This window comes from Coloeus monedula (genome assembly GCF_965178545.1).
Source record: "Coloeus monedula genome assembly, chromosome: 18".
NCBI lineage: Eukaryota > Metazoa > Chordata > Aves > Passeriformes > Corvidae > Coloeus > Coloeus monedula.
This window is the reverse complement of record NC_138798.1, coordinates 5,099,562-5,169,255: the sequence shown is the minus strand read 5'-3', so window position 1 is coordinate 5,169,255 and position 69,694 is coordinate 5,099,562. Positions and strand designations below refer to the sequence as shown.

The window sequence follows — 69,694 nt, the reverse complement described above, 5'->3', positions numbered from 1 at the left end:
CACATCCCTGCTGTTCTCCTCCCTCTGCCGGCCTCTCCTCGGTGCCTTTCCCACTCGTGCCGTTCCCCCGTGTGCGAGTGCCTTGTCAGAGGAAGAGAGAGATGCAGGAAAGCAGCGCAGGCTGCGAGAGCACAGCCCGGGCTCTGTTCTGTGCTGGCTGCAGCTGCTTGGCAAAGGCTCCCTGTGCTGGGCTCTGGCAGCTCAGCACCGCCGGCACAGCCCAGAGCAAGGGCGAGGGGACAGCCAGGATTGCTTTTTTTAGTTTGCAGAGGTCTGGGAAAACGGAGCGTTTTCCTTGGCTGCCCTAACGGGATCCAGCGATGATTCACGTGGGCAGCGGTGAGTAAGAGTCTCATCTTTATTTACTCCATGGTTTCGTGCCGGCGCTGTGGAAGACCTCGGAGGAGGAGGGGCAGGTCCACAAGGAGCCTCTGTGAGCGCTTCCAGCCTGGCTCTGGTGAGAGGATGGCTGAGCATCGATGATTTATGAACTCTCCCGTGCAGGGCAGAGGTGCCTTTTTGCCTCGCACTGGGCTAGTTGAAGGAGGGAACCGGCCCTTTGAGCGATGCTCAAAGAAGCTGCCAGAGATTTCCTCATTGCCGAGGAAACGCCCCCGCATCTCCTCCTGCCGTGTGGCGGTGGGTGTCGCGTGGTCCCTTCCTGTTTGTCACCCAGCCAGGAGGAAGGAGCGGGGCCGTGTCTGCACTCACCCGCAAGGAGCAATCCATGAGTATTCCCAGCGAGCTCGCTGCGGTGTCCCCAGCGGGGATGGACAGGTCAAAAAGCCACCACCAAGCAGGGACCCGGTGCTGCGCCACTCACCTGGTGGTGACACAAAGTCCCAGCAATGTGGGAATGAAGGAAGTGGCTCCAGGGCTGTGCTGGGATTGAGGAATGTCCCTGGGATGGGGTTTTTAAGGCTGGGTGATGCCATCACCATTAATTAGCCCGCGCAGCGCTGACCGCAGTGCCCGCGCTGTCCCCGGCGCTGGACGCTGCCGGTGTCAGCGCTCCGGGAGCAGAGCTGCCGTGTTCCCGCACTGCACGGAGCTGAAACGCCGCTGCCGCTGGCTGGAGCCATCGCTAGAGGTGACATCTGACTGCTGAGAGCCCGTGACTGCCAGCAGGGCTGGGCCAGTGCCAGCTCCGGGCGCCACAGCCACCGCGGGCACATGCCCGGCCTGGGATGGGGCTGCTCCGGTGCCTGTGCGGTGCCGTCCACCTGCAGGGCACCACCAGCACCCTCAGCTTTCCCACCTGCATTTCCCAGGAACCAACAGCTCTCCCATGGCCTTTTTGGGATCGTTTGCTGCTGGATAACCCAGGAGCAGCACCATGGGGCTGGGCCCTCGCTTGTGGTCTGGTGGCCAAGCCAGAGCCCTGGAGGGTGCATTGTCACCCTCTTCTTTCCTCAGAGGGTGGCTTGGCCACCCCTCGCCCTCCAGGGTGTGCCAGTGGCTGTGGCAGCAGCTGCAGGAGGGCCACAAGGACTGAGCAGGGCAGGGAATTCCCTCAGTGCTTCCCAGGCTGCCGGGATGGGAACGGGGATCCCTGAGTCCTGATCTTCCCACAAACCCAGCGCTGCTCTCACTAAGGAGCTTAAGCCATGGGGCTGATGCTAAACCTCTTAGTGCTGGCAGCAGCACCCAGGAGCTGATGGCTCCATGCTAAGGGTGATTCTCTGGGATTAAGAAACAGTTCCCTTTCCACAAAGTTTGGGTAAAAAGCCCTGTTTTCTGGGACTGCTGGTGAGACGGTGTCCCATGGGAGCGGGCGGATCTGGGTTCCTTGGTAAATCTACTGCCATCCAAGAAGAAAACACATTTTAATCAAATCCAAGGCAATGCTGCGATCTAGACACAGGAAATATAGGCCATGCTCACAAACTGGGAGGCTGCGTCCCAGAAAACATCAAATGTGAAAATCATTTAGAGGCTGGAGGAGTAAAAGCAGCTCCACAGGCATTCTTAGGGCTCTGGCGTCCTCCAAGGCTGGAGCCAGCGGCCCCAGCACAACCCTGGTGAGGTTTAGGGAGTTGCCATGGTCCTGGCACGGTCCTGATGCACCTGTGGGACTGAGGGGAATATTCCATGCAGGGCTGGGAAACGTGGTTCATTAAAGAGGGGTTTGGCAAACAGGAGAGGGTGAATAAAAGAGGAGGAAAATTCTCTGAGGACTGAAAAAACACCGCTGAAAGGCGAGGAGGAAGGGAGGTCCCTGGGGTTTAGCTGAAGGAGGATCCAGAGGTGCCTTGAATCCGCTGTGCAAGAATGTTCCTGGGATACAGCAGGCTCTGAAAGGGCCTTTTAATCCAACAGGGAAAGCACACAAGAGCCAACAACTGGAAGCCAGAGCCAGACACACTTAAATTAGAACAAAAGACACATTTCTAATAGTGAGGTAATTAACCACTGGAACGAATTATCAAGGGGAAGTGGTGTTTTCTCAGCCTCTTGAAGTTTTCAAATTAAGTTGGGATGGTTTTTTCCGAGAAAAATCTTCACTTGAGCAAAAACAACTGGAGGAACTTACTGCCTGTGCTCGAAAGTCAGCCCAGACCCTGCAGAACACTCTGGCCACAAAACCAGCTTTTTATAAACCTGGTGGAATTTTTAAGTAATTGCCCTGGAAATGGGAAGAAGAGACATTTCCCATCATGTTCCTATTCCCAGTGAAGCCAGGACCGCTGGCCCTGCCACAGGCCGTGCTTTTACACTTGTCACCCTCGGGGCAATTCCTTTGCCCTTTGGTAAATATTGTCCGAACAAAATTTGGAATTTGGAGAATGGCCTGGATGCTGCCCCAGGGACCTGCTCTGGGTCATGGTGCTGGTGCAAAACCACGCTGGAAGCAGAGCCCTGTCTGAGCTGGGGCTCTCCTTGCAGGACGCTGTAAATACACAGATATCTATATTTATATTTATCTATTTACATTTCTATGGCACACTGACAAGCCTCCAGCAGTGGCACCTCTGCTGTGGCCATGCCTGAGGCGAGGGTGTCCCTGTGTGTTTGGTGTCCGACAGTTTGGCCCTTCCTGTGAGCCGGGGCTGAGCTGGGAAGTCAATCACAGCAGCTCCGTAGAGCTCTGGTCCTGTAATTACTCCGTGATTAAATAAAAACGTAATTCCTTCAACACCTCCGCACTCCTGCTTTATTGCAGGAGAGCCCACACAAGGAATTAATGTTTAAATAATGGCTTTCCTCCCCAGGAGCAGGCTCTGAGATAGGCAGGAATATGTTAATGCTCTGTCCCGCAGATGGAAGGAGCAGCACCTTGCTGGGGGCCGCAGAGGCGACAGTGCAGCATCCACTGGGATTTTCCCACTCATCTCTATCTCCATGTCTTCTGGGCACAGCCCAGGGGTCCCTCTGGATTCAGCCCCCCAAATCCCCACCCCAGCTGGCACGAGGAGCCTTTCCCGCAATGCCAGGGCTTGGAAGGTGCCTGGTAATTCCTGCAATTCAGATGGAAGTTTGATGCCTGGAGGAGTGCAGAGAATTCCAGCCTCTGGCTGCGCTGATTCCTAAGCTGTCCATCTTTTCCTATCGGCAGATGCCAGCTGGGATGTCAGTGCCTGGTGAAGAATTGTCTCTCTCTGCAAAGGGCGACGCAGTTTCAACCTCTTTATTAAACCAAGCACAATCCTGTGCACCAGCAGAGATGAAGAAAAGCTCCTGATAAGTGGGACTGGCCATTCCCCGAGTTCCCAGTCTCCTTGGTTACAGTACGCCACACAAGTGCTTTTCTCGGAGAGCAGGCTGTGAGCAGGGAGTCTGAATCCCAGATTTTGAGAGGTTCCCCATCTCCCTGCCTCATACCTGGTGCTGGGAGGATGCTCAGGACACGACGGGGTGGGGAACGGGCTCCTGCTGGTTTTGCTGAGAGTCAGAGCAGATCCAATGGACTCTGTGCAATCCCAAATCCCAAAGCCTGGACAAGCTGCTCCCAGCTATTAACAAGACTGAATGGGGGATGTGCTGCCTGTTGGAACTGGTGTGAGGATATGGGGAGCAGTAGGGGGCTCAGAGAGCCTCAGCCCTCACCCAGCTCCTCCAGGGAAGCCCAGGAGGGTGCTGGTCCCATATCCAGTGACAGGAAGGTGCCGGTCCCATATCCAGTGACAGGAGGATGCTGGTCCCATATCCAGTGACAGGAGGGTGCCAGTCCCATATCCCATGACAAAAGGGTGCTGGTCCCAGCTCTAGAGCACAGGCAGGAGTAGCTTCAACACAAGTTTGCCACTCTGACCCTGCACCAATGCTGTGCCCACAGTGCCACGTGCTGCAGTGCCACCTCGGCGGTGTCACCCAGGGCACGGCAGTCCCAAGGGGTTGCTGTCACCACAGCCAACCTGTGGCAGCCATTAGTAACGTGATCCCCTGGCTGGTCAGAACCTCCTGTAGCTGTGGTAATGGACTACCATAATTCACAATTATAATGTCAGATTTAAACCCAGGGCTTGTGCAAAAGGATAAAAATATCTCTTTGCTCGTGGGATCTCGGTATTATTTGCTTTGCTATATTGGAAGCTAAATGCTCTCACGAACATCAAGTGATTGTGCTGAGATTAAACACTTTTCTTCTGTTTATGCACGTTTCACCCTTTTATAGTTTTATTAAAACGCTGGCTGCACTCTCAATTAAGTGAATCATTTCTGCAGTTGTAAGCACATTTCATAGGAATAAATAATTTAATCTGCAGGGTGTTTTGGGCTCAAAACCACAACGCTAAGATATTGGGGGGTGCAGAGGTGAGACAGGGGAGCAGGCAGTGCCATTTCACAGTGCTCCAGCTGGGGTCAGGGATGTGAGCACAAAACCCTCCAGGTGTGCCCTGGGTGTGCCCCCTCACACATCTGGTTTGCACCTCCAGCCCATCCCACCACCCACGGGGAAAAAGGGGGCTCACATTCCCCTTCCTACACCCCATTAGTCCTGCATTGTCCCCGGCCACCCATCACAGCCATGCCACTGACATCTTTCATCTGAGGAGCCCAAAGCCCCCTGCAAATATCAAAGAATTAATCACCCAAACTGCACAGCTTGCGCTCCGCCAAGCTCGCAGTCGTCGTTTCTGCGAATTTCACATGGAAAAATCTGTCTGTTTTCTGCCATTTCTTAACCTCCAAATGTTGCTTTCTTGGCACTTTCCAGAAAGCACATGTTCACGTTTCCAGCACAGAGTCCTGTTTCCCTGGATCCCTGCCCACGTTCCCCGTGCTCAGCTGAGCTGCCACGTCCTGGTGCTGGTCCTAGTGCTGGTCCTGGTGCCTGCCCAGGGCACCCCAGCACCAAACCCTGTTCCCCCTCCTTGGCACCTCTCCTGGGTTTGTTTGTACAGCACCAGGCAGACAAAATCCCTGTGAAATCCCACCCACCACTGCTGGGAAACTCTGGCAAAGCAGGATGGCTTTATCCTTCAGGATGGCAGCTGACAAAGGCAGTGCTGTTGGAGAGTAATTAAAATGGACAGGTACCAAACCTTTGTCTTAAAACCCCCGAGACCTTGAGCTATTTCTGACACATCAGCAAAAAGTGGCAGCAGCGTGACAAGCTCAGGGTCACAGCCAGCTCCGAGGGGCCCTTTTTCCAAGGCACAGCCATGGTGCCCTGGCTGCTCCAGCCAGCAGATGAAAACATGAATATTCCTTAGGAAAAGCATTTTCAGCAGCACCAGTTTGCCCCAGTTTTGGATTTTTGCTGTAGGTGATGCCTGGGTGGGTTGGAGTCAGTGCCAGCCTGAAGGTCTGCAACGGGAATGCAAATGAGCCTCAGATCTGGGATTTGCTTCTGCTGGGTGGGTTTTATTCCCTTTAAAACCCTCCCTCTGCTCCAGGTGCCCCAGTGCCAGCACGGGGCTCTGGAAGGGTTCCTGCAGCAGGAGCTCTCTCCCCGGCTGATTTGCAATGTGCCGCACAAGCACAAAGACCTTGCACTGTAATTAAGCTCTGGCTGTTCTTTCAGGACTTAGATTCAGAGAAATTAATCACTCAGAAAGAGCAGCTTGACTGGGAGTTGAGGGAAAAACAACCCTTTCCCCCCAAAGCCATGGCCAGTGTGTGGAGGTTTATGCCCAGCAGTGGCTGCTCCCTCTTCATCACATGGGTGAGCAAATGAGGACCCATCCTGCCTTCAGTCCTCTTATAAATTATTTAGCACAATCCAAATTACTGGGAATGTTCACTGTCTGTCCAGCAAAATCTAATTTGTATAAAGCTCATTTGGCAGTGATTTTCCTTAATGGCCAGGGTGGCCTTCTGTGGGTGTGTGGTAAAAGTGATCTCTTGGGCACAGGTGGGAAAGGCCTGTGTGGGCTTGCACTCCAAAATAACAACCAAAAATTAATTATAGCCATTATAACAGCTCAAAAGTACATTTAGTGAAAGTGGAAAATAGAATGAGGATAATTATAGTGGTTTTTCCCTACTGTATCAGTCATTTGATGACTTAGCAAGCTCCTCTATAAATATAGAACACATCAATAAAATACATCATACAGGATACAGAACACAGAATATATAATGTATAACATCTTACATAATATACAGTAGACAATGTAATTGTAAGGTGTATCAATAGATAATATGTATCTAACATCTATTTATATCTAATAATTTCTTTATAATGAATATACAAAATACATATTAGATGTATATGATACATAATATATTTAATATATAAAATACACAATATATTTAATGTATATATTATATATTTAATATAGAAGATACATAATATATTTTATATATATTATATAATGCATATAATACATTTTCTAGACATTTTGAGTTGAGAGAGACCAGGAGCCATCCAGGGACACGTGGGGGTCTGGAGCAGAGCCAGTCCTGTCCCTACTGCTCCTGGGCAGATTCCAGCCTGGGGAGGTCACTGAACAGCCCCACCACATCCCCCTTTGCCATCTGGATCTCAGCTTTTCCAGGCCCTCGGAGCAGCAGGATCAGCGTCAGCCTAAACTGAGCCCAGCAGAGCCTCAGCCCAGACACCCCACTCCTTCCTCTGACTCCTTGTCCCACCTTCAGGGATTTTTCCCCCTCAGAGAGAGTGAGGTGCTGGCACATGTGTGTGGGGGGTGGTTGATATTCCCAGATGATCCGGGATGCTCTGGGCTCCGCCGGGATCGCCGGGAGCCTCGCTGGAGCGCAGCACGTGCCTGTCAGCGGCGCGGCAGGAGGGTGTGGGCTGGCTGGCACTGAGGCAGGAATCCCAGCGGGACTTCAATAAGGATAAAGCTCAGCCTGATAAAACCAAGCCCCAGCCTGACAGATGGCCCTGAGCGAGGGGGAAAGGCGGGAGCTGGGCAGGGAGCACATCCTGCCTTCCTCCCTACTGTTCCCACTCCAGCATCAGCAATGGGGGACACCCTGGGAAGGGCTAAGATCCTGATTTTGGTGGGGACAGGGGACTTGGGGTCACCCTCAGTGGTCCTGCACAGCACAGAGACACAATTCCCGCTCTCCATCCGCACAGGGATGAGGAGGGTGGCCAAGGCTGCACTGCTTTGGCAAACCCAGTCCATTTTAATTTTCCATCCATCCCTGCCGTGCCACACCATGCCAAGGACTTGGCTCATCTCTTCACGGACCCTTTTCCCCATTCCAAACCCATTTGGAAGTCCCTGTGCTGGGGGTGGGCTTGGCCACTGCCAGAGCTGCCGGAGCACAAGCCCAGCCTCAAGAGCAAGCAGTGAGCAGTGAGCAGGGGGAGGCTGCCATGCCTGCTGAGCCACTGGAAGGAAGAATAATTTCAATTCTAGCTCCCTTTTGGAAGGGACACATTTAATGGCAGAGAGGCTCTATGCATGGCAGCAATCGGGAATTAACTCCCTTCATCCAAGTGCCGTGAAATTGAATCCTGTCAGCGCGAGCAGGAGCTGAACATGGTGCAGGAGAGGTGGGGCTTCCACGTCCCCATCCTGCTGCCAGAGCCACCAACCCATCAGGACAACCCTGGCTGCTCTACCAGGTGAGGATGTGCAGCTCTGAGCAGAGCTAGGAGTCAAAGCCAAGCCTTCACAGATACAGGCGCTGGCAAGACCAGCTTATTTGTTGGAAAAGAGGCTCATGGACGCGGCTAATCACTTGGAAGTGCAGTAAATGGAGTTCCCTGATTGCTCTGAGAGCATTGGAGGAGGCCACAGAGCACCTCAGGCACATGGTAGGATTCTCAGGGTGGTGTGGTGCAGGACTAGGAGTTGGATCGATGATCCCTGTGAGTCGGAAATGGTCCGTGGACTCCAGCGGGGGGGAGGAATTGCAGTCATACGGTTGATAAAAGCAAGCTCTGTTTATTAGCAATCCAGGGGCACTTATACAGTATCTCAGCTTGTTAACTCTTAAGTGGCTTAAAACCTATCCAAGCGCAGTTCTGCTTCTACATAATTAGACTACATTGGCAAGCTTCTACTAGTTATGTTATGATTAAAAGAATTCAGAGTTCAGCCTCCCTGCTCCCGGTCAGCACATCTTATCTGCACAGCTGCATCACTTCAAAACTCCCTTTTTGTTTCCCAGGCCTGTTTCTCACACAGGGATTTTCTCACGGAGACAGTTTCTCACACTAACCTTTGCTTGCAGGCCTATTGCTTGTACAGTTCTTTTATTGATCCCATGATTCTATCCATGATCCATGTCCCTGATCCTTTAACCATTTTGCAACACCTGTGGGTCCCTTGCAACTCAGGAATTCTATGATCTCCCTGATGCTCAGCACAGCAAAGGTGCCATGATTCAGGGGGGTGATGGGGAGACCAGGGGGGTCTCCAGCCCTGGTACCCACCTCAGAAGGGACTGGGAATTGCACCCAAGCCTGCCCAGCTCACGCTCAGTGCTGCTGGATTCTCCCTGAGAGATGGATGTGACGAGCCAAAGGCAGCTCTGCCAGCAGGAAAGCAGCCGGTCCCAGCAGCGGGAGTGCTGCAGGATGGCTCTGGACACTCAATGCTGAGTGATGGGCATCATGCAGAGAAGGAGCTCTTACAGAGATCACTCCTCTGAGGAGGGCTTTCCACAGGCACAGCCAGTGGAAGAAAAGAGCACGCTTTAATTGCGCTAATTAGAGACTTGGCAGTCTCGTTGCTTGATGCTTTTTGCATTTGCTGCGGAGACATTTCCCTTTGCCAGGGTCTGCCCTTCCCAGAGAGGGAGGGATGGCTGCTGTGGGGTGCTGGGGTCCAGGGGCATTACCCTCACATTCCTGCTGATCCCAGCTCTGAGATGCACTTGGGTGAAGGATCCTGGCTGACAGGATCCCTTCTCCAGGGGTGATGTGAAGCCTCCACACTTCCCATCCCTGCGAGCAGCACAGGGCAAAGCTCTTGTGCTGGAAGCAGGAGAATGTACTAAAACACAGGGGCAAAGGGAATAACTCCTGTCCTCCCACTCCAGGCTATAAATGGCCATGGTCCTGCTCCTGGCTGGCTCAGCCATCGTTTTTGTGTCTCCTGAGCATTCCAGGGGGAGTAAGGAACAGGAGCTTTCTCTCCTGTGCCGTGTACACGCCGTATTTTCCGCCGGCCAGCACTGATGGATGGCTCGGTCTCACCATCCATGAGCTTTGCTCTCTGGCGGCTCCAAGGGCAAACAATTCTCTGGACTCAGCCTGAAGCGCTCCAGGCCAAGCATCGTTTTGTCCTGGTTTGTCATTAAAGGATGTGCACAGCCATTCCAAGTGACAGAGCAATTTCCTTTGTGTCCTGCAAAGCAAAAGGAAAAGAAAGAAGTCAGCGTATTACACACAAATCTGCTTTTCTCCTGCAAGTTGAAATAGGAACAGCTTAATTTCCAGCAAAGCCAACGCTGTAGTAATTCCAAATCAAAGGCTTTGTGTCAAAGGAATCATTTTGCTACAGCCACAAATAATGAGCAATTTATGTCACGTTTGGAGATTAGATTAAAAACGAGCTGCAAAGAGACACCTCAGCTGGTGGTGGTTGTAGGTCTGACTTCAGAAGCCAAAGGTGGGGCAGCACTGGACTCCTGGCCCTGGGTGTCCCTCCTCCAGGTGCCAGTGGTGTCCCTCCCCTCAGGTGCCAGCAGTTGGCTCTGGGCAGGCTGGGGTCCCAAGGGCTGCTGCCTCTGCCATGGAGCCAGGCTGGGAGAGCTGGGGGTGTTCACTTGGACAAGAGAATGCTCCAGGGAGAGCTTAGAGCCCCTTCCAGGGCCTAAAGGGGCTCCAGGAGAGCTGGAGAGGGACTGGGGACAAGGGATGGAGGGACAGGACAAAGGGAAATGGCTTCCCACTGCCAGAGGGCAGGGATAAATGGGATATTGGGAAGGAATTGTTCCCTGGGAGGGTGGGGAGGCCCTGGCACAGGGTGCCCAGAGAAGCTGTGGCTGCCCCTGGATCCCTGGCAGTGTCCAAGGCCAGGTTGGACATTGGGGCTTGGAGCAGCCTGGGACAATGGAAGGTGTCCCTGCCCATGGCAGAGGAAGGAACTGGATGATTTTTAAGGTCCCTTCCCACCCAAACCCTTCTGTGATTCCCTCCTTCTATGAAATCCCTCTGGGGAGAAATACTTGCTGCAAAGAGAAAAGCACTTGCTTTTCTCTCCCAGAAACAGCAGAATCATTAAAAAAGACCAATTTTAAACTAATTAGAGGCAATTTCTTCATTTGCTGCCTTCTTGCATGAGGCACACATCGTGAAAAGGACACGTGGGAGCACAGGGAATGTCACCCTGAGCAGAGCTGCCTCCTGCCAGGCTGCTGGCCCTGCAGGGACCGAGGAATCGCCAGGAACTGCTGACAGGCGGCCGAGCAAAGTGCTGATGTGAGGCCTCATCCCCAGGCTCCTCATCCATTGCTGACAAGGAAAATGCTGCTTGCTGCAAGGCCTTTGCTTTAAATTAGAAGTGAAGGTGAAGAATCCAACAGGCAAAACAAAATGCTGAACAGTGCCCAACTGGCTTTTCAAGCTGCCATTGCCCCCTGGCTGTCCTGGGGGGTCCGGGGAGGTTGTGCAAATTGGTGCAAATTTCCCAGCCAAGCAAATGACTTGGAAATTGCTGATGGAAGAGGACAGATTTGTGCACAGATCCTTTTGCCCCAAACCTCTGATCAAGGATTAAGTTTGGATCTCTCCTAAGAAAGAAGGGTGAGGCTGAGAAAAGAGCTTTTTGTGCACGTGGAAGGGCGGGCTGGGCTCTGCACTGCACCACTCCCATGGACCTGCTCCCACCGTGGGGAACGGAATAACGAGAAGGGACCTGCGGGTCAAAGAAGCAAGTATTTTATTGTGTAAAAACCAAGCAGGCATTAAATAGAGCCTCCCACTGCCCCCCACACCACGTGCCTTGCATGCCACTGGGATGTGCCCAGATATCCCCCACAGGCTGGAGCCATGGAAGCATGGACAGATCCATCTTCAAATACCTGTGGAACTATAAATGGTTCCGAGCTCTGCTGTTGCTGGGTGCCACACTGAGACCCAAGAGCCTCCTCAAAGATGGTTTTTGAGCAGTGCAACGTTAGATGAGACACCCAGGCTGCAGCTCTGGGTTACAAAGGAGGGGTTTGGTGTTCCTCCAGCTCCTCCCAGCGTGGCCTTTCCCTGGCCATGACATGTCCTCAGCATCTGTGGCAACCACTGGGTTTTAATTAAAGCACCAACTCCCACGTCAAAAAACTGCAGGAGAACAGGAAAGTCCTCATCCCCGCGGCTGGCCCTGAGCAAAGCTGCGGCACTGGGAAATGGGGCAGGAGCACAAGGAAACCGTGTCCAAGACCAAAAAAGTTTGTAGAACCATCCCATGACTTTCGTGGAGCCACCTGCAGTCTCTGCTCGCGTGAGGTGGTTCTGCCAGGAGCAGGGAAGCCGTGTGCCCAACGTGGCTCCTCGTTGGGGCCGGCTGCTGTGCTTGATCGAAAGGAATCCTGCAGAAAGTGGGACGTTGCATTATGCAGATTTGCTTCCTGGAAAGAAATGTTTTATTAACACACGTTCCCTTCGTGTGTTGGCTTAGTCAATCTGGTCACAGCTTGACATCCAATAAGTTACTCTAAAGGCAGTGGTTTTACAAAATGTTTTTCTAATCTATTTTAAACACTTAATTACAGTTCTGGTGCATTCATTAGGGACTCTGCTTTCAAACCTGGATTGCAGCAATAAATCCTAATTCTCCAAGTGTCAGTTGCAATCCAGACATGGCAGCCAAGTGGGTGTCGGGGGCTGTTGATGACTGGGGGAAGGATGTCTGGGCCAGGCAGGAGCCCCGTTCTCCTGACAGGGAACTCCCAGCATCCAGCCCGAGCTGATTTCTAATCACCAAAAGAAACTTGGGCCCCTGAGGCGAGAGCGCTCGAGGGCCTTGGGGGGATGTGTCTGCTGGGTGCTAGGGTGGGAGCTGAGGGATGCTGTTTTGGGAAACCCCAGTGAATTCTGAGCTGGTGCTGTGGACGGCTCTGCTGGGGCTGTCCCTGGCAACAGCAGTGTCCCCACTGCAGCCCTGAAGGTGCAAAGGCAAGGGGGGGCCAGTCCCAGTGCCTCACACCCCGAGGGACACCCTGGCAGCCCTGGGATGCTCTGACATGCCAGGAGGAGCACAGGGACTCCAGCTGCCCTGAGGTACCCTGTCCCCACACACTCCCCAGCATCAGCACAGGCACCAAGGGACCGTGGATCAGAGCCAGCATCCCAAACGCGCCCCCACAGCTCTGAGCTCAGTGGCTCAGCACAGTTACCTCAGTCTTTGCCCAGGTACTTCTTCATGATGCTGCTGACATCGTCCTCCTTCCCCTCAGCCTCGGCACGGCGGCTCATCCCGCTGCCCTGGCTGCTGCCTCTGCTGCTGGAGCCCTCCCCGTCCCCTCTCGGGGGCTGTGGCCGGCGCTTGATGCTGTCGGCACTCCGGGAGGAGAGGTGGGAGCCAGAGGATGAGGAGGTGTCCGAGAGGTCTCCGGGCTCTTCCCGGCTGCTCTTGGCCGTGCCCTTGGTCTCGGAGGACTCCAGAGTGCCTGCTATGGCCTCATCCTCGAAGCGCACGGTGAGGGGCCGGTGGCCGTCCCTTCTGTCCCTGCGGGGTCTGGCCAGGCTGCTGGTGGAGCGGGACTTGCGGATGGCCGGCAGGAAATCGTCAAAGTCAACCTTGGTTCTCCTCTCATAGTTGAGGGTGGGTATTCGCCAGCTGAAGGGGTCACTCGCCTTCCCCTCTCCCAGCCCATCGCTGGACAGGGAGCTCAGAAATCCCTCAGGCTCCTTCCCCAGCTCCACGTCCTCCAGCGACGGCTCCAGGCAGCTCCTCCAGGAACTCAGCCGTGACACGCCCAGCACCTCCACCCCGGCAGCCGGGGAGCTCGGCCGGCGGCCGGAGCCATCGAGGGCCGGCAGGAGGGAGTCGTAGGAGCCGAATTTCGATGCCCTCTTCAGCGCTGGGGAACGCGAGGGCTCGGCTGGCTCCGAGGCCATGCTCCGCAGGCTAGAGGAGCGTGCGAGGCTGGCACCTGCTCCCTCCCCTTCCCCTGCCTGACCCCCCTCCAGCCTCCCCAGGGGCTCCTCGGCCGCCGGGACCGCCCGGCAGCGCCGCAGGGCCGCGGCACCGGTGGTGCGGTAAATGGGGAGCGGAGAGGTGTCCGCCCCCAGCGTGGGCAGCCCCGGCTCCCGCTCCGCTGCCCGCTGCCGCCGCAGCTCCTCCACGTACTCGGAGAGGGCAGCCGAGCTGGGCACCGGCCCCGATGCCACCGAGAGCCTCCTTCTGCTGGGCACCGGCGGAGACACCGCGCTGGAGAACCTCCCGTCCGCAGCCGGGGAGCTGCCCCGCCGCAGCAGCGATGGGGATGTCTCTCCTGTCCTATCCGTGGGCTTCTTTGGGCTCTCCAGCTCCTCTTCTTCTGCCAGAGGTTTTCCATAGTCCCGTCTTCTGGCCCCCAGCAGGGGACTCGCCGTCCTCCCCGGATCCGCAGCCTCGCCAGGCATGGAAGAGCTCCGGGAGGACAGCGGCCGGCTCAGAGCGGGCTCCTTGGTGTCTCTGCTCACCCTGAACGACAGAAATTGGTGTTAGTTTAGACTGTGGGATTCCCAGTGACTGGGATGTCATTCAGCACGTGAAAAGCCAGCATTGGCATGGGAGTCTCGGGATAAACTCACTGCTGCATCCAGCAGCTGGGCAACGCCCAAGGATTTTATCTTAGCCCAGGTCAGCCAGGCCGGGTAATTCATGGTGTAGAGCATGTGGTGTTGGCTTCAGCTCTGCCAAGCCAACACTTACCTCCAAATATCCTTTTTCTTGACAGATTACAGCAATATGTAGGATTTATTTTATTTCTGTCAAAGCCAAAGATTATTCACTAAAATTTTATGAAACCAGCTCGCAGCGTACCCCCGACGCATCTCACTGTTATTGCTGGGCATGTTTCACCCAGGCTGCTGCTCTAACAGTTCTGAACTGCAGGAGCCCTGCAACACCTGGGCAGCAGCTGCACAGCAAGGAGGGATGGCCAGACAGGACCACACCTGGGACAAGGGCTGGTGCAGGAACCACGTGGGATCCACCTCTGCTCAGCCCTGAGGATCCACACCAGAGCCCCCAACCATGCAGGCTGTCCCTGTCCTCGTGCAGCTGATGCACAGAGATGGGGGGGACTGCAGCCACTGGTGGGCTTGGGGTCACTGGTGCCACTAAGCCCCTGATGGGACACTTTATGGCCCCCTCCAAGCACCTACATTTGCTTGCTGGCAGTGTCCCCACTCCCATCACTGTCCCTCAGCCGAGGGAACCCAGGACTGGCCTGACTGGGAATTCTGCTGGGATGTGAATTTGGGAAAGAAAGGAAGAGGGAAAAAGAGGGAACAGGGCAGAGCAAAGCAGCAGAACCCAAACAACAAACCCATCTCTGGAAGGGAGCAGCACTCAAGTTGTGCGTGGCTGTAATGAAGCTTCCTGCCCTGGGAATGCTGCTGTTGCCATGGGAATGGGGTGGGAGCAGATAATCCAGGCACGCCGCCGGACGCTCGGACGAGGCTCTGCTGACCCGTGAAATAATTTACATGCTGAGATGGGCTGCAGACAAACTCCAGAGCTGGGAAATGCATGATTGCAGAAGGGAAGGGGCAGTGGAGCAGCTCCACCTTCCTGGCACAGCCCAGGGAACAGAGGTGCCCACCTGTCCGGGCACCCACCTCCTTTCCCTGCTCATTAAACCAGCCTAAATCATTTGATTATTCAATATAAAAAGGAATTAACCAGAGATTTCATCTCCCTGAATCACTGCACCCTTCAGGGCCATCCCGTGCTGACGCTGCTGAAGCACCACGGCTGATTAATAGTTTGAGACATTTCAATAATGCTGGAGTTTAGGATCCTAAATTGCATCTTACTTAAAATGGCTGGTGTAATCCTTCGGTGAGGTTTTGTACAGAAATTGCTCCATTCACTCTGCACGTTTCCAAATAATAACGTTGTAACCCGTGTGCTGCATGAATGGCTTTCATAAATTCAACACCAGCATCAGTGTTTTTATTTGGGTTTAAAGGCTGAAATAAAAGCGAGTGGAGAGGTGAGAATCACTAATGGGCTGTGAACAAGGACTGAACGTGCCGTATTTATTGTCCTGTTCAGCCTGGCGGACAGGTACTGCTTTTATGAAAATCTTTGGAGTCTGAAATGGAGTGAAAGCTGTGAAGGTGGGATTGTTCCAGCTTCCGTGGCTGGCAAGGGCCACACAGCCCCGGACCTCACACTCTCCATGCCCCTGTTTCCATCCAAAGGCTAAGACTGCCCCATCCATCCTTGTCTCTCCCAACCGTTCCATTTTCTGCACCCATTAAACTGCCAGAGGGCAGGGTTAGGTGGGATATTGGGAAGAAATTCTTCCCTGGGAGGGTGGTGAGGCCCTGTCACAGGTTGCCCCATCCCTGGAAGTGTCCAAGGCCAGGCTGGATGAGTCTTGGAGCAACCTGGGCTAGTGGAAGGTGTCCCTGTCCATGGCAGAGGATGGAACTGGATGGTTTTGAAGGTTCCTTCCCATCCCAGCCGTTCCATGATTTGTTTCTTTAACTGTACCCTTATGGCTACCAAAATCCCCCTCCAAAATCATGGCTAGTCTTCCTCATCCTCATCCTCATCCTCCTCACAAGGCAGGACACAAGAGCAAGACGGTCGCACCCCATCCTGCGGCATCCTCTGCTCATCCATAAATCCCTGGCAAATGGTACCAGCAAGAATTCCCAGGGCTTGGAATGACCCCAGGAAGACACAGGCAGCCCCAAAGGAAGGTGATGCCTCAGGAGGAAGGACCATGAGCCCCTCCAGCCCTGAGCTCCTTCATCATCTTCAGGGAAGATGATTTTCCCAGCAAAAGGCAAAAGATGCCGAGCCCAGGAGGCGCCTGGAAGCCAACGGAGCTCTGCAATCTGCCATTCACACCAAACCAAATGACATACAACAATAATTAGTGAAGATTACATAGCAATTAGCATGATTACAATTATACCAGTTGAAATCATTTATACAATAAAATCCACGCATGCTTTGCAACACATGACCAGGGCCGAAAGTGTGGCTGGGATGCTTTTCCTGGGAGCTCATAAATAAAGCCAAGACAGCTCCATTTCAGGGAGGGAAGGGACACCGGCCTCATTTCTGTCAGAAGAGGATTTTCTTGTCACACCGTCATCTACTCAACAGCTCCCAGTTTCCCCATGTAATGATTTGCTTTTGACACAATCATGGTTAAAAATAAACGTGTTGGATCCTCAGCAGCCTTGGGACCAGGGCTCCTGGTTTTGTGAAGCCAGGTGGGAGGGGAATTGCTGCCAGGGTGATCCTGGGGTGATGCCACAGCTGTGGGATGCAGGATGGAAAGGCAGATCCTGGGTTGTGGATCCACTCCCTGACTGCACCTCTGGATAAGCCCCCCATCACAGCACGACCTTAACCTGCCTGGAAAGGGGCAGAATAAATACATAAACTTTTAAATTGGCTTCTTAATAAAAAAAAAACCGTATTTATTCCAGCTCTGTGCTGTGTCGTATTTACGGAGGCTTAGCTCTGCTGGCCAGTGTTCTGTACAGCCATTTAAATAGCAGAGAATTAAAGGAAATGTTAATCAAAGCTCTCCCTCCTGTAAGCACACGGGTGATAAGAGCTCCCCGCTCTCCTCTGGCTCTTGGCAGCTGTTTGTTCAGCAAACACCCCAGATGTGGTGCTGAGCAGCCAACACGAGCAAGACTCGTTTTTCATTACTGGGTGCTTCTGTAAGACAAAGGAATCTTAATAAGGAAGAGCTCGTTTCCCTGATCTCATTTTTATTACCTCCAGTCTCGTCTCCTGTTTGTTTGCATTTCATCTCCTCCTCGCTCTATTTCCATCTTAGATGAGCTGCAGCCAAACACAGCTCCCACACCAGCATTTGCAGTTTGCCCCTTCACAAGCCCCAGGATGGAGGGTGATGGTCACACTGTGGCCAGGGCTCGGGACAATTTGCTTTTCACAAGAGCCACAGGCAGCCCAGCAAACCCCGGAATCCCAGAATCGCTGAGGTTGGGAAAGCTCTCCAAGAGCATCGAGTCCAAGCTGTGACCAATCCCCACCTTGTCCCCAGCCCAGAGCACTGAGTGCCACATCCAGGCATCCCTTGGACACCTGCAGGGATGGGGACTCCAAACCTCCCTGGGCAGCCCCTTCTGATGTCTGACCACCCTTTCCATGAGGAAATTCCTCCTGGTGTCCAACCTGAAAGCCTGCATGTCTTTTACTCTGAGTCTGAGGAGTTTCAGCTCAGGAATAAGGTATTAGCCACAACGCCTGTCTTTCTGCCACCCATTAACAATCAGAGTTGGGTCATTTGGACCAAAACCTCCTCAGCAGCACTTAGGAAGGGCCTTATTTATTGTGCAGGGTCCCAGTGAGCTCAGCCAACTGCTCTCAGGGCTCCCACTCATCACTGGTCCGTGGAAGGTGTCCCTGCCCATGGCAGGGAGTTGGAATGAAGATGATCTTTAAGGTTCCTTCCCACCCAAAGCATTCCAGGATTCTGTGATCTCCCCACAGGTCTTTGCCCTACCTGACTGTTCTTAGACTCTGCCTTGTACCTCCACGAACTGCTCCAGCTCACCCAGGGCGTTTCCTGCTCTTCAGAACATCAGTTCTGACAACAGCAGTTCTCCTGTACAAGGCAGGTGGGGGACAGAGCTCGCCAGAATGGGAGCAGGGAGATTAATACCAATGTCTGCAGTGCATCTGTGCTCCTGACAAATTCCATCGCCTTGGAGCATCTACCTACACACCTGAACACAAGCAGGGAGCAGCTGGGAGCTGCAGTGAGCTGTGCCCAGCCTCAGCCTGGCACCTGCCCTGGTTATGGGGAGAAAAACAGGAAAAACAGCGATGCAAAAATAGCGATGGGTGTCCTGAGAGACCAATCCCCGGGAAAGCAGCGGGGTGGGGAGGCCCCGAGTCACAGGGGCTGCAAGCAGGGGCACTGCCAGCCCTGCCCACCCTGAATTTGGGTTGTTGGCACCTTTTCCACCTTGCCTACAGAGGGATGATTCTCTCTGGAGCCCACTCTGCTCCCTGCCCCAGGACTCAAAGCTCCATCCCTGCTCCATCTCTGCCCTCACAAGCCTCCAAGGGGATCTGACACACTCCTCCATCCCCACCACCTCCCTCCACGATGCAGCCCCACACCCTGATTTACAGTCCAAACTCAACCCACGTGATTGTTTCACACATGAAACACAAAGAACCAGTTTCTCTGTGACCCGGAAATGGGGTTTTTCTCTGGATTGCACCCACAGAGCCCAACAGAGACATCTGGGCTGTGCAAGTGCTCAGGCCCCTCTCCAGCTCTCTCCCAGCCTGTCAGCATCACTATCAAAAATTAACATATTTGATATTAGAACGGTAGAAATGCATCCCTCTTCCTCAGGAGCAAGCATATGGCATACAAATCCTCAAATAGGCTGCATTGCCTCTTTAAATTATCTCCAGAGAATACATCAAGGGATATTTTCCTGCTTGAAGCATGTTTTTGATGTAGTGACTTTCATCTGGTGTTTCACTGATCCTGGCGTGGCAGTGGCTGCCTTCCTTGATTTGATGTTTTGACCTTAAACACCACAGGTCCTGCTGAGCTCCATCCTGCATATCCCGAGGGAGCCCAGAGGAAGCCCCCACATCTCAGCACCCCCCAACACACCCAGGATGGGCTGGGGGTGCCTTACCTCAGGCTCTGGGTGCTGCGGCTGCCGACGGACGGTGCTGAAATGCTCCCGGCCACGCTGGCACTCGCCAGGGACGTCCAGCCTGCGGAGGAACTTGGCCAGGACTTGACGCTCTCCGCAGGCTCCAGGCTGAGCACAGAGCCAACACTGGAGCAGGCATCCCTGAGGGGACAGGAGAGACCTGTCAGCTCTGCAGGTGCAGGCAGGAGGGGTGCTGGGTCACTGTGGTGGTGACACAGGGCACAGAGCGGGACGTCCTCACACTTCTACCACAGCAGCTCCAGCTGGTGAGCTCTGCTCGGGCTGGTTTGTGGCACCAGATAAAAAGAAATCCTTCCAGGCAGCCTGGTCCTTGTGCCATTGCTGCTGCCATTCATTATTTCCTCAAGCTTTTGCAAGTGCCCTGCAGCCCTTGGGCAGGAAAACCCTGCACTGCCTGCCAGGCCTGGGGCTGGAGCTGCAGTGACAGAGCTGCTGTGACCCTGGGCACCCCACTGGGCCCTGTGCACTCCTGGGCTCCCCCAGAGCCAGGGCTACCCCAGCCCACCCTCCAGGAGCCCCCAGACCAGGTGCAGTGGATGAAATCCTTTAGGATTTCAGTTTTCCTTCAAAGCCACAGATCAGCTTCATCTCTCAAAGCACAGTCCAGAGGAGTGGGAGCATCCCTTGGGATAAGAGCCAGAGCTCCCAGGGAATGGGAGCAGGTCGATGGGCACGGGGCACACAACGCCAGCACATCTGGAAGCCAATGTGAGCCCTGCCCGTGCAGTTGCAGCAGCCACTGGACCCCTCAGAGCAGCAGCTGGTGGTCCATGAGCTGTGCCAGAGGCAGGCACAGGCTCTGTCCTTTGGCAGCAGCATCCCCCGGGATCACTCACGTGTCTCTCCTGGAGCACAGCGACTCCCGCGCCGTCTGCACGCTGCAAGGACCACAGGAGAGGGTCAGCGATGGCTCATGGGCACCCCAAAACCACTCCGAGGTGCAAAACTTCCCAGACTGACTGCAGCAGAGCCGCGGTGGCCGGAGCAGGGGTTGGGCTGAGCCAGGGAACACTCCCAAAACAGCCGGAGCTGCAGCGCTGGAGCAGGGAGTAGGGCTGGAGACCTGCAAGGGTCAGCTCCGGCTGCAGACGGGACCCCAGGGCAAAAGGAGGGAGCAGAACACCCCGGCACAGGGCTGCTCCTGCCGGCAGCAGCTGTCATTCCTGCTGGGAAGCACTTCTCACCTCCACCGGTGCACCAGCTGCATTGGAAATCACCCTTTTTTTGGGAAGCAGTGAGTGTCTGAGCTCACGGTTTGTATCTCACCCTTCTTCCCTCGTTTAATCACCACACAGAGCAAATGCTGACAAGCACACCTCAGCTTTTTTTCTATTTTTCTTTTAAGCTCATTTATCTCTTTTGTCTCCATTTGTCCATTTGATGCCCCTTTAGCTGCGTGGCAGAGGGGAAAACTGAAGGGCTTTAGGAGTAACACCTGAAAAACGCACTGGAATTTTTCCCTCATTTTTTTCCCTAGTAAAACCCTCTACCCAAATCACCCTTGGCTCCTCCAGCTCCTGGGGATGATCAAAGCAGGATTTTCTCGATGAACCCAGTGCTGGGGCACCAACATGCTGCTGCCAGGGACCTGCTGTACAAATGGGGCTATTCCCACCCTTTTGGCCCGCTTTAAGCTGGGCCACACAGGATGATTTCAAGGGTGCCACTTTTTCATGAAACCTCCCGTTAACACGAAGTTTTTTGCTCACAGACGCAGCGCAAACACGTGAGCATGAGGACATGAAACTACAGCCACCCTGGCACTGCCCAGCGCTGCCTCTTCCCCACCAGAGAGCAGCTGAGTCCCCCACAACCCCTCCAGCTCCCCCCAGGCCCCGTTTCTCACCTGTCGGCATCGCTGTCGTCGCTGTCACGCAGCCCCTCCAGGGCCACCTGCAGGTCTGCGATGCGGCGGATGGAGGTGCCCAGGTCAGCCTGCAGCACCTGCCTCACCTCTGCCAGCTCTGCCAGCTGCTGCTCCTGCACAGGGGACACCAGGTGAGGGCCTGCACCTGACGTGGCACCTGAACTGCGAGTGGGGTGACTGCTAAACCACCCCCTCCTCACCCCAGTGCTCCCAGTGACTGTCAGGGCTGGTTACCTGCACCACGCCCTGCGGCACCTGTGAATGTAAACTGCAGCTTCCAGCACCTTCCAGTGCTTAAAGGGGCTCCAGGAGAGCTGGAGAGGGATTTTTAGATAAGGGCATGAAGTCACAGGACACAGGGAATGGCTGCCCACTGCCAGAGGACAGGGATAGATAGGATATTGGGAAGAAATTCTTCCCTGTGAGGGTGGGGAGGCCCTGGCATGTGTCCAAAGCCAGGCTGGATGGGGCTTGGAGCAACCTGGGATAGTGGAAGGTGTCCCTGTCATGGCAGGGAGTGGGACAGGATGAGCTCTGAGGTCCCTGCAACCCAAACCGTTCCAGGATTTACAACCTGACACAACCCCCAGGGCTCCACGGGCCCAGCATCGCCCACCTTGCACACCAAGGACACCAACTTGGCCCTGCACCCCTGCTCATCACCCTCCAAGTCCTTCCTGCTGTTCCTCCAAGGAACCCTTCCTGCTGCTCCTAAGCCATCCCAGGGCAGAGAGGAGGGAGCAGCAGATCCCCAGTGATTGAAGCTGCCAGCTGTGAAATCGCCGTGGCTGCACTGACAAGGGGAGGGATGATCTGTGACAGGCCGTGGCACAGGAGCTGGCACACTGTCACAGTAAATAATGGGAGGCCTGGAATCACCAGGCACACAGGCCCCAGGGGAAGAGCATCTTGGTTCATCAAAACAGGCAAAGAAACAGCCCCATTTGGGTCGCACGGTGTCACAGCGGCTCCTGGGAACGCGCTGGTCTTGGTGCAAACCTCGGTGCTGCTCAGAAGTTTTCTGAAACTTGGTGTCTCCAAGCCCTCCACTTCCCTCCTGGCTCGGGCAGAAGGTAGAAAGGACCTGTTTCATCAAGGGAAGTGTTTCATCAAGGAGCTCGGGGGCTCAGAACAGGGCACATGGTGAAACACCAAGCCCTGAGAGGAGGAAAGAGCCCCAGGCTCTGGGTGCCTCTGTGCCTGTATTCAGCTATTTGGGGCTGCAGGAGCAGCGAGTGACACCAGATAAAGAGCTGAGCCCTTCCCCAGGCTGGTAAGAGCCTCTATTGACCCAGCTCCTCGGCTGCAGGATACGGCACAAATTAAATATGGTTCAGTAACTGCCTTTAATTCCACTCCTCTGTTCTGCTGTTATTAACAGGGATGGGCAGGGAGGCACAGAGCAGCATCCCCCCACCAGCACCCCAGCCCCGCTTCCTCCGGCCACGGACACAGAAATCCCCTGGGATGGCTGTGGGAGCAGCAAACAGCGAGTCCTGGGGGCTGGAGGGGTCACCCTGGCTGGTGGGGTCCCCCCTGACCTCGCTACCTTCCGCATGGCACTGGGAATGCTGAGAGGAAAGGGACCATCCCAGGTGATGCTGCCGAGCTGGGGCCCCACCTGCCTCCTCCCAGGACATCCCTGGACACCCCCACTTTGTGGCACCCACGCTGGTGGCCTTGGGAAGGAGACCTGCAAGGCACTGAGGTGACACTGGGGACTGTGGGTGACCCTGGGGTCCCCCACCCACAGGCCACCTGAGGGGCAATTTGAATGTGGGCCAGAAAATGGAGCTGACACTGCTCAACCCCACATGCCACCCCACATCCCAGCTGTCCCAAATCTCACCCACGGAGACAACCTCGTGTTTTTCTTTATACCCTACAATTGTCTCAGGGAAAGGAATCATTTTGCCAATATAATTCAATTTCAGATGGAAAAATACTGTCTGCAGAACACAAACTGACAAGGCCCATCCCAGCACCAGGCCCCTGGCACGCAGGGAGCTGCTGGACACCTCTGACACACGTTGTTTCTATCTAAATGTAAATCCAAGAAGCATTTCTCTTTTCAAACAGTCCCTGGGCTGAGAACTGACACCCTCACACTGGGCAGAGCTGGCTTTTTGTTTCCTCTGAGCAGAAAAAGGGGAGAAATAAAGGGGAAAATAGATCAGTTGAGAAAACTCATATTATTGGGCAAACTGCACCACGGCTGGACCTGAAGGGCTGAAAGGAGCATCCTCTGCTATTAAATCCCTCCTGGCACCAGCATCTCTGGCTGCTTCCACCAAACCAGTCAGACATGCACAGCAGGACCAGCCTGACCAGTGCAAAACCCCTGGCTGATGTATATTTTATCATCAATAAATAAAACATACGTTCTGCCTGCTACTGAATACATTTCCAAACCGGATTCTCCCATTCATGCTGGGGGAAAGATCACCCCAGAGCACAGGACTGGCTCTGCTGGTGGGTCAGAAACCACGGTTCTAGAAGGTTGAGGTTGATTCTGGCTGACAGGGAGGCTGGATTAAAGGTTTCCCCAATTCAAGGGGGCAGGAGCTCACTCAGTGATGGCTGGCACACAGCAAACCCACGGCGAGCTGCTCTCAGCTGGACTCCTGCCCTCGCCCAGGGGCTCCCAGGGAGGAGATTCTGCACATCCCTCATGGAAGGCAATTTCTAAACCTTCTTTTTCTTAAGAGGTTTGTTTCTTTTTTTCCCGCCAACTGATTTCGTCTCAGAATTACTGGAAGAGAAGCTAAAAGGAGATAAACAAAATCAGCAGTGAAATGATCCGTGGGACTCCAAGGGATGCCCAGGCTGGCGCCGCGGAGCATCGAGCACCAAGTCCTTATCACCACCTCGTCCTTATCACCACCTCGTATTTTTGTTTGCGGTTCTGCTGTGACAACACCACCTTTGCTCGCTCCCATCCACCTCCAGCGAAGTGCAATCTAATTAGTGCAATTTGGATCACTTTTCTTCGGATAACTTAGCACGCACCTGCACAATTCATCCATCATTGTTATTTTTAATTAAGCCGTTAACTCGCGGGTTTTCCAGAAAGTTTGAAGTGACAAAATTCGCTCAGCCGAAGGCTGGGAGTGAGATGGGGCGAGCACCGTGTAATTGGTGTGTGAGCAGCCACCGGTGCTGATGGATTCCTGAGGAATTTACTCCCTTAATGGCAAAGCAGGATCACAACAGCCCTAATTAGCGCGTACACAGCCGAGCTTTCACTCCTGGCTCCTCCATCATCCACCCTCACCTCTAAGGACCGGCTGCCTTTGATGATAATTGTCGTTACACTTCCTCAAAGACGTTCGCTCTTTAAGGGAAGAGCAGCTGGAAAGACCCAGGAGCAGGCGGGGATGGGGACAAGAGACATCAGAGGGTTTGCTGGGACCCTGCTGGGAGCTGAGCGTTCGCCTGGGTGGGAGCGTGGCATTCCCGGCTGGAGGCACAAACAGCTCCCACTTCGCTTCTGGAGTTCACTGGAAGCGCCAAAAAAACAAAAGGAGCTTTCAAGTTTTCAAAAATGAGCAAAAAGCCCTAATCCTGGAGTTCGGGCTGTGTTGTGTTCCACAACGTGGCCATAGCGGGGCTGGGGCACAAAGATCTGCCAGCAAAAGAACCAGGGGAAAAAAAGGGTTATTTACTCTGAGGCTCTCACAAAAAAAAAAAAAAACAAAAACAACTTGTGAAGAGTGTCTTCACACCTGTACTTCAGTTTTCTGTAAAATTAGTTAATTATTATGCTGATGAATTTTCACAGCTTCGTTAAAGAAACCTGATTCGAGGATAGCACCCGCCAGCCCTCGTGGTGTGCTCAGGGGGGTCAGTGGAGCTCTGCTGGGTACAGAGGGGCAGGAGGAGACCCAGCAAGTCCCTGGCTTGTGCCTCGGCCAGCCAGGGCTTCGTCCCAGCTGGATCAGCATCTCTTTTTCCCTTGGCATTCCATCAAGAAGGCACCTAGCTCTCCAAAAGAAGAAACCTGAGGGGCTCCTGCCCATGGCTGGACCCCATTCCAGAGTTTTCATCCCAGAACCCTCATCCAGATGCTTGATTTCTGCTGTGAAATCCAAGCTGTACAGGCAGCTCAGTCGGCAGCAGCACAGCCAGCACCATCCTTCCCTCCGAAATCCTGGATGCTGCCGTGTCCCAGACACAATGACACCCTCTCATCGTCCCACATCCCTGCTCCACGCCTGCTGCCAGCCCTTCTCCATCCTTCCCAGCCCCTGTTCCATCCTTCCCTGCACTGCAGCCTCACCAGGGGACACGTGTAGGGGACAAGCACGAGCCTAAGTGCACACACGACGAACACAGAGAGCACGGTTTGGGTTTAAGCCCAGCAGGATTAACTCCAGCCTGGAAATCCATCCCTCACTCCTCACCATGACTCAGTGTCTGCCGTGGTCTGAGGACACCAGCGGGGCTGGGGATGGCTTGTCAAGCTCTGGGTGACAGCACAGCAGCTGAGCAATGAGGAGCTGCTGCAGGCTGGGATCCAGATTTTGTTGGAAGAGGAGCTCCAGCTCCAGGGAGGAAACCCTCGATGTGCAGCCAGAGCAAAGAGAGACCAGCAGGGCCAAGTCCTACCCCCTGCCATTACCAAACACGCTTGGGAAGTGTTCAAAACCCATCCTTCTTACAAAATTCATAAGGCAGAGCCACCTGCCTGGCAGCCAGCTCTCCAGCTCCCAGCCTTGCTCCTCACTGCACATTCCCTGCTGAATGGCACAATGCTGCCTCCCAACTGCCCTAAACCGGGTGGGAAACCAGGGAGGGATGGAAATAGGTGCCCTGAGCCTGGCTGGGGATGGTGGCATGGGATTTTCCAGTGCATCCACCACTGATAAATACGAGTTGTGAGAACAAAAATACCTTCTATTTTGTATATTGCATATGTATGCCATATATAACTACATCTACAGGCAGCAGCTGTGAAACAAGACAGGATTTCTAACCCAGTCTGTGCAAGAAATTTGTCCCTCCTTAAACCTCGACAGTGTGTGGCAAGTCCACAACCCCACCACCGTGTATTTAAATAAAAAGTAAAAAAAAAAACTGTTAGGAGCAGAGCATGACTTAAGTAATGTCAAGTGAATAATTCACGCTGGATTTATAATTGATGGGGGGTTTAGAAGGAGCAGAGCCGTAAGTGGCTTCCTATTAACTATTGATGCTCCCCACCAGGCTCCCGACAAGCTCAGCCGGGCTCCTCGATCACAGCCCTGCCCCATGTTTTATTGAACTGCTCTGAAGAGAACGCACAGTCTGGGGGATGCCTCTGCTCCCAGGAATGTCACAGCAGTCCCTGGCTGTGGCCGTGCACACGGAGCCAGCTCCCATGGAGCAATCACCATGGAGAAGCCGGGATGGGGAGGTGGGTCTGGGGGAGCCCACCTGCTCCTTCCTCCAGCAGATGCCAGATAACCCCAAATATTTAAGTGTCAGGATAACCCCACACTCCTCAGTTCTGCCTTACAGATTCAGCTGTTTATGGGGGTTTGTGTCGTATTTGAGGGCGGTGCCCCTAAAATCCCTTTCAGACCTCTTAGCACACTTCACTTGGGAGAACACAAGAGTGCCAAGAAGTTCCTTCCTTCACCCGTCGCTCACATCCCCACATGAAACATTCAAAAAGCTTCTAAAAACCTAGGCACAAACCCCAAAATACAGCAAAAGATCCCACCCCTATTGCAACAGCCAGAGCATCCATGTTCCAAACACTGCCCTTCCAGCAGAGCTGCAACCAACACCCAATATCACAGCAACCAATCCCCCAATCCCACAAGTAAAGCAGCAGGATCAGGGAGCCTGGCATGCCCGTGGCTCCTCAGCACAGCCTCTCACTCCACCATCCCATGGCTCTGCAGAGCATCAGAGGCTGAGAGATGCAACCTCATTCCATGCCCAGGGGAGCCAGAGCACTCAGGGCTCAGCCGGGCAGAGCAAGGACAAAGCCTGACCATGGCGAAGGCAGAGGATTGGGAATCATTCACACCATTCCCCTTGGGAAAGCTGGCAGCCTCGGGACAGAATAAATGCTGGAATCTCCTTGATTGCTAAATAAAAGATTATTGATAAAATAACTGCTCCTAATTAGGTCCTGCTGCCAGCAGAACTGCAATATCTTTCAATTACCACTCGGGAGCGAGGCTTTCCCTTGGATTACTGGAAGAAACAACATGAAAAAGAGACACTGGGAAAGGGCTGGAAAGTGCAGGTGAATCTATTTTTGCTGCTCTCCAAACCCAGCTGGGGCTCTGCTTGCTCAGAGCGGGTTTAGCTGCTGGTTGGCACCGTCTGAGCTGCAGCCACGGGGGTGGTTTGGCAAAGCTGGGAGCTCCAGGAGGATCTGGTGCTTGGGCTGATTCCTGGCACACCCATCCCTGAGACCAGCACTCAGGGGCTGCTGCAGCAGCGGGGCATTTCCCACCCACCGTGGTTCTGCCTGGCATGAGGAGAACCAGCTTGAGGAGCTGCAAGAATGACCTGAGCAACTTGGAATCATAGGTTCATCTAGGATGGAAACACCTCCAAGATCATCCAGTCCAACTGTTACTCCAGCACTGCCAAGTCCAGCAGCAAACCGTGTCCCCAAGTGCCACATCCACACGTGAACTGCATTTCTGTGAGAGGAGCAGGCAAAGCCACCTCCTTCCCACAAAAAAAAACATGGAGCAGAGGGACTGTCCAGGCTCCCAGCCCAGCCATGGAGAAAGGGAACACGGGGGTCCTCAAGGACAGCTTTGGTTCAATGGTTTGGGGCTGCAGAGGGACGCAAAGCAATTCCCTGCTCCTCACAGAGGAGTAGCCCAGGACCCAGGGAGTACCTGCACAGGGAACAGCTCCATCCCCAGACCCAGAGCACACAAAGCACCGCACAGAAAATGACTTTTCTGGGGCCCTCAGGCCAACCCAGGGGTTATGAGGGGTCTGCAGCAAAACCCCCCTGACCATGGGACCACCCAAACCCCGGGAGCAGCACCCCCTCACCAGCTCCATGCGCCGGCGGCTGGACTCCAGCTCCCTCTGCACCAGCTCGTCCATGTCAGCCTTCATCTCCTCCATCCTCCTCTGGTAGTACCTGCTGTTCTCCCTCTCCCGTGCCTCCGACTCGGCCGCCTTCTCCAGCTCCTCTCCCATCTGGATGATGCTGTCTCGCAGGCGCAGCACCAGCACCTGGGGTGCGAGGGGAGGGTGAGGTGTTGGAAAGCTCTCTGCGAGCACCAAGGCACTGTTGGCTGTCAGAAACCCCCACGCAGACACAGCAGCAGTGCCAAGAACCATCTGGGCTGCCTCAGCCCCCACCTGTCCCTCCCAGCCCTTCACAGGTGCTCCTGTCCCCACAGCCACGCTGGTGGCACTGCCCTGCCTGGTGAGGAGGGGGTACCTCGAAACGCTTCATCTGCACGGCCTGGAAGTCCAGCTGGCTCTCCAGGTCCCGGATCCGGGCTTCCTGCCGGCTGACGATGGAGCGCTCGGCCGGGCACTGCTCCAGCTGTGCCGCCCTGGCCTGAGCTGCCTGCAGCTGGGAGAGCAGGGGCTGTGTCAGCATCCCCCAGCCCTGACCATGCCAACAGCCCCAAACCCCTCTGCTGAACACTTCACATGCACTGGGGGCCTCTCCTGGCCCCTGAGGTGACGGGCACCGTGGCCAAGCGTTGCCCTCACTTCCCAAAGAATTCCCTGCTGTTAAAGCCACACGGCACAGGCCTGACACCAACGTGTGGCTTTGAATGGAGAACCTGCTGGCGAGGGGCACACGTCCGGGGCTCCTTTGCTTTTCTCTTCTCACAGACTCTTTGAGGACAGCAGGCATAAAAATTCACAGTCTTTGTGGAAAGCTGCCTGGGCCAAGCTGTTTCCTCAGCTCTTACAGCAGGATCTCCAAAGGAAACTGCTCTTTTAGTGATCCCAGTACAGCTCGGGTTCAGATTTTGAATTTGACCTAGAACTATGGGAATTTGTCTCCTTTTATCCGGCCTATCTCCAAAGCACCACCCGCTCCACCTTGGAGGGAGCGAGTGAGTCCCGCTTCTGATTCCCGGGCAGCTTAGCCACGCTCCAATAAAGCACTTAACTTAATGGGATTACTCATGTGTTTAAAATTAAATCCATCACTCCAGGAGGGTTGGCACAGCCACAGAGGCGAGGGGGTGCAGCCCCTGCTGGTGCCCACCCCAGGGCAGCCCTGGGGTCAGCTGGGGAGGAGGGAGAAGCGAGGCTGTGAATCCCAAGAACTCGGCCAGGAAAAGCTTTCTCCAGCCCAAAGAGCTCCCATTCCTCAGCAGGGGTGCCACAGGCTGGCAGGAATTACCTTCTCCTGCAGGAATTAGCTTCCCCTGCAGGAATTACCTTCTCCTGAAGGCTCTGCTTTTCTTTCTTCACATCCTCCACCTGCGTCTGCAGCTCCCGGATCTGAGCGATGTCTGTGGCCGACTGCAGAAACGGAAAGTTGGGAGTGGGAGCAGCGGGATCAGAAGCAAGGGCTCGGAGCAGAGGGCTGGTTCCTGCCTGCACCTCCTGCCACTGAGACAGTGAGCTGCCCCTGGACTGCCCTGCTGGAGCTTAATGCTCCCAGCTCGGTGCAGCTTCCTTAAGTTTTGAAAGAAGTGTTTGTGGATGAGGACAGAAACTGTGTTGTCATCTCTGTCCTCAGGACCCTTCCAGACAGAAGCTCCCCGATCCCTAACACCTCTGCAAGGGGCACCAGACTGGGAATTGTCAGTCTGGCCAGCCTGCCCCTCTCCCATGGGAGTTTCGGGGTCCCTCAGCTCCCAGTACAATCATTTGGGAAAGCCTGACATAGTTTGGGTGTGGCACTGAAAGCCCCAGGGCTGTCTGGCAGCACTTTTTAACCTCTGCATGTGTAAACGGTGAAAGAAAGAGTAAAAAATGACCCAGAGAAGCAGCTGTAGGATTCCCCAGGTACTGAAACTAAAGGCAAAACACCTCTTGGAAGAAGACTCTAAAGTGCAGGTGAGAGGAGCCGGAGCCGTGAGCCTCCCCCTCCTCATCACAGCATCTGTGTCCTGCGGTCCCCACCCCCTGTGCACCCCCAGGGGCCACCACCTGCTCTGTGCCAGCCTGCAGGGCTTTCTGAGAGCCCTCCCAGGGTTGGAGACACTGCCCCAGCTCCCACCTGGGCGATCAGAGCCTTGTGCTTTTCCATGAGCTCGTTCAGGTCCTCCTGGTCCTCATCGATGCGTTTCAGCAGGTCAGCTCTCTCGTGCTGCAGCTGGAACAGCTGCTCGTCCACCTGCAGGAGGATCCACAGGACCACTGGTTCACGGATCCCACAGGGAACCCACCAAATCCCCTCTGGGATGTGCTGTCAACAGCCTCCAACCCACAGGAGAGGCAGAGCAGGACCACGGGACGCTGCTCCCTTGCAGGAATTTTATCCACCCATTGAACCACCCGGGGGCTGCTGTTTCCAAACAGTCCGAGTGATTTCAGTGAACATCCTTGGAGACTTAGTAAATACGCTCGGACACTTTGTAAATATCCTGCACGGTGTAATTAACACTCCGAGGGGATTTCTTAAACGCTCTGGTAGTGGCTGATTCAAGCAAGCAGCTGCCCATTGCTGCCAAACCCCCGGAGGTGGGACTGTGCCCTCCCACCTGCCCTGCCCTGGTCACATCTCCAGCAACCCACCAGGGTCTTGCTTCTGCTGAGGGTCTCCAGCTCCGTGTGCAGGTTCTCCAGCTCCAGGGCCGCTGTCTGCTGGGATCTCTGGGCCTCTGCACACTTTGCTTCGCTCTCTTCCAGCTGGGAAAAGTTGCAGGGGATCATCATTAAAGGAGCAGAAACCACGTGCTGATGGTGCTGTCCCCGTGCCACACAGCCACGTTTATTTCCACTTCCACAGAGCTTTTTCTCCGTGCTAAAGAGCACAGAATCTCGACCTTTTAAACCTGCGCTGCTCCTGGTTTTCAGGGAAAGCAAAGCTTCCTTGGCAGAACCCAGCACAGACCCCAACGCCACCGACAGTCCTGGTGAGTCCAGCAGCCAGTGCCTCGATGGCACATCCTCCCTCTGCCTCGGTGAGGTAGAGCTGGGATCATTAATTTGCAAAATTATGTGAATTACATGTAATTCCTGATTAGAGCAATTCACGATTCGGGGCTTTGCAAATGGGCTTTTCACGTGGCGTAAATTGCATTTGCAAATACACGTGGAAGATCCCATTTATAAACGCTAATGTGCTCTCGGGTTTCACAGCTCAGCCATTAAGATCACAGCGATCTTCAATGGGTTGCAAACATCTGGAAGCTGCAGCGTCATCCCCAAAACTCCCCCCTTGCCCGGGCGGAGGAGTTGTCGTAGGCTGTACCTGAACATCCAGTTCCTTCCCCTGCTCGCTGGGGTTCCTTTCTTTCCTTTATGGAAAACTAAACCCTTCGCTCACTGCTCATTTCCTGTGCCTGGTCCTGGTTTCCCTGTGGAGTTCCCAGGAGCAACGGGAAAAGCTGCACACCATGGCCAGAGTTTGAGAATTTTAGGCTGTTTCCTTAAGGTTTACTTTCTTTTTTATCTCTCCCTCAAAAAAAAAAAAAAAAAAAAAAAGAAAAAAAGGAAAAACGGGGGAATCATGGAATACTACAACTGGAGCAATTCTCAGCTCGTTTACCTCCACCGTTTGAGGAGATTGAGACCTTTCACTAAAGAAAGAAAAACTTTCTTCCATCAGCTGAAAAATAGTCTCTGTGCTCTGCTGGGATGAGTTGAAGATGCCACTCAGGTCAGCTCCTGGTTTTATGGCCGAGGACTTTCTCACCTGTCCAGCTGCATCCACAATCAGCCCTTGGAGCGGCCTCTTCCCTGCCACAATTCCCACCAAACTCCTGATAGTTCAGTCAGACAGAAAAGCACCTCCAGGACCCTTCATTAAACATCAGCTTCCACTTCACTCGGTGTAATGGAATTTTCCCACTTGGGAAGAATAAATTGAAATTCCCCCCAAAAAATGCATAATGTATGAACTGTGGAACAACATTAGTTTGCTGTGAACACCATCTGTTAAATACCTGCATAAAATGGATGCCTCAGCCTTATTAAGAAACAATGCTGCACTTCCAGCCATATGGATTTTGATTAACGGAAATACAGCATTTTAGCAAAGTTTTTCTTCTCGTGCAAGTCCGTGGGCTGCTGGTAGGATGCATTGGCTTTTGAGAAAGTCGTCATGAATGCCATTAGAAATTGTTTCAGCTTAAAGGACAGAATAATCATGTGGCATTTTAAACACATGCAGAGTCTCCGTGTTGGTGGCACAGCAAAAACTCCACATTCCCAAAATCCAGGCCGCTTGCTTGTCCCCAAATACAAGGCAGCTGAGCACAGGCCATGGAGTGAGGGAGCCAGGGATGGACTGAATGGCACCACAGGGAGAGAGAGTGACCTCCTGCCTTGCTGTGGGTGCTGGGCTGTGCAGGGAGCAAGAATCCCAGAATCCCAGAGTCATTTATGTTGGGAAAGACCCCCAAGGTCATCGAGTCCCATCTCGGACTGATCACCCCTTATCTATGAGACCAGAGCACTGAGTGCCACATCCAGTCCTTCCTTGGACACCTTCAGGGATGGGGACTCCAAACCTCCCTGGGCAGCCCCTTCCAAGGCTTGAGCACCCTTTCCATGAGGAAATTCCTCCTGGTGTCCAACCTGACCCTCCCCTGGCACAGCTTGATGCAGTTTCCTCTCATCCTGTCTCTGGGAGCAGAGCCAGACCCCCCCCCCCCGGCTGCCCCCTCCTGTCAGGGACTTGTGCAGAGCCACAAGGTTCCCCCTGAGCCTCCTTTGCTCCAGGCTGAGCTCCTTTCCCAGCTCCCTCAGCTGCTCTTCCTATGACTTTACTCTAGAGAGTAAAGATTTACTTCCCCAGTTCTGTTCCCCAACTGGGCATCACTCCCCAGAGAGATGGGGCTGGACACCACGGGATGGCCACGGGATGGGCAGAGGAAGCACCTCAGCATGATGTAGGTTCCTCAGCTCAGCACATGGAAGGGACCTGAGGGCAGAGTCCTGCCACATTTCCTCCCATCAGGGACTGGGAAAAAGCAGGGACAGCGCAACCTCTCCAGCCCGCAAGTGGGATTTGGGAAATACTGAGGGATTAACCAAGTGCAGCACTACAGCGCTGGGTCAGTAACATTTAAGAGAGAACACGTGAGTGCAAAAAATGGCCATTCCCACTGCCTGTCCTGGCCATGGCCATCTCCTGCCCTGGACATCCAGGTAATGGACACAGGCAAGGCCACGGACACGGGAATGGGCACGGACACAGCGCTGGCTCCAGTAGGCCCAGCTCACCTTCCCCTTCTCCCTCGGCACAGGTGGGAACAGCTGCTGCTCCCAGCTGTTAATTTATGCACAGCAACCCTCCCAATTATATCTGGATGTTGCTGGAATCGCTCGTGCCTTCAGATTCGTTTGTTTCCAGGGGAAATGTGCAGAACAGATTAATTCCCGAGTGGTTTTAGAGGACCAGCATCGTTAGCTGAGCCCTTGCTTGGCACTGCGGGATACACAGCCCACAAGGGGATGGACAGCTCCGTGGCACCCCTGTCCCGTGGCAGGGCACCCCGCAGGACCCAGAGCTCACCCTGGGGCTGGGGTTGTTCCCAGTGTGGTGGCACAAGCTGGCACAGAGCTGGAGCCGCTGCCCAGGTCACTCAGCACCGCTGAGCCAGGGCTGAGGGCGCTCAAACCACGGCAAATCCCCCAGATCCCTCTCCCGCTTCCAGCATCCCTATGGCAACGCCGCCCCAGCCCGGCCGTATGAGACACACAGAAACGCACCAAACAGAAGGTAATTAACAGGAAAAAAGAGAAAAACACTCCAACACCGTTGGCTTAATTACAGGGAAGTGCTCCTTAGAAGGAGACTCTCGGCGGCGCCCGCCCGGGTGTCGGCGCTCAGTCAAACCGGGAGAGCTGGGAATGTTCCTCGCAGCTCCCCCTCCCTACCTGTTTGCGGAGGTGCTCCAGCTCCTGGCTGCTGGCTCCGGGCTCTGCTGGGGCCGCCAGCAGCAGCTGCACATCGGCCAGGAGGGCGCGGGTCCTCCGCAGGTCCCGCCGCAAACGCTTCTCCACATCGAAGTCACGGTGGCCGATCTGGGGAGGGGACAGGGGTTGTCTGAGCCCTGCTGCCTCCCGAAACCTCCATCAGGCCCTTCTGACCCACCCCAAGGTGTTCCCCACGCAATTTAGGAGTATTTTGGTGATGCTGAGGTCGTGAGGCAAGAAGATACTGAGTAATAATGAGTAGATATTACCGTTTTCACAGAGAAATCACGGAGTCACTCAGGTTGTCAAAGACCTCCAAGGTCATTGAGTGCAGTATTTGATCACCACCTTGCCAACTACACCAGAGCATCGAGTGCCACGCCCACTTGTTCCTTGAACACCTCCGGGGTGTTGTGTATTTTTCCCCACCAGAGAGCTGCTCCTCCAAAAACATTTGCCCACCCCTGGTCTCCATCGGCCACACCCTCCCCAGTGACCACCCCTGTGGCCAGAGGGACAGCCTGGCCACACAACTGCGGGGAGCATCTTAAAAAAGCCCACCCTCTACGCTCCCCCCCTGGAGAGAGGGAGAGAGCAACCATGGTTACAGGGATAAAGGAATTAGAAAACCACCAAATAAACAGGGACATGGTTTCAGTGCTTGATTTCAGCGTAATTGAAGTATAAGAACATTTTCCATTTAGGTTGTTTTCCACGGCTCTTTTTTCAAACCCCTTCCTTCTCCTTTTTTCTCTTCACTGGCTAATATCAACTGAGTGGATTTGACCTTGTAGCCTGCTTTAGAGCTGGCTGGAATTTGCTGGAACCAGAAATCATTGGCATCTCCCATTTCCTTAATTAGTTTTCTGGGTTGGCTGTTTTCTTCCCATTTTTTAATGAACTCGCCTCTGCAAACCAGAGGGTGTTTGCAGCACCAGCACTGCTGTTCTCCTGCCATCCCGCCAGCTGGATCCTGGACACTGCTCACATCATTTTCCTGTTGCTCAGGTTCTGTCCACAACCACGGGGGATAAATTTGGCGCCGTGGCTGGAACCAGCTGCCCCTTCCCGCCACTGCAGCCCAGGATTTTTAGGTGACAAAGCCAGGATTTGATTTAATAGCTGCTGCCAAACTGTGGTTGTGTCACGCACTCCTATCTCCCCTTCCCTGACACCAGGACTGCCCTTGGGGGGCTGTGGGCTGCCAGGGCAACACCTGGGGACTGGAGGGACAAGGAGCCTTTCCTCATGAGCCCCCCCCCCCCCCAGCTCCTGCTGCCTCCTCATCCATCTCAGCTCTCCTCCACCAAACAAGCAGGACATGTTGGACTGTTGTAATAATCCCGTGCTTTGATACAGCAGTATTTATTGTGACAGTTCCCAAAACATTTTCCAAGCCGGGAGGGTTGTGTTGGATAAACCTCGTCAGACCATTTTGTGTCTACTTGAAATATTCCCCCCATTCCGATGCTGCAAAGATCCCAGATTCATCCCGGTCAATGAACACACAGGACTGCCAGGGCTGGGGAAATGGTGAAATCCAGCTCGTGCCAACATGAGGGTGGGCAGGAGGCATCGGGACAGATCCTCTGGGGAGTCCTGGGGTGCAGCACCACCAAGATGGTGACACTGAGCTGATGCCACCCTCATCCCTGGGGGAAGGGCCGGGTGGTGACCTCACTCAGCCACCAGAGCTCTGGGATGGCCTCTGGGTGATGCCAAGGGCTGCCCTTGGAGGCTGCATGCAGCCCCTCACCTGCTGACTGAGCAGGAGCAGAACGCGGTGTGCTTTTCTCCAACTGCTGCCACCGACTCATCAGAGAGGGAAAAAGGATTTGTTCACTAAATGTGCTTGGGATATAATTCCTCTGCTACAAGCAGGCTTGGATAAACTGCTTTTCTAGGCAGTTGGATGCACTCCAGTGCTAGACCTGGCTTGTTTGACTCTCATCAAACACCAGCAAAAAGCAGATGCCTCCCCCTGCTTGGATAATTCTCCTGTACAAAAAGGAACAGTTCCCCTCTGCAGGTCCTTAGTGGGACCACGTGGCTCCTGTGTGATCCCTGCAGTCCCAACACCTCCAGATGCCAGTGCCTGCTGTGGCTGGCTGGCATTTGGGAGAGATGAGGGACAGGAGCACCGTGGGCAGCTGCATGGCTCTGCTGCTCCGGCTGCACTTGTTTATCCCCACTCCTGTTTTTAGGGCAGGACATGGCCTAGGAAGGAGCCCCTGGGAGGGCACTGTCAGCTTACCTGCTCACACAAGGTGCCAATGAGCACTTCCAGGTCCTGCTTCTCGTGCAGCACCAGCTGCTTCTGCTCGTGCTCCTGCTCCAGCTGCATCTCCAGCTGCCGGAGCTGTGTGGGAGAAACCCAGCCACGCTCAGTGCCCGGCCACCCCTCAAAAGCCCCATGTCCCAGCAGGGCAAAGCCACTGCCACGGTGGGGACGTGGCATTCCCCAGGACAGGGAGTGCATCGAGGTTTCTGCAGCCAGCACTGGGGACCAGGAATGGCCCCTGTCCCCTGGAGCACCTGCTACCCCTGGCAGTGCCAGTGTGGAAGAGGGGAAGCACTCCAGGGACCTGCAGGACTTGGGGGACTGGATGGGCTATTTGACACCCACCCAGACATGCCCAAGGGCTGCCCCTGCAGCTCTGGAATTTGTGTTTGCACCCACCAACCTCATGGCCCTGTGGAAATGGTATTTCCTGCAAATCATCCCCAAGCTCGAAGCCCTGGAGTTGGCACCCTTGGTGGGACACTGGTGTTAGTGGGAGCAGCGGGTCCACCTGCTGCTTCACATGTGGCTCTCACACACTGTCCCCAACAGCCCCTCCAGCATGTCAGGGGCTCACCCCGGACCCAAAGCCTGATCTGCACCCCCAGGCTGTGACCGAGGCTCACGCTGGGGCAATGGTGGGGAAGCAGCACCCTGGCACTTCCCTGGGAACATGGACCCCTGGAATGGCTCCGGAGGACATGGGGAGCTTTGGGGAGCAACCAGCATCAACCCCCACTCAGCAAGGACCTACCCTCTTCTGGCAGGACTTCTGCACATCCTCCAGCTCCTCGTCCTTGTCCTCCAGCTCCTTCTGGTGGATCTGCTTCATCCGCTCCATCTCCAGCTCCAGTCTCTCGTGAACCTGAAACACCCAGCGATGACGCCCAGCCCCGAGGGGATGAGGAAGGTGTTGGCCTGGGGTCCATGTGCCCAGTAGGGACAGACACCTCCAGCCCCCCCCAGCCCCACACTACCTGCTCCAGGTGATCGACGGCGGCCGTTTGCCGCTCCAGCTCCTTCCTCTGCTCCGCAGCGCTGCCCTCCAGGTCCCAGAGCTGCTTCTTGAGCGTGGGCACCGTGTCCGTGGCCCCGGGAGTGCTGAGCTCCTGCACTCGGCCGGCCAGCACGGCCACCCGCTGGTCCAGCCTGGCCACCTCGGCCTCCTTGTGCTGGGCAGAGCAGTGGTCAGAGCCTGGACACTCACACCCCACCCTTAGAACCCACAGCATTTCCAGTGGCATCATCCCAACCCCCTGGAGCAGCAGCAGGGGTTGGGCAGCCCCCACCCCACACCCAGAGCCCCATCCCCACCTTTCCCTCTTGATCCTGACCTCACCTTCCCACTCCCCTGGGCGTGTCCCCCATGGATTCCCTGCAGCCTCCGCTGCCTGGGAGTGCTGGCAGCAGCCCTGGGGGTTCCCCCCCACCCCAGCAGCTGTGCCCCTGCCACCACGGTGGCGTTTGATGCAGCCCCATCCCACGGGGCACAAACTGGCAGCTTCCCGAAGGTGGGATTGAGGGTAGGGATGTGAGGAAGAGCACAAGTGACCCCAGTGAAAATGGGGGGTGGCCCTGATTAGCTGAATCAGGGGATGGGGATCACTTATACATAGCAACAGCCCTTCTTCTGGAAGGAGAGAGTTATTTAAACACACAGAGCTGTGCTAAAAGAAATTGGAATCAAGTTTCCTGATTGCCTTTGCTCTAATTGCAAAGGTAATGGCTTTGCTCCCAGAGCTGTTCCCAAAACTGGGCACGACGCAGCAAAGTGGGGTCTCCTCTCACCTCCAGGCTCTGCTGAAGTTTGCCCATCTCCCAGCGGATGCTCGTGTTCTCCTGGGACAACTTCTCACGGAGGCTCTTCTCGAAGGCAGATTGCCCCAGGGCCTGGGCTAACTGCAGGTCGAACCTGGAGGGGAACACCCGTCACCTCTCCAAGGCCAGGCTGGGCTGGGCTTGGAGCACTCTGGGTAGAAGGGGGATCTTCCCATCCCCCATAGCAGGGGATGGGACTGGATGAGCCTTAAGATCCCTTCCAACCCAGCCCAGTGTGGGATCAGACCACGTGTCAGTCACACAGCAATGGGATGGAAAAATAACTCCCAGCAGCCGAAAGAGATGAAACCAACCCCACCCTTGCAGCAGCTCCTCACGCACCCCAATCCTCCCCATTCCCTGGCTCCTGCTCCAGCACCCCCAGCCCTCCCCGTGCTCCCCCCAGCCTTACTTCTTCTGCCTCTTCTCCAGCTCGTGGCTGCGGCTCTGCTGGTTCTCGGCCAGCACCCGGGCGTCCTCCAGCTCGCAGGCCAGGCGCTGGCACCGCCGCCGCAGCCGCTGCGCCCCGTCCCGCGCCGCCTGGCACGCAGCCTGTGCCTCGCCCAGCTGCGGGAGGGGTGGCAGAGACTGTGGCACGTGGACCCCGGGGGAGGGACAGATGGAGCCCATGGACCCCACAGAAGATGGACACGCGCGCCCCATGGACCCCGCAGCACGGGTATCCCACGGAGGAGGGATCTCATAGACCCCATAGATCTCATGGCACATGCACCCTACAAAGGAGGGACACATGGACCCATGGACCCCGCAGAGGATGGACCCCATGGCACATGCACCCCACAAAGGAGGGACACATGGACCCCACACACCCCGCAGAGGACAGGCCCCATAGACTCCATGGCACACACACCCCACAGAAAAGGGACTCTTGGATCCATGGACCCTACACAACCCACAGAGAAGGAATCCCACTGACCCCACAGCGCACAACCGCTGGAAAAGATCCCCACCAGGACTCAGCCTCGCTTCAGTCCCCGGGGTAGGTTCACCCAGAGATTTTTCACTAAATAAGGACAACCTGAGGTGCTGTGACCCCTCCAGCTCCAGGCACCCTCCCGAGAGCCTGCAGCATCCCAGCCCCCCCTGCTGAGTCAGCAGAGCTACCACGGGGCCGTGCCTGATCCCATTTCTCTGCAAAAAGCAGCGTCTCGACTGGAATCCTCATGGATTCCTGTTGTGTTTGGGACAGACATGCAGAGCTCTCCCACACCAGGGAATGGAGTCGTTAAGGAATGACTTTAAATAAGCAAAATCTTGCGTTAATGAAGCCTGTAATTCCAAACTGAGAGCAAATGGGCTGCTTCGTTTTACCCAAGCTCCTAAGACTCAGCTTCTTTCTTATTACTATTTAATGTGCCATGAGAAATCTTTATTTCTTTGTTTTGTCCTTATGGGGAGTGACCTGGCTCCCAGGCACTGCTCAGGGAAGCACATTGACTTTTTCCCTCCTTGGGGCAAAGCTCAGGAGCTGCCAGCTCTTTCCACCAGCAGCTCTTTGTGTGGCAGATGAGGGGAGCAGAACCCTTTACAGATCCCAAAGGCAGAGCAGCACCAAGCCCCACCACCAAAAATCCCCTGCCCACAGCTCCCCACCCTCTGCCCACGCTGACATTTGACCAAGGTGGGATTTTGCTATGCAAAAGTGATTTTTGAAGCTCAAACCAGTAGAAAATAATCTGGTTTCCCCTGGTCGGTGGGAGCAGCAATGAGAAGCAGATGCAATGCTGAGGCTCAGCCCTGCAAAGCTCCTGGGAGCAGGGAGAGGACAACCAGCTCCAGGAACAGCCCTGCTCCCTCAGGGTCCCTGGCCCCTCCTGGGCTGGCAGCACTTGCCTTTTGCTCGAGCGCTGTCCTGGTGCCCAGCTCGGCCTCCAGCCGCTCCTCCAGCTGCGCCAGCCGCTTCCGCAGGAAAACGATCTCGGTCTGGGCGCAGTCAAACCTCACCTGCCACTCATCCTCTGCCAAGGAGAGCCACCCAGGGGTGCAGGGTGGGTGCTGGGGCCTGACCAGCCCCCGTGGCCCTGCTGGGGGCAGGGAGGGGGATGCACAAGGCACCGACACCAGCACGGAGCTCACAGGGCATGGCTCTGCTCTGTGTGCCCAAGGCTGCCCCAGTCACAAAGAACACGTGCCCTGCCTCAGGCACAGCCCATCCTGCCACATCCCACCACCTCCCATCCCATCCCATCCCATCCCATCCCATCCCATCCCATCCCATCCCATCCCATCCCATCCCATCCCACCCCACTCACGCCTCAGCAGCCTCCTCTTCACTCCACACCTGCTTCAGACCCACTCTGAAGTGGGGAAGCGAGGCACTGCCAGCAGCACCCTGGGGCACAGTCCCTGGCAGCACCACCAGCCCCATGCCAGTCCCAGAGCTGAGTGTGACCGAGCTGTCACTGCCAGCTCCCGCTGGACGAGCAATGCAGGATGCCAGAACACACTGGAGAGGCCTGGGGCTGGAGAGTGGCACTGACTGGGGGGGACAAACCCCTGCCCTCTTCTCTGTGGCCCCACAGGTCAGGCTGGATGCCCAGAGCATGCACTGCCTCTGGAGGGACGTCCCTACCTCCTCCAGAGCCACTTATCTTCATCTCACGCAGCTGCACCAGCTGCTGGGCCTCTTCCAGCTGCTTCTCCACCGACTCCAGTTTCTTCTGCACTTGGTCGTGTTTGCTCTGAGGAAGGGAGGGAGGGAGCAGCTCTATCTGGCTCTGGGGCACTCAGGAGGGCAGTGCCAGGGGGATGGCACGGCCACTGTCACAGGCTCAGGGCTCTGGTACCTGCAGCTCCTGCAGCTCGCGGGTGCCCCGCAGCCGCTCCGCCCGCTCCCCATCCAGGGCCTGGCAGGTGACATCGCCCTTGTACCGCTCGTCCGACAGCTCCGTGGTCAGGTCGATGATCTGGGGGAGCAGGGCATCAGTCTGGGCATAGTTCTGCCGTCCCACAGCCACCCAGAGTCCTGACAGCTCTGCCTGTTCCTAGGAGTGCACACCAGCACTGACCAGTGTCACCAGTAGGAGCCCAGGCTCCCGTCTGGCAGCTGCCTGCACTGCGCTGCAGGCAGGGCTCAGCACGTGTCTCCATTGTCCTGCTTGATTACATTAAATTTCCTTTGAAACCAGGAGCAGATGAACGAAGGGGAGAATTATTAATCCAGAAAATCAATTCCATTTTCCGCAGAGCAGATGGGCACATGGTCCTTCCTGCTCAGCCGGCCCAGTGAGGGGCTGCAGGGGCAGCAGGGTCACGGAAAAACACGGCATTCCAACGCTCCTTTCCTGCTTTCTGACAGCATTTTAAGGCACCTCACATAGTGCAGGCACCAGCTCCTTAGGGGTTCCCACAAGTTTAACCCAGTAAGCAAATCCCACAGGATTTCTCTCCCTGGGGAGACAGTGTTTTCCTAGGTCTGCCCTGAGGCAGTCGCCTTGCTCAGCACTCCCAGCCTCATGGGGGTGATTTCACCTTTAACAAAGAGTTTAAACTAAATCATCTTTACCATCTTTACCCCCTTCCCATTGACAAGGAGGGTCCTGGCCTTGGGGGCTGTTGGCACTGTGAGGCAGAGCTGCAGCCTAGACCCAGCTGAGCCCTGCTGCAGCCAAGGGAGCTGGGAAAGCCCAGGGTATTTATAGAAACCTTGGGAGCTCCTTCTCCTCATGGTGCTTGGCAAAATACCAGGCACAATCACATGGGAGCTGCGCATCCGAGAGCAGAACCCAGAGAGGACCAGCAGCCAGCTGGGATCAGGGAAATCCAGAATGCTTTGGGTTGGAAAGGACCTTAAAGCTCATCCCATTCCACCCCTGCCATGGGCAGGGACACCTTCCATTATCCCTCGTTGCTCCAAGCCCTGTCCAACCTGGCCTTAGATATTTTCAGGAATGGGGCAGCCACAGCTTCTCTGGGCAGCCTGGAGTGATGCCAGCCTGGAATTCTGCAGCTGGACACTGCAGCCTGTCCGGAGTCCTGCCCAGAGGACCATCCCTGGCATCTGCCCCTGCCCATGGCTCCTCCTGCTCTGATGGAAATGGTGCTCCTGTCCATCGGCTTCTTTCCCAACCCGGCCAAACAGGGCTGTGGCAAAGGTTTCGGGGTCTGTACCAGAGGTTTTGGGGTCTGTACCAGAGGTTCTGGGGCTGTACCTTGCTCTCCAGACTCTCTGTAGTCTGTCTGAGCTCGCTGCATGCCTGCTCGGATTTTTCCAGCTTCCTTCTCAGTGCTGCCATCTCCTCCTAGGGAAGATTGGAAAAAAACACGCACAGAGAGTTCCAGCATCCTCGGTTTATTTATGAAAACCTTGTTTTCTGTTCAAAATAAGTGGAAGGGACATAGCTGCCTTATTAATAAAATTTACCAGGCAACTTTGAAGGCTGCTCACTGCAAATTGCCGGGACTACAGCTCCTGACATGAATTCCATCGGAGGGAATGTCAGCTTTGGTATGTGTAGAGCATGTTTTATGAGACAGCAGCAAACCTCAAAAGCTTGGGATGAACAGCCAAGGGCCTGGATCATGCCCAGGGAGCGTCCCAGGGCCCTGGCAGGTATCACAGCACGGTGCAAAGGCACGGTGTTGGCTGTGATTCCTTCCCAGGCAGCAGGAGCTGCTCCACGCAGCCTTGTTCTGCTTTGATGTCCAACACTGAGCAGGAGCAGAACGTGCAGAGCGGTGATAAAAACAGAGGTTAACAGATGATGGGGCCTGATGGATCCCAGGTGGGTTTGGAGACAAAAACAGAGGTTTGGGCAGCTTTTATTTCATCTGAACCAGCCTGAAAACATCTTGTTAAAACCTCACTAAAGCAACAGGAGGAGCAGGACTCCAGGGAAGATGGACTAGGAATTTAGCACAGGTCTCAGAGGGTGCAGAGGGGTGAAAGGAGCCTTTCCTGTGTCAAAAAATGTCCATTAGCATCTCCCATCACTCAGGGCAACACAGGTGGATGCTGGCACAGCACTGGGGATAGTAGAGAGTGGAGTCCCCTCTGTCACAGATGTTTGAATGCTCCTCTTCCAGCATCCCAGAGGCTGATGAGCCCATTCCCAGGGGTTTGGCTCAGGGGACACAGCCCCTGGAGCTTGCAGAAGGCAGTGGGAGAACCCTGGAATGGGCTTTGACTGTGGGGACGTGGTGTGTTTGCTACTGTCCCTCTAAGGAAGAAGCCACTTCTTCCTCCACAGCCCTGCAGAACGTGTGACACAGGGCAAAACTGCAGTGCTAAGAACAGATGGCAACGTCTGGAGGGTGGCAAAAACATCTTTGCCTGCACAGAAGTGACTTCCAATTCGACCAATCCACCTGGCAGAGCCCCTAAAGCAGCCTGGCCTGGCCTGTCTCACCCATCCCATCCCATCCCATCCCATCCCATCCCATGCCATCCCAACTCTTGGCACTCACTTCCTTAGCACGGAGCTGCTCCTCGGCGAGGTTAACGCTGAGCAGGGGCCGAACGTGGCTCAGCAGCTGCCACCAGGGCCAGTGCCTGACTGCCTGGAACACCACCAGGTTCTTCTGGATGCAGCGGACGGCGAGGCGCTGGATCTGTGGGGACACAGCAGCAATGACCCTCACCCAGCCATGACCGGGACCGCTGGGAAGGACCAGGCTGGGACACCAGGCTGGAGAGGGAAGGGTGGCAGAGGAGCTCAGGGATGGCAGCACAGCATCTCATGGCTCATGGTAAACCTGGTACCCTTCAAAGGCGCTCGAAAGAGCTGTCATTTGGGTGCTTTGGGCCATCCCAGCAGCGCTGAGCTGGGTGGGCTCAGGTATCCCCAACCCATGGGATGGGTACCTTCAACCTCTTGAACTTCTGGCGGCTGAGGAAGCCCTTGCAGGCAGCCTGGAGCAGAGTCATCTTCTGGGCTATCAGCTTGTCCCGCTGCTTCTCCAGCCTGGAGATAACCCCCGGCTTCAGGAACACCTGGCAGCAAGGAACAGGTTACACACCCCAGGTTGGGGGCTGAAACCTTTCCCTTCTCCTGCTCGAGGTGCAATTCCTCAAAACTTTTCCCTTGGGATGCTCCCCTTTCCCCCCACTGTGGGGATGGGTGGATGGATGGATGGATGGATGGATGGATGGATGGATGGATGGATGGATGGATGGATGGATAGATGCATGGATGGATGCATGGATGGATGGATGCATGGATGGATGCATGGATGGATGGATAGATGGATGCACGGATGCATGGATGCATGCATGGATGGATACCTCCACTGGCAGTGGATTCTGACAGGTAACACACAGCTGCACACAGATAACAGCAATGATATGTGACAATAACATAACCAAAATGAACCACAAGGTTTTCTTTCACTGAACTGGTCAGAAACCCCTCAGAAATGACACAGATGTGCTTGATGCCATCAAATCCAGGCTGGTATCGATCTCTGAGTGTTTGAGGTGTCTCTGGGTAACTGCTGGGAGAAGCTCTTGGAATCCAGGACCGGGAGCTCCCACCCATTTGCATGGCCCAGCTTTAACAACCCCTGAGTGACACGGGCGAGGCCGGGGCTGTGCTGAGAGAACTGCATTTTAACCACGCCAAATTGAATCAAAGCACAATCCCAAGGAAAGTGGCTCTCCTGAGCTGATGCCGTGATTGCTCCACCACCCATTCGATTGCCTCATTAATGCCTGAATTAACTCCCCAAGCCCGCAAGTTTCGCAGCTGCTACAAAATCAATGCTCAAAGCGACGGCAAAGCGAACTCGTCCCTAACGAGATGTGACCGGGGCTGCCACCGCGCTATTGATTAAGGACGAGGGTTCCAGAGAGGAGATAATTACAAACTGCACAGTGCAGGATGAAAGAAAGTCATTTTGCTCCACAGAACCCGTTCCATGAATTCTTTCTTCACAGACTCCAGAGCTGAAGGCGAGCACGCACGTGAAATTAATTTCTCTTTGAGACCGTCACATCGAAGTTCAAATGTTGTTGCTGTGACAGTTCCTGCTCTGCAGCAAACCCACGAGCTGCCCAAGCCCCCTTCAATATCAGGAGACATCAGTGGTAATTAGGAACTTAAATACCACCAGGGGCTGGCTGGATTTTGGTAATTAGGTACGAGTTTTACCCAGGGTACTGCTTTCAGATGAGAATTAGGAGCCTTTTGCTCTGATTTTTAGCGAGGCTGTTTCCCAGCCCACCTGGTGCCACAGGCAGCAGTGAAGGGAGCCTTTCTCTCCCGTTTGGGGAACTTTGGGCTGCTGGGGAGCCTGGCATGGGGCTGTGCCCACACACACCAGAGCAAAGGGGAAGCAGGGCCCAGTCATGGTACCTGGGTGCGTCCTATAGCAACGCTCTTCTTCTCCAGATCCAGCGCCTGGAACAGCTCCTCGATAGCCTGCGGAGAAGGGGCACATCATGGGATTGCTCAGGAAACACCCCCACCCTGCTGTGACCTGCTGAAATGGGGTGCAGAGACCCCCAGTCCTCACAGGCACCCAGTAAGGGTTCATCCAGCTTTGTGGCACCCCGCAAGGGAGCACCCAGCTCTGCCCTCCTTTCTTCCTCCACTTGCACTGCCCAGTCCCAAGTCCCAGTGCAAGGACTTCCCTCCCCCAAGGCTTTCAGCAGCATGGGGAGTAAAGATCTGCAGCTGCAGGCAAGATTTTGCCCCTTTTGCTGCCATCCCTGGTCTGGCAGGGCCTTGGTGAATGGGCAGGAGGTGACACAGGGGACAGTGCCTGCCCCAGCACCATCCAACAGCACTCAGTGCTCCCCTCCTGCCCACCTCACCAACAGCTCATCCCATGGAGCCAAAAACAGGGGGATGGGCTGAGCTCTCCCTGAGTCCACGGCACAGCACGGAACTCCCTGGAAGATTTGAGCAGGAGATTATCCCAAGGAGAAGCCTGAACTCAATTACTCCGAGCTTTGAACTAAAACATGAACATAACAGCCGGCACCACCGGCCATTCCCCTGGGGCAGCCACGCTGTCTGCACGGGTGGATGGTTTGAAAGCCCTTGGGCTGCAGAAATCATTACAAAATTCCTCTGCTAATACCTCGCTCCACACAACATCCTTTGGCAGCCTCACGCAGCTCCTCCCCGAAGGACAAACCCGCAGAAGGAATATTCCACCATGGACCCAGGAGCAGCAGGATTGCACCCCTGACCTCACCAGTAGCTGTGCAAGGGGGGGATGGAGTACACCAGGGAGTGGGGATGGAGTACACCAGGGAGTGGGGATGGAGTACACCAGGGAACAGGGATGGAGTACACCAGGGAACGGGGATGGAGTACACCAGGGAGTGGGAATGGAGTACACAGGGAGCAGGGATGGAGTACACCAGGGAGTGGGGATGGAGTACACCAGGGAGTGGGGATGGAGTACACCAGGGAACAGGGATGGAGTACACCAGGGAGCGGGGATGGAGTACACCAGGGAGTGGGGATGGAGTACACCAGGGAGTGGGGATGGAGTACACCAGGGAACGGGGATGGAGTACACCAGGGAGCAGGGATGGAGTACACCAGGGAATGGGGATGGAGTACACCAGGGAGTGGGGATGGAGTACACCAGGGAACGGGGATGGAGTACACCAGGGAGTGGGGATGGAGTACACCAGGGAGTGGGGATGGAGTACACCAGGGAGTGGGGATGGAGTACACCAGGGAACGGGGATGGAGTACACCAGGGAGCAGGGATGGAGTACACCAGGGAATGGGGATGGAGTACACCAGGGAGTGGGGATGGAGTACACCAGGGAGTGGGAATGGAGTACACAGGGATGGGAACAGGGATGTGGACCACAGTGTCCTGTCCTGGACAGGTGAGGAGGCACCAGTGCTGTTGCTGTGCCTGTTATGGTGGCACTGCTGGGACTGGGACTGGGACTGGGACTGGGACTGGGACTGGGACTGGGACTGGTGTGGGCTGTGCAGGACGGCCCCATCCCATCCCATCCCAGCACAAGTGCAGGGCCAGCTGTCACTGCACTGTCCCCTCACAGCTGACGAGCCTCTCTCCTGCTCCAGCAGCCGGGTTAATGCCATGTCCTGGGAAGCATTTCCCAGCTAACAAACCCTTGTGGCTCCAGGGAGGATGGGATTTTCCAAATCCCCTGCTTACACGCTGCTGACAAGGCACCCTCTGCCTCCGACAGCATTTCATAGCAATATTGACCTTTCCCGATTGTCAGACTTGTCTTATTAAATCCCGAGGTCTTAACTGCCTTTGCACATGCTGGCTGCAGTTTGCACAACACAGCACGTGCCCAGCTTTAATTCAGCTCCTCTCAGCTCTTCCTGCCTCATCCATAGCCCTATTCCAGGGGTGGCTTTGCCCTGGTTCTGCTACAAATTTACCAGGAAACAAATAAAACTGGCAAATGTCCGCTTTCCTTCCTGAGCTCTTTTGGCTTTCAGCATCATGGGATGAGGTGAGGAGTTACCCTGGGCTGCAGGTGATGCCCAGTGCCCCGCAGCTTCCACAGTCCTTGCTCTCTTGGGTCCCTGGGAATGTTGCCTGGTTTTGGGGGAGCCGGGGAGAGGGACTTGTTCTGCTGGGCCACAGCAGTGCCCAGATCCTGCCCTCAGTTCATGCCCCGTCCTGCTGGAATAGCTCTGGCATCATCACAGCCCCACGTGGGGGTCTCAGCTCGTGGCCCCCAGCCCAGCACACACCTTGCTCTCATCTGGCACCTCGTAGGCAGAGCTGTGCTTCTTCATCACCTCCGGAGCCAGCACCTGGAAGCGCCTGCGGAACTGGGTGAGGAGCAATCGATCCGAATACCCTGGGGGCACACAGGAGTGTTGGGGGCTGCACCAGGCTCAGGGCACTGGAACTGGCACGCTGGGGAGGGACCTGCTGGGACATCCTGTGCACAGCAAAGGGCACCAGGGGTGGAGGGGACATGGGGAGCTTCCATGAGAGAGAAACCCCTGCAGAGGGTACTGAGATGAGTTTGAGGTGGCCACATGCCCCCCAGCACCTCGTGTCAGGCAGGACATGCCCCTGGACCTCCTGCACAGCTTCCTCTGCACATGGCATGGGCTGTGGTCATGGTCAGTGCAGGTCCAGCCTGATCCACAGATGCTCCAAGGGGAGCTCCACTGGAGCTGCAGCTACCAAGCTCAGGCATGAGAGGGGCTCAGAACCCATGCAAAAAGCAAGAATAAAAATTGAGGGGATTTCTGAATTGAGGGGATTTCCTTGCCTGCTGGTGAGAAGCAGGTGATGAGCAAAGGCTGGAAGGGCTGAGCCAGGGGCAGGGAGCAGAGGGTGGGACTGGCATGGCCAGGGCAGGGTCTGGACGTACCAACACGGTGGAGCCGCAGGGCATCCAGGAGCTGGGTCCCTTCCAGCTGTGTCCTCAGGGCCACCACATCCAGCTGTGGGGCTGCATCCGGCGGCGCCGGGGGCCAAGGGACCGGCCCTTCCCCACCCATCCCTGGGAGGAGGCAGTGGACAAAGTGCAGCTGGGACCGTCGGAGAAGGTTGGTGAGGGCATCCTGGAGGGCAGCAGAGGTCAGTGGGGATGGAGGGGACAAAGGGTCAGCATGTGCTGGCAGTGGGAAATGCTCCCTGTGCGCCTGCAGGGTGTCTGGGCAGGTGGAGGAGTCAGCTCCGAGTTGGGAGCAGCTCCAGTCAGAGGGGTGAACACGAGTGGTGAGCAGGACCCTTCCTCCTAATGTCCCATGTTTTCAGTTGGTGGCCACAAAAATTACCAGGATTCACAGAATCATGGAATGGCTTGGATTGGAAGGATTAAATATCGTTGTGGTTGAGGGATGCTGGGCAGGGGGTTTGTGAGGCACAGGCAAGACCCCAAAATGGGCTGGTCAGGGAGTCAGCAGAGCGTGAGCCTCATCTCAAGAGTGTTTGGACACCTAATTATGTGTGAGAGCAGCAGGAGCCTGGCCCATGCCCAGCACCGAGGGCTGGTTACTGTCTGAGCGCTTAAGAGGATTAAAGCAGAGAGGTGTGTGTGATGTGTGTGATGTGTGTGATCTGTGTGTGACCTCTGTGTGATCCATGTGTGATCTGTGTGATTTCTGTGTGATCTGTGTGATCCGTGTATGATCTGTGTGTGATCTGTATGTGATCTCTCTGTGTGATGTGTGTGATCTGTGATTTCTGTGTGTGATGTGTGTGATCTGTGTGTGATGTGTGTGATGTGTGTGATCTGTGTGATTTCTGTGTGATCTGTGTGATCCGTGTATGATCTCTGTGTGATCTGTATGTGATCTCTCTGTGTGATATGTGTGATCTGTGTGATTTCTGTGTGATTTCTGTGATCTGTGTGATTTCTGTGTGATCTCTGTGATCTGTGTGATCTGTGTGTGATCTGTATGTGATCTGTATGTGATCTCTGTGCAATCCGTGTGTGATCTGTGTGATCTCTTTGTGATCTGTGTGATCTCTATGATCTCTGTGTGATCTGTGTGATCTGTATGTGATCTGTATATGATTTCTGTGTGATCTCTGTGATGTGTGTGATCTGTGTGATTTCTGTGTGATCTCTGTGTGATCTGTATGTGATCTGTATATGATTTCTGTGTGATCTCTATGTGATCTGCACCTGATCTCTTTGCCTGGGAGGCTCTCCCTGAGGGACAGCAATGCTGGACAGGCCAGCACAGCATCCCCGGTGGCCAAAGCCACAACGGGGATGGCTAGGAGGTCACTGCTGGGGCCTTGGGGCACCCCAGTAAGGGAGTGTGTCCAAGGCAAAGTCCCAGCGTGGGGTCACCATTCTCTGTGCCACGACAGGGGGAGCAGGGTCCCGGCGCCGGCACTCACCGCCTGCAGTTTGATCTGGGCACACACCGACCTCTTCCTCAGGGCGGCGAAGCTGCTGGCGAAGGTTTTCCTCAGGCAGGCGTTGCGGTGCAGGGCGGCCTGGGAGCGCCCCTCCAGCCCGGCCAGGGCTCGGCAGGACAGCGGAGCGCTCGCCCGCGGCTGCACCAGCTGCCGGACCGCGGCTCTGCCGGGACAAACACGCCATGGGGCACCGGGCTCGGCTTCCCAGCTTCTTCTACAGGGGTGCAACACCCACGGCCCCAAATTCGGAACTGGTGCTGCTCTGCACAGTGGAGCAAGATGCTGGGACACCCCCACCCACTGCATCCTCTCTGGTCCGAGCACGGAGCTGTTGGCTGCTGTTAGAGCTTCCCTGGGCTGAAGCCCAAACCGAATGAGTCAGGAATATGCAAGCAGAAGGTTAAAAACCCCTCGTGTTCACAGACACCTGCAGCACTTCAGTTCCTTTTCAATTCCAATTTCGTTTACAAGGTTGCTCAAAGCAGTGGGAAACCCGGGCAGCTGCTGGTGAAGCCTCACGGCTCTGACTTGTGCAGGATGCCCCCAGGCAGGGACACTGTCCATAGAGGAGATTGCTCCAAGCCCTGTCCAACCTGGCCTTGGACACTTCCAAGGGATCCAGGGGCAGCCACGGCTTCTCTGGGCACCCTGTGCCAGAGCCCTCACCTCCCTCCCAGCCAGGAATTCCTTCCCAATATCCCACCTAACCCTGCCCTCTGGCAGTGGGCAGCCATTCCCCCTTGTCCACACAAGGGATGCTTCACACACCCCTCCATCTCCAGAGCTGGGGCAGGTTTGCAGCTCAGAGCAGGGGCATCCCCACCCCCCTCCCAGGGGCACAGGGTTCTCCACTGGTGCCGTGGCACCTCCTGGTACTTACACCGTGGAATTCTGCAGCACCTGGATGGCGTTCTGGGCCGAGAGGTTGAACTTAGCCTTGCTGACCCAGCCCGTGAGGTCGTAGCGCACGGGGGCCGTGCCCAGCTGGTGGCAGATCTCGAAGTGCAGCGTCTGCTCACACCTGCGCAGGTGCCCGTCCCCTGTGACAGCGACAGCACCCCAGGGCCAGCCCAGAGAAAAGCCCAGTGAGGGGTTTAATCGTCCTCATCTCCCAAATTCCCAAAGCCAAATGGTGATGGCAGAGGCTGGGCAGTCGAGCCGAGCCCAACTCACCCTCCTGGTCGGGTCCCTTCGTGGCGAAGTAGGAGCAGAGGCGCTCGAAGGCAGTGCCATCCCCGGAGCCTGGGATCAGCACCTCCTCATCCAGGATCCACAGCAGCCCCCGGCGAGCGGCCCCGGGGCTGCCAGGGAGCACCTGTGGCTGCCAGGGGACACGAGGGCTCTGGGCTCTGGCCACAGCCACGCCAGCCTGCTCTGCTCCCTCTATCCTGCTCCCTCTATCCTGCTCCCACTGCCCAGATGTAGCCCCTACCCCACAGCAGAGCCAGGAGACCCTCCCGACCTGATCCAGCTCTGGACATCACCCTGAGCCCTCCACAGTGACAGTGTCCCAAAGGAGCCCATCATCCCAGGCTGGGAGGGGTGATGGAGTGCAGAGCTTGGTCAGGAAGGGTCCCTGTATTTTAAAGAGCCACAAAGGTCCTGCTGGATGCTGTCCCCTCCCCTGCAACACCTCAGGTTGCTCTGGGACACTCCTCAGGGTCCCGCTCTGCCTCTGGAACCCTCGCTGCTCGGAGCAGCGGGATGCAGAGGGGACAGGGTACCTGGGAGCAGCTCAGGTCGATGATGGACAGCGTGGCCAGTGGAGAACGCTCTGGAAGATCAAAAGACACCTCAACATTTTCCTGGAAAACATCATTTAAAAGCTTGCTTCAGTCGTGGGATGGCATCTGGAAGCCAAGAGCAGATCCACTGGCAGGGGTAAGGAGGAAGGCAGAGGTCCAGCACCAGGGGAGAGGAGCAGCCACCAGAGCTGTGACACAGAGGCATGGCCATGTCTGTCCCCCTGGAATTCCCTATGGAATGCTGCTTCGGGGTGTCAGCCAGGCTGCCTAAATCATATGATTTATGTTATAGTTGAAAAGAATCTCTTGACAAGAAAACAACCAATTACTGAATTCGCAGCTTGCAGGTGTTGTGTCCCTCCCCCCCCCCCCGGGGGCTCCAGGGCTCATCCCAACACCCCCAGCACTGGGAGCCCCCCAGGAAGGGAAGGGAGAGCACGGATGGTCCTTCCTCATGCCTGAACCAGGGGTGCTCAGCAAAAGTTGTGGCTCCAGCATCTCTCCATGGCGACACAGAGCCAAGGGATCCGGCTCTGCGGGCAGAGCAAAGGCAGCAGCGGGGACTCTGTTTCTTCCTACACAGGGCACGTGCCACTGACACCCATGTGGGACCCAGCACTGGCACTGAGGGGCTCACAGAGTGGTCTGGGGCTCACAGGGCCTTGTCCTGCACCATCCTTATCCAGCAGCAAAGCCCAGGCAGGGGGAGCCTGCCGAGCCCTCCGGCATTCCAGGCAGCAATTACATCTTCATCACTAGGGAAGGGCACATCTGTCCTTACTCGGTGATGTGTGTGTTAAACCATGGGAATTCAGTTATTTTCCCAGGGCTAGAGGCATTATGGTAACTCCTTTAAGCCTATAATAAGTTCATCTCTGCCTGTAGGTTTCTCAGCAGCTTATTTCTGCAATAATTTATCATTTTCCTTTCTATTCTCTATTATTCATCACCTGAGGAAAAAGCTGCACCAGCAGAAGGGCACGAAGTCTCCTGAGCTGGAGCAAGTGTATCCCAGGATTCCAGAATGGTTTGGCTTGGGAGGGACCTTAAAAATCATCTCATTCCAACCCCCCTGCCATGGCAGGTTCCACCAAGATGCCAAGAGAGCGTCTTTGGCACATCAGAAATAGCCAAGAGGATTCCAAACTGAGGCAGGGGGTGAAGAGAGAGGCAGCCCAAGCTTCCTGCTCCGTGCAGACCCCCAGTAAAACTCGTGAGTTATTCACCCACACCACGGCGGGACACAGGGATTCCTGGAGACAAAGGCAGCCCCACTCCCTGGTGCTGGGAGCTGCTCCCAGCCCCTGCTCCTCACCTCTCGATACCTCTCCATCTGCCACAGGAAGGTTTTCTCATAGAAGAGGCCCTGCAGCCTCTCCTGGACGTAGTTGTGGCACAGCTCCTCGAAGGTGGCCGCTCGCTCGCTGCGCTGCTGCCGCGGGCTCTGGAAGCCAGGGGTGTCCACCACGGCGATGGAGGCCATGGAGAGGTGCTGGGAGGAGAAGGACCTGGGAAGAGCCACACACACCACCAGGATTTACCCACGGGCAGCAAAGTGGTGCCAGCCAGGCACACGCAGTGCCTGTGCCACAGGAGGGCAGGACACAGGAGTCCCGAGTGCCACTGCAGCCCCAAGGGCCACCGCCATTCCCACACAAAGATTTTCACACAACTTCCTGTTTTTCCAGCAGGGATCAGTCACCTGCTCCATGCTCCCTCTCCTCAGCAGCCCCTGGAGAAGTGGCTGCCACCCCAGCCCCAGTGCCCAGCAGCTCTTTGGTACCTGTTGATGAGTGAGACCACGGCAGCAAAGAGCTCCTCGTAGAGCCCCGAGGCCATTCCCTCCACACACTCCACTCCCGTCATCTTGGGCCCTGGCACAGCGGGAGGGAAGAGCAGGCACACACATTTATTTCCAGCCAAGTTCAGCCTGCTCAGAGCTGAGGTGGGACCTGGGATTCCCTGGATTCAGTGCAGGAGAGCCCACACGGCTCCACAGCGTCGCCCCTGCACATCCCACTCCCCCCGCCTGCCTTCGGCTCCTCTCCTGCCTCACGAGGATTTAAGGAATACAGCTATTGCCATGACAAAGGCCACTTCCTCAGGCTCTCGCTTTTATCAGGAGAACTTGCCGGGCCCAGCTGGAATTCTGCTGCTGCTGAGCATCATGGAATCATCAAGGTTGGAAAAGATCTCCAGGATCATCAAGTCCAACCTTCAAGGAGTGTGGGAAGGCTGACCTGAAACCCAGGCAGTATCTCACCCTCCCACCTTGCACATGCTGGATCTGCCTCCATGAATTAGATCCGTACATTAATTTAAGGTTTGTAGTGGCTCAGCAGCACAATCCCTGATCCAGATCTCCTTGCAGGACACAACACCAGCTCAGCTCCATTCGTGGAGTTTGGGGCTTTTTCCCCATTTTTCTAGCAGAGCTCTCACAGTGTTTAAGCCACATCACTTATCCAAATTCACCTGACTTCATGTGTCCCTAAGGAGGGTCAGGCAGGGGCAGCTGCAGAGGGCAGCGACGTGACACAGTCCAGTTAATGATTTTATTAATATTAACAACCTAATTGGGCCAGAATAACAGGACACGTTGCCTCACCATTCCGTCTCCTACAGAAATAAAGGAAAAAGGGATGGGGCATCCCGGTACCTGGCGGGCTCTCCTCTGCCGGGGGCCGGCCCCGGGCTGTCACCTGCGCCAGGATGTGCCTCAGGTGGTGCTTGAAGACGGCGGTGCCGAGCTCCTCCACGTCGCAGCCCAGCACCTCGGCAGCGCGGCTGGCGCTCTCGAACCTCAGGAACTGCTTCCTGCCAACTGGGGAGGGGGCACGGGGGGCTCAGCCACGGCCAGCTCTGCCTCAGCATCACCAAAAACCTCCCGCCCCCTCCCTCGTGCTGCCCCAAAATCAAAATGATCCGAGGCAAGTCGGGGACCAGGTGAACCACATGACGGATGGGAGCTGATGGGAGCTGATGGGATTACAAACCAATCCCTCGAAATCCGGGATCACCTTTCAGGGTCCCAGCAGTGTTTGCTGTCCCTCCAGCCGGCAGCAAAGGTTCCTCTCCACGAGCAGAGCTCCACACATCGCTCACACCCGGTGATAATGATTCCAGCTTAATGATTAAAATCAATAGGGAAGTAATCTGCAGGATTAATCCTTTTACAGATCCAGGGCAGAAAGGTGTCGTGGAGGCAGCCGGGCAGCACAGCTCAGGAACACGGGGGATGAGCACAAATGGCAGCAGCCAAAGTCACGCAGAGACCTCAGGGTGGCACTTTTGGGTGCTCGGGGGGTGATGAGGAGCTCAGGGGGCTCACAGCTAAAATGGGCCCTTAAAACACAGCTGGTGGCTGGTGGTGGGGAGAGGGTGTGGGATGGAGAGAGAGAGGTGATCACATCCTGGGAAACTCCATGGGGGACCCACTCCTGGCCGAGGGGATGCACAAAGCAGGGCTCGATGCCCGGGGGTGCTTCACAGCACACCCACAAGAGTCAGCCGCCCTCTCCCTTCCCCTTTGATCCTTTCCCAGTATTTCCTATGCTGACTGAAGGACTCCAACATCAAGGGCTGTGCTGGAGCAGGTGGAGGAATTGCCTCAACACTCCAGGCTTTGATTTATTCTTGTTCCCACTTGTTCTTGTCTGAGCTGGCTGGACAGACACTGATTCCTGTCAGACACAAAAGCTCTGCCTGCCAGGGAGTGGAGGGGTTGGGGAGCCAGGGCTGCACAGACCTGGCTGGCATCCCATACTGCCCATTCCAGTATCCCACACTGCCCATTCCAGCAGCCCTGGGACAAACCAGGGAGTCCACTCAGCCCTGGGCATCCCCAGGCACCATTTCACCCTGCATAAACTACAACAAGCAGCAGCTCCACGTGGCCCTCCTGGGTGTGATGTGACCGTGGAAAATTCACTGACTTTAACCTGAAAGGAATTACTTTGGCCCAGGTAATATTTAAGAGAAGCAGAAGGAAAACACAGGGACAGCTCAGCCTCTCCTTCTACAGCCCCAGCCCTTCTCCAAACCACTCAGTGCCCAATTTCCTGGGTCAGAAACAGGGATGCTCCTTTTCCTGCCTTCCAGGACATGATGCCACAGGCGTGGGTCTGTGCAGGAGCTCCTGGGCAACAGCAGCCCCCACGTACCAGCAGCCTGAGCACTCACCCCGGCCTATTGCAGGTGGTCTCACTGACCCCAAAATTGGCCCCTGGCTGTGTGGGTACTCCCATCCCTCCTGCTGCCCTGGTGCCCCTGACCTCTGCATGGTTTTAGGCAGCTCAATGTCCTCCAGCAGGTTCCAGCCCTCCTGCCCTGTGGTTTTCCTCCATCCAGAGGGGTTCAGGAGGTTGGGTTTGCAGCAGCCTCGCTGTGCCATGGGGTTTGCAGTGACTCCTGACCACGACTGACTCCTGACACACCTGTGGCAGCACCAGGAGGGCTGGAATCGCAGCCACCTTCGTTACAGGTGCGTGGTGGGAAGCCCCCAGGGAGCTGGGAGCCACAATGGTTTATTCTGATATCAGCCAGCAAAAGGACAGCGTGGGAGCGAGCGGAACGCCAGCCCCGCTGTGCCCCAAACCTCCCTCCCTCTTACAGAGGCAGCAAATAAATGAAAACGGGATTTTCTGCAGCCCACAAAGGGACTGGAGCACTCAGGTGAATGGTGCCCGGGGTGCCCCGCTGGCCTCCAGCTGCCAGGCTGCTTTCCCACTGAAAGAGCTGCTCTAATACCTTTCAAAGGCAGCGGGGAGGGCTGACACCGGGATGGAGCAGAACGAGCTTTTGAAATTCAACCTTTTCTTCTCAGTGTTTTTGTAGCTGCAAATGCATTTCCCACCCCCAGCCAGGGAGAGGTGGTGCTGTTCCCTCCCGGTTTATTCCCGCACATACTGAACGGGTGAGGAGAGAAGGGAAAAAGGTGCCTTTAGCCCACACTGGGGCCCGTTTAACACGTGCCGGGGCCGTGGCTGTGGATGGGGATGGAGGAGGCGCCCGGCTGAGCTCCTGAATGCCCTGGAAAACGAGTGCCGAGGCTCCCTTCGGCGAGATTTCAAGGAGAGGATTTGGAATACACAACATCAAAGGGCATGAAAGGGGAAGGGAAGAGATGGCTATCGGGAGACAGGTTTAACCACATTAAAAGAGTCGTCGCCCCCACTGAGACTTTTGCTCCATCCGGCTTTGATCCATTTTTTATCCATATTTCCTTTCATTTCTCCCCTTTTGTTGACACACGGTGGGGGAATCAATACCAGAGTGAGTGACACTGAGACATGCTCTGCTTGTTAATCCCACACCCGAGCGCGCTCGGAGCCGCAGCGCTGCCTGGATCCGCTACTCCCATTCCTGTCCCTGCTGCAAGAATTGAGCAGGATTTGTTGGATCCAGCACTCGATTCCCTCCCAGACTGATTTACAGAGGGCTGAGGACAGGATGTGCAGGAAGTCTGAGCAAAGAAAAGCTCCCTGCGATCATTCCTCCACCTGCCCTTGAGCTGGGCACTCCCAAAACGAGACACCTCTCCAAAATCTGCTCTCCTGAAAACTCACAGGGCAGAAGGGCTTCCAAATTTTTTTGGCCAAGAGCCTTCTGACACTCATCAGCCTGTGCCCACAGGGTCATCTATAAAAGCTGGAAGGGCATTAAGGTAGATGGAGATGAGGAAAAAGAACACCAGAAAGAAGGAGAAAAGAGAGCTCACTGTAAGTCATGACAGCATCTATCCTTTTAAAATAATTAATAAATGATTAATGGCATAAATTACCATAAGATGTGTTATGACATGCTGCAGAGACGTTTATAAATGTCTATGGCTTGGTTTATGGCAGCCTTTGTGCAGCCCTCATAAATTGAAGTGTGTAAATCAATGTGGCTGCCTCCAAAATGGGTTAGAGCACGTCCTAAAATAATTTGCAAGGGATAAGGCAATTTCTGCTCGCCCGTATTAACAAAGTCTCTATAAATACAATCTTCATCCAGACTCAGCCTGTTATAATTCAGTTACTGTGGTAGACACTCAAGAGATGATAGCATTAGTGCTACCTGAAGCTGTCCCTTCGTGGTGTCATTGGGGACAACGTGCCAGTGAAGGAGTCACCCACGGGTTCTTCCTAAGGAGCTGGCATGAGGTGACACCCAGCAGCCCCTGCCCTGTCCACATGTGGCAAGGACAAACCTGCTCCAGAAGCCCCCACACGGCAGGACACCAACACCCCCCATCCCACCGTGGAGGAAGAGCAATGAAAAGCTTGGAGCCCCCACAGATGAACAGCCTCGGGATAAGCATCATCCCCACACACCTCCCCATTCCCTGCATCCCAAAAACCCCTGGTCCCCGCCAGGACACGCTCCCTGCCCACTCCAAGCACAGAAACAAGGTGTGAGGGAAGCAGAGGCAGGAGCCCCCATACCTTTGCAGGCTCCAGCAGCTCCCAGGTGGTAGATTCCAGCCAGGATGCGCCACACGGCCGCCTGCTCCTCCGCGGTGATGCCCAGCGTGCCCATGGCAGCCCGGAGCTGGGAGAAGGCCACCGAGGCTCTCTGCTTGTCCTCGGGCTGCAGGGGGAGAGAGCCAGGGGATGTCACTGCCTCTGCTGGGCACTGCGCCCGACAGAAGGGAGAGCGAAACCATCAGGACAGCAAGGAAAGACAGCAAGGGGTTCTCGGAAAATTTGGACAAAGTGGAGAAGCCGCTGGGAGGTTCCTCGGGTGCCTGGTGTTAGGAGCAAGCTGGGTACACCACCTCATCGGACAAGGACACGTAATTCCCGCTTCAGGAGTGTCTACAGAGCAGCAGCTGGAGATGGATGCTTTATATCATGGAATCACCAAATGGTTTGGGTTGGAAGGGACCTTAAAGCTCATCTCGTTCCAAGCCCCTGCCATGGCAGGGACACCTTCCACAGCCCAGGTTGCCCATCCAGCCCCGTCCCCTCACTCCTCACCAAACACACCTGCCCAGAGCTGAGCAGCTCCCAGCCACCAGCAGGGCCTCACCTGCCACCTCCCACCACAGACAGCCCCTCCTGCAGTCCCTGAGCTGGGGCTGCTCCATGGGGCCAGGAGCCACCAGCTCCAGCGGGCAGCATCCCTCCTTGGCAAGGACCAGGGAAAACCATCCGTGCTGGGATGGCAAATCCCCAGCAATCAGAGTTGTGAAAGGAGGGGAAAACCCCATCTCTGAACACAAGCCTGCTGCATCAGCAGGGTGAGGACTTCGCTGTGCCCTCCCTGGAGCTGCTGCTCCAGCAGGAGATTCCTTTGGCTGCCGAGGCGGAGCAGGAGCTCCCTAATGAAGATGGAATATTGGATTCATCAATAGATGATGTAACTGCAAATTGCTGCAATTCATCCCCGTGCTTTGGCTCGTGGACAATCTGCTGGGGCTCTGCAAACAGCTCAGACTAATAAGGGGCTGGGGCTGGGAATCAGCTGTGGAGCTTTAACCCCTGAAATTCACCTTCTGCGCTGCCCAAAAGGATGCTCTTGCCGCTGGGAGTTGCTGCTGCAGGGGATCATTGGGTGTAGGTGACCCTGGAGCAGCAGGATGTGTTCCCAGGGTGGCTGTGGCATGTGGAAAAACCCAAGCAGAGATCCCAGGCAGGGCAGCCACAGTCCCAGCAGCTCCCCTGTGGCTGTCAGAGGGGTGCTGGGGGCTGTTCAGGCAGCCCCTTCCTCACATCTCAACATTCCCTCCCTCCCCTCCATGCTCCCAGCACAGTGGCATCATCACGAGTCACCCACCCAGCAGCCAGGGACTCCTCTAACTGGGGGTGACAAAGGGGGTGCCCTGCAGCAACCCACGGCAGAGGGGCACAGGACTCCAGCATTTCCCTCTCCCTACCTTTGTGAACGGTTTGATCCCAAAGGAATTGCTCTCAGCCACCTGGTGCAGGTGCAGCATCGTCCTGGGAGTAGGCACAGAAAAAGAGAGTCAAGCTCCCCCCTTGCCTGCCCCCAGCACCCCCAGCCCCCTTTACAGCACCATCGGAGGGACCTGGATGGGACAGGCCACCACAGCACTGCCCTGTGCAGGGACATGAGCTGGCACACCAGGAGCCTTCACTGGGGACACAGCTTGGGTGGAACCAGAAGTGAGAGGGAAAGGGATCTCTATCTCATTTATCACCCCAATTTCAGCTTTAGTGGAGGGGCAAAAAAGCACCAGGAAACACCCTCCTTTCACAGAAAATCTCTCTGTGTGCAGAAAGATCCCTGCAGCCCCACTAATGCAATTGCTCTCACAATCTCTCATCAGGGGCGGTCTCAAAACCATTGATGGAGGGAATTTGGGTATAAAGGGGGAATCCCTGGACAACCCAGGGCTGTGGGAGCCTCACACCCACCTCTCTGCCACATCCAGCCCCGCCAGCAGCAGAGGGAAGATGTTGAAGCTGCTCTCTCCGTCAGGCTGCTGGGCAATGCGGGCCCTCTCCAGCAGCAAGGTCTGGGGAGGGAAAAGGGGACAGGGAGATGAGGAGATGCTCATGGGACCTGCCAGGGAGGGGCTGGATTTCTCCTTGCAGGGACTCAGCTGGATTTGGGGGCTGTGCAAGCAGGAGCTGAATCATGCCCCAGGCACCAAGGGGCAACGCTTCAGTGCATGAGAGCAACACCCATGGTCCCTCTGAGCTTCCAGAGGTCTGTGCAGTGCCACGGCCCCAGGAAGATGCTGCAGGGTCGGGATAAGTCATTGCCTGGGCTTAGGATAAGCCCAGCTCAGCTCCAGCCTTGCCGAAGGCGTTCAGTACCAGCACTGGGGCCAGGAATGAGTCTCTGCAGAGCTGGGGGTCCCCATCCCAGACTGTCCCATGGACATCCCAGGATGGTTCCAGTGGTACTAATGGGGACATCCCCACTCCTGCACAAGGACAGCTCTCCCGGGCCACCGGCTCCCTGCGGGTGCCCAGGGCAGAGCAGGGACAGCAGTGGGAAGCCCTGGTGCTCCCCAGGAGCAGACAAGGCTCCAGCCCTCTCCTCCCTCAGACAAGGCCCAGAGGCACGGGCAGCTCTGATTAAAGAGCCTTTGATAAGAGCCCTGACGGTGATAAAAGCCCTCTGAGGCTCAGCTCCAGGCGGCCGTGAGGTGCTGCTAATGAAACGCTGAATTATACATTTCCTCATCAACATTTCATCTCAGCATTGCCCCGAGCTCCCTGCCAGGGATGGGGACAGGCTGGGGGACCCTGCCACGCTGCTGACAGAGCTTCTGCTCAGGGGCCATTTGGTCACCCCTGGTTTAGGAGCAGGGAGGGGAGCAGGGAGGGGAGCAGGGAGGGGAGCAGAGCGTCGCTCCTCATGCCCAGCCTGGCTGGGAAGCGCAGCACAGGAGTGGCTCATCCCCACCCCAAGGACCCCCATTTTCAGCCACAGCCCTCCCATCCCACCAGGTGACAGGTACCTGGAGGTGTGCAGCAGTGACCTGGCCGGTGGCACTGAAATCCAGCGACAGGACCATGGAGAAGCGCGTGGAGCTGCTGCTGTGGCTGGTGGTCACCGAGCCAAAGGCTCCCAGGACTGTGAACATCGCCTGGATCTTCTCCACTGCAAAACCACCACCAGAGCCCCCTCAACCCCCCTGCAGCTCTGGAGGAGTCATCTCCTCCTGCCTCACCTCTGCCTGCTCCTCCCAGGGTCTGTCCCAGCACTGGGGAACTGGCCAGGCATGGGGCCAACATCCCACACCGGCTGTACGCTGACAGGAAGGGGATGTGCCAGCCTGCCCAGCCTGCCCACTCTGTTCCAGGCCACCCCTCAGTCCTTTGCGAGAGCACAGGGTACCCAAGAGAGCTACAAAATCCAGCCATGCCCTCTGAAGCCACTGCCTGCTGAGCAATGCTCCCTCCTGCATCACCAGTAACCCGAGCAGGTGGGAAAGCGCTGCCCCAAGCACCGGAGTCATTCGAGTAATTCCCTCCTGCTGCTCACGCCGGTGTTTGTCAAAACAGCAAATCTCTTGAGTCTGGGACGGGGACAGTGGCAGTCGTGGCCACACCGGCTGCTTAGGAGCCACCGCAGGGGAAACAAATCAGGCCACGATTGGTGTGTCCCCAGCCTGCCCCCTCCATGTGCTGCCTCGGCCCAGCATCCAGTGCCATCCCTGCCCCTACCCGAGACCCTGCCCCTACCTGAGACCCTGCCCGTACCCGAGATCCTGCCCCTACCCGAGATCCTGCCCCTACCCGAGATCCTGCCCCTACCCGAGACCCTGCCCCTACCTGAGACCCTGCCGTCCAGGCTGCCCGCTGTGCCCACCAGGTACTCCAGGGCACTCTGGCAGCACCGGGTCCTGCCGGCCCCGCTGTGCCCCAGCGGGACGATGGCCTGGTCCTGCCGCTGCATCAGCAGGTTCCTGTAGGCTCGGTGTGCCAGCGAGCAGATGTGCGGGGGAAGGTTGTCCCGCTTGCCCCTGGGAACCTGCGGGCAGGGAGAGAGTGGCAGAGCACATCCCAAACAGGAGAAAATCCTGAAAGCATTCACACCTCAGGGTGCAGAACCCCCGAGACTGTGTCCTCAGAGCACCCCCAGCCCCAAAACCAAGCACCCTCAGAGCATTCCTGGCCATCAGTATCTTCAGAGCATCTTCCTCCCAGAACATCCCCGGTCCTGAGTGTCCCCAGAGCATTCCCAAGTCCCAAACGTCCTTAGAGCATCCCAAATCCCAAACATCCCCAGAGCAACCCGGGTCCCGAGTGTCCCAGAGCAACCACAGTCCTGAACGTCCCCTGAGCATCCCCGGTCCCGAACGTCCCCTGAGCATCCCCGGTCCTGAACGTCCCCCGAGCATCCCCGGTCCTGAACGTCCCCTGAGCATCCCCGGTCCTGAACATCCCCCGAGCATCCCCGGTCCTGAACGTCCCCTGAGCATCCCCGGTCCTGAACGTCCCCAGAGCATCCCCGGTCCTGAACGTCCCCAGAGCGTCCCCGGTCCCGGCTGTCCCCGCACTGTGACGGTCTCACGGTGCCATCTGCCGGCCCCGCCGCGCCCGGCGCCCTCCGCCACTGTTCCCAGGGGGGTTGGTGGCCGCTTCCCACGGGAGATCCCGCCGCCCCAGGTCCCCTCTCTCACCTTCGCGGCACTGCCGGCGGGCGCGGGGCCGGTGGCGATGGCCACCAGGCTGGGCCCCGCGTAGGTGCAGGGCAGGCGGGCGCGGAAGCGCTGCCGCAGCGTGTTCATGACGCTGCACTCGTTGAGGCTGATGAGCGCCGCCAGATCCTCGGCCTGGTCCAGGCTGGGGGGGTTGGTCTGCGGGACGAGAGGCAGAGACCCCTCGAGCTCTGCTGTCACGGCAGGGCTGTGCCAGCCCCGCTGCAACCGCGACACCTCGGGCACAGCCAGAAGCAGAAGCATCATTGTGCCCGGGCACTGTCCTGCACTGGGACTCTCGTCCCTGCACCAGCCCAGGCTGGGGAGGGGGCTCACCCTCTGCACGCTGTCCTCGTCCACCTCGGTGACAGTGCCGTCCTCGTCCCGGCGCACTCTCACCCTCCCCACCGGCAGCTCTGGTGTCCCCACGTCTGGCTTCAGCTGTGTGGCTGAACGAGAGGCTGGTGAGCATCCCTGGAGTGGGGCAGCCCAGGGCAGAGCTGGCTATGGCATGGGGAGAGGCCAAGGGGCCAAATCCAACCCTGGCCCCAGCGGGGCACAGCCGGGCACGGCACCCGGAGCCTGCCCTGCTCCCGACACGTCTCATCCCCGGCGCTGGAAAGCCAGGGCAGAGGGAGGAGAGTTACCGAGCGTGAACCCGTCCTGCTGGAGCAGCCAGACCTTCTCTGCTTCGTACCAAACGTCTTTCGGAGCCTGCAGGGAGGAGAGAGGGGAATTGGGCAGGAGCAGGAGGAAAACTGAGCTGAACAAAATTGCCTTTGCCCCACGGACAGGGACAATTTCACACTCCTGCCCCTCTGCTGCCCATCCAGGCCTGGGGCCACCTTCCTGCCAGGCCCAGCCCAGCCCAGCCCAGCCCAGGGGAATGGGAAGAGCTGCATGAAACCAGAAAACTTCATCAGGGCCCCAAAACCCCAGATAACACCCCGACACATTACCTGGTCCTTGTCCGTGCTCTCGCCTGATGTCTCTTTATCCTGGTCCTTTTCCGTGTTCTTGCTCATCTCTTTGCTCTTTCCCGATGTTTCTTTAGCCTGGTCCTTGTCTGTGCTCTTGCCAATCCCTTTGCTCTCCTTCAGCATCTCTTTACCCTTTCCCAGCTCTTCCTTCACCTTCCCCACCTCTTTTCCCACATCTGTGGACTTCTCTTGGATTCCTCCTGGCTCCCCCTTGAGCCCCTCTGACTTGCTTGTGGTTTTTTCAGGCTTTTTGATCTCCCTTGGCTCCTTCTTGCCACCTCCAACATCTTTCTTCATCTTCTCTGGCTCTTTCCTGGCTGACAACAGCTCCCTCTGGGCTTTCACCTTGGCTGGGGGCTCCTCGTGCCTCGGGGGTGTCCCCTTCTCCTTCTTGGTGCTCTTGGGGTCTGTCCCCTTGGGCGTGTCCCCTTCCTTCACTGGGACTTTGTTGCCACGCTGGGAGCCCTGGCTGGATGCAGGGGCTGGAGCTGGGGGGCTGCCCCCCAGGCAAGGGTCCTTAGGGGTCTTCCCAGGGCAGAATGGCTTTCCCACCTTGGGAGCCCCTGGACGAGGGGTCTCTGATGGTTTGGAGGAAGCCTCTGCTGTTTTGGGAGATGTTTCTGCTGGTTTTGAGGACGTCTCTGCTGGTTTGCAGGGGGTCTCTGCTCTTTTTGGGGGTGCCTCCACCAGTCTGGGAGCAGGTGCTGCTGTTTTGAGGGATGCTTCTGCTTTTTTGGGGGGTGTCTCTGCTGGTTTTCGGGGGGTCTCTGCTCTTTTTGGGGGTGTCTCTGCTGGTTTGGGGGCAGGCACTGCTGGGCCAGGTGCAGGGGCCGGGTTTTTGCTGAGGATGGTCCCCGGCACAGCCTTCTCAGGGGGCAGCTCCTTGTGGGGGGGGGCTGTGACCCCCTTGCCCCCCTGCCCCTCAGCCTTCAGCCCGTTCCGCAGTGGCCCCTCGCTGGCCCCCCCTCCTCGGGCAGCAGGGCCGTCCCCGGCTCGGGCCTCGCCGTCCCTCCCCACGGGCTGCCAAGCAAAGGAGAGGAGCCGGCTGTGACACCTGGGGACACCCGGGCACATCCAGCCCCCCGGTGCTGCGTGGGGTCCCTCAGTGCTCACCTCCTCCTTGGTGCCCACCCTGCTCTCCTTCCTCCGCCGCGCCGCCTTGGCCTCCTGCTCGGTCTCCCGCACGAGCTGCTTGATGAACCCCCCAGGGATGACCGACAGGAGCAGGGGCGGTGCAGACGGGGGCGGCCCCCGGTCCTCGTCACGGATCTGTTTGTGGGAGCAGAGGTGGGTCACGGGGCAGGCACAGAGACAGGAGCCAGCACATCCCGTTAGTGGCAGCAGCACCCTGCTCAGGCTGAGGCACTGCCCAGGCTCCCACCGAGGCCACGGAGCACCCGTGGGCACCAGGCTGGGTCAGGGATGCTGTGGGAGCAGAAGAACTGAGAAGAAAAGCTCAGAGAGAAGTGCCCAAGTTGGTGCAGCCCCTGAAGGCTGGCACAGCAGGAGCCCACGAGCGCTGCCAGCTCTGCTCTGTGCCAGCAGCCCCGGCACGGCCACAGGAGGAACCATCCTGGCTGCAGCCAGGCAAGAAGCAGCTCCAGCATCACCGCAGCCACATGCAGCCCTGCAGGTCCCTCCAAGCCAGGCTCCAAGCCAAAACCAGCCCCACTTCCTGCAGCTTTCCCAGCAGCAGCACCAGCATCAAACCCTGCGGCCGCCTGCCAGGCTCACCCAGGCAGGCAAAAATCACTCAAACCAGAACACTGAGGCTGTGAAGGAGCCCAGAGCCTGGGGGTCAGAGCACAAGGGAGTGCACAGGGAGCTGTGGGGATGCGACCCCGGGGGCTGCTGCAGTGACACCCCCCCAGCACTGAGCCCCCGGGCAGCCCGAGCACCCAGCCCCGAAACACCACCAGTGCCAGCCTGGACCGAGACTTCCCTTCTGCTCCCAGAGCGCGAGGCGCGAGGAGATGGCCATGGTGGCGGCGAGGCAGGACGGTGCTGTGCGGAGACACGTGGGGACACACCGCGCAGAGAGAGAGGAGAGAGTTAGCCAGGGGCTGCCGCTGGCCCCAGAGCTGTGCCACGCCGGCAGCACCGCGACCTTGCCGGGCATTGCCCACCTGAGCTCGCGGTACGGCAGGGGACGGGTGGTGTGGCAGTGTTGGGGGGGACACGGCCACCAGCGGCCACCTCCAGCCCTGGCAGCGATCAGGCAGCGTGGCGAGGTGGTGGCACACAGGGTTGGTGGCACGGGGGTGATGGTGGGACCCCACGGCCCCAGGCTGGGTGGCCGCAGGAGCCCGTCCGTGCCCCACTTGGGGCTGACCCCGGCTTCACCTGTCGGGATCATTCATGCACCGAGCGCGTCGGGGCTCGCCCGGCCCTGCTGCGCTCCCCGGCAGCCGCATCTCCTTGTACAGTAAAGGGCAGGAGCGGCCAGGAGCGGGCTGGGGAATGTCACTTGCCTTCCCGGGCGGCTGCCCCGAGCGCCACGTGGCCTCAGGGACCGGCGCTGCCCCCGCGCTGTCCCCCCAGCCGGGCTCCCCGGCCCCGGCAGAAGTGGCCCCGATGGCACCGCAGAGCCCGGAGGGGGCGAGCGACAGGGCATTGTCACCCCCCGGCCGGAGCGGGACCCTCCGTCCTGCCCGGCACACGGGGAAAATGAGGCACGGAGGGGACGTGCCTTGACCAAGCACCCGGGATGGCACCGGGGGACCCCGGGACCACCAACACCAGCACTGCGCTCCCTCCGCTCAGGATGCAGCCCCAGCTGGGCCGCGGGCGCTTGGGTCTGGTCCTTATTTGGGACCCGCTGCCACCCTGGTGCGTGCCACGAGCCGAGGCCATTGAGGGGTCCCCAGCCACCACCCTGCACAGGGCAGGGAGCACCGTCCCCAGCCCCGCTCCATCGCTGCCCTGCCGTGCTCCTTCCTTTCCGCAGCGCAGCCGCCCTCGGAGCCGGGGCTTGCCTCTATCGCCATCCATTCCCAACTAAAAATAACCCTCCCGGCCCAGGGGCACCGACCGGACCCGGACCCCCACCCAGAGCCCCCCCCGAGCGCCGGTACCTGGTGGGGGCGGTGGGAGCAGGGAGCTGATGTCCCACACCAGCACCGGGCTCCGCGGGACCCCGGCGAGCCGAGAGCGGCGGCGGCGGCAGCGCGGGGAGCGCCGAGAGGGTCAGCAGCCGCCTCCCCCCGCCCCCGCCGCGGTGGCAGCTGAGGTGACACATGTCACTGCTAAAAATACCCGCGGCGGTGGCACCGGGGCCTCGGCTGGGGAGAGGCACCGCGGGGCCCTCCTGTTCCTTGGCCTCTGCACCGGCTGGGACACGCGTGTCACCTGTGCTCTCCTCAGCCCACGTGTGTCACCCGTGCCCCCACACACACACTGTTTGTGTCCCCCCCCCGGTGCACACCGCTGCACCCCAAAGAAACGGGGCAACCGCTCTGGTTTGGTGTGAGCCCGTCCAGGGCACTCTGGTGCTGCCCGAGGGGACACTCTGTGCTGGGAGCCCAGCACGGGGCTCCCCAGAGCACCCCAGTTCCCCCCGCCCTGAGATGGGGCCGAGCTGGAGAAGGACCTGGGAACAGAGCTCAAAATAGCCCCTGGCACCAACACCAGCGTGGTCAGCACCCGGCCAGGACAGGTGGGAGGGGAGCAGCAGAGTGGACACGTGGTGACCACATGGGGTAAAGGGTGACCCCCCGGGCCCAGCAGGACCTGTGTCCCACATGCCCCAGCAGCCGACAGCCAGTCAGGGTACAGGTCACCAGCTCAGGCCAAGCTGAGCTGCAAAGGTGCAATGTCCCCACCTCGGCTGCTCCACATCTGACACACCCAGGGCATCAACACCCACAGCCAGAACAGCTCTGGAGTAAGAAAGGAAATGGGATTGTCACTGTGGAGTCACCTGGCAGGAGACTGAGGGTTCGCCCAAGCATCTCACCAACCCCAATTCCACCCGGGACAGCACAAGGACACGCAGTTTCTATGATCCTTCCCAGGTGGCACTGCAGAAAGCCACCCTTGGTCACCTATCACACAACTCCAGGCCCTCCTGGCACAGCCAGCACCGCCGCAGCCGCAGGACACGGCCGGTGTGTCCCTCGGAAAAACCAGGACAAACGCCGTGCACAGGGCTGGGGGAGTGAAGGGACTTACCTGGCAGCGGGGCAATGGGGCGTGGGCTCCATCCAGCTGTGCCCTGCAGGCAGCTGCTCAGCCCAGTACAGCCCAGTACAGCCCAGTACAGCCTCATGGCCGGAGCGGCAAGGGACAGGTGACACGGAAAGAACGAGGCGCCGGCACACACGCAAAGGACGGTTTTTATTGGGGTCTGGTCGTAGGAGAGCAGTTGTACTGACCAACACACAGAAGCAGCTTAGCTGTGCCAAAATAATCCGTTAAAAAAATACTGGCGGCAAGAACCGAGGGTGGCACACCCGCCACGACGGGGCTGTAAACTCCGGGACAGTCCGTGAGGAGCGAGGCCACAGCTCACAGGCACCGGGACCCTCCTCCCCACAATAAATATGGAAAGAGCCAAGTACATAAAACAAGGAATGATCTCATCGATACAATATCTAAAGTTATTTACAGATCCTGGCTTTGCTTACCATTCATTACACATTTTGGACAGGTTCTCTTTTCGATCGTTTCCTTCATCACGAGTAGCTGTTCGTGTGAATCTGCTCCTTTTTGTTTTGAAGGACCTAGTGAGGCACTGGGAGTGCTCACAAATCCCCTCTCTGAGGATGTTCCTGCTTTATTCTGTTTTTCACACGCATTTTTTGTGCCATCTCGCCCACATCTGCTGTCTGGGAGCAGGCAGAAGATGCCTGCTACCAACAGGAAAGCCTCTTCCCAGCCCATACCTCACCCCATCTCCTTTTCCAGCCTGGAAACACATCGTGTCACACAAACCCAGACCAGACCTGGCCCTGGACAAAGCCACCTTCCTGCACCTGGCCCCAGGTTCTCTGCCAAAGCCCTACCTGGACACACCCCAGGCCAGCAGCCTCAGCACTGTCCCCACCAGGGCACCTTGCAGGGGTGACATTAAAGAACCACAATGCCACCAGCACAGTCTCACCCACCACCAGCTCCCCCCTCCCTCCAGGAACACCTCAGGCTACAGCTCACCCCAAAATCCAATGGGATCAGAGGGGGAAACAGGAAAGAAGGCAGAGACTGCTCCAGAGTGAGCACAGCAGAGATCCCTCCCTGCCCCAGGCAGCTCCTCAGCAAGGAGAGAACTTCAGCAGCAGGAAAATGCCACATTTAACCCCGGAAAAGCCACGGGGATCAGCCCTGACCAGAACACACCTCCAGCCCCACCACAGGAGAAATTCAGAGCAGGTGGAAATTCAAGAGCACACGACGTTCCACCTCGAGTATTCCTCAAACTCACAGGCCATGCTCGCAACTGGAACTATTTTTAGGAACTGATAAATTTAGGGCTATTTCTGTACTTCACTGGGGATGGAGGTGCCGGGGTTGGCTCTGCAGATGTGCCCAGATGTGCCCAGCAGAAGCAGCTCCTGGAGCAGTGGCACCACAGGGGGGTCCAGGCTGGGGGTCACCCTCCCCACACCCCCGAGGGACAGTCCCTGCAGGGTCCCGGGGCAGCCACTCCCCTCCTGGGATGTGACACGAAGCAGGGTCCTGCCCTGGCCCTGGCTATGGGACAGGCACTGCTCCTGCCTCAGGATCCTGGTTTTTAGGATCACTGATCCCCCTCAAACACCAAACCCAGCTCCAGCAAGGACGTTTTGGGTCCAGGCTCTCCCTCTGCTCACTCCTTCCCCTCGGAATGATGGAGCTCTGCAATTCCC

General features: G+C 56.6%; 1 protein-coding gene across 4 annotated transcripts; it reads right to left on the bottom strand.

The window, feature by feature from the left end:
* Nucleotides 1-11,235: 11,235 nt before the first annotated feature.
* Nucleotides 11,236-67,059, bottom strand: MYO18B (myosin XVIIIB). Of its 4 annotated transcripts, none has more exons than XM_082293656.1 (44): nucleotides 66,926-67,059; nucleotides 65,796-65,855; nucleotides 64,965-65,122; nucleotides 63,831-64,871; nucleotides 63,519-63,585; nucleotides 63,208-63,320; nucleotides 62,854-63,030; nucleotides 62,003-62,201; nucleotides 61,186-61,328; nucleotides 60,131-60,231; nucleotides 59,629-59,692; nucleotides 58,196-58,340; nucleotides 54,427-54,591; nucleotides 53,551-53,641; nucleotides 53,083-53,275; nucleotides 51,747-51,827; nucleotides 51,196-51,343; nucleotides 50,903-51,062; nucleotides 50,002-50,185; nucleotides 48,518-48,710; nucleotides 47,883-47,992; nucleotides 45,531-45,596; nucleotides 44,042-44,170; nucleotides 43,645-43,788; nucleotides 42,390-42,479; nucleotides 41,025-41,144; nucleotides 40,811-40,919; nucleotides 40,072-40,262; nucleotides 38,630-38,784; nucleotides 38,188-38,311; nucleotides 37,377-37,571; nucleotides 37,154-37,264; nucleotides 36,373-36,477; nucleotides 34,080-34,226; nucleotides 30,768-30,881; nucleotides 30,250-30,366; nucleotides 29,463-29,546; nucleotides 28,498-28,635; nucleotides 28,101-28,286; nucleotides 21,069-21,202; nucleotides 20,059-20,100; nucleotides 19,181-19,342; nucleotides 12,703-13,994; nucleotides 11,236-11,934 (listed from the first exon to the last, which is right to left on the bottom strand). In XM_082293656.1, exons 2-43 carry the CDS (start codon nucleotides 65,830-65,832, stop codon nucleotides 12,704-12,706), a joined length of 7,524 nt encoding a protein of 2,507 aa, XP_082149782.1. In that variant the 5' UTR covers nucleotides 65,833-65,855; nucleotides 66,926-67,059; the 3' UTR covers nucleotides 11,236-11,934; nucleotide 12,703. The 4 variants fall into 4 exon arrangements, with proteins under 4 accessions (XP_082149782.1, XP_082149783.1, XP_082149784.1 ...); XM_082293657.1 differs by having other exon boundaries at nucleotides 11,236-11,895; XM_082293658.1 differs by having other exon boundaries at nucleotides 40,072-40,259.
* Between the last annotated feature and the right edge of the window lie 2,635 nt (nucleotides 67,060-69,694).

Coding starts and splice junctions, on each gene's coding strand:
- MYO18B (XM_082293656.1), bottom strand. CDS start 65,832: ATGGCCATCTCCTCGCGCCTCGCGCTCTGGGAGCAGA. Junction 53,276..53,550: donor GTGGTCTCACTCATCAACAG/GTACCAAAGAGC, acceptor GGCTCTTCCCAG/GTCCTTCTCCTCCCAGCACC. Junction 40,920..41,024: donor GCGAGCTGCAGGAGCTGCAG/GTACCAGAGCCC, acceptor TCCCTTCCTCAG/AGCAAACACGACCAAGTGCA.